General features: G+C 36.7%; 1 protein-coding gene across 1 annotated transcript; it reads left to right on the top strand.

The window, feature by feature from the left end:
- The first annotated feature begins 22,527 nt into the window (after window positions 1-22,527).
- ZPLD1 (zona pellucida like domain containing 1) lies at window positions 22,528-63,997 on the top strand. The gene is made up of 10 exons (XM_059686015.1): window positions 22,528-22,644; window positions 38,171-38,391; window positions 41,088-41,269; window positions 43,776-43,848; window positions 48,801-48,898; window positions 50,222-50,302; window positions 55,415-55,586; window positions 56,833-56,941; window positions 63,379-63,408; window positions 63,822-63,997. The coding sequence occupies exons 1-10, from the start codon at window positions 22,539-22,541 to the stop codon at window positions 63,995-63,997; spliced, it is 1,248 nt and encodes a 415-aa protein (XP_059541998.1). The 5' UTR covers window positions 22,528-22,538.
- Window positions 63,998-72,089: the final 8,092 nt, after the last annotated feature.

Raw genomic sequence — 72,089 nt, 5'->3', positions numbered from 1 at the left:
TGCCTCCCATGCCAGGCAGTCTTCTGAGTACCAGGAAAGTATTAGGGAACAAGAAGAACCCACGCAGGGATTGCATTTAGGTCTTGTCGGGAGGGAGAAGACCTATAAACAAGTGCATCATGGAGTACGTGGGAAAATGGTAAGTACTACAAACGCTGATGAGATAGAATCATTCCGGAAGTAATTTAATATCAGATACCTAGTTTATAGCAAGGTGAAGAAGAAAAAGACAGCTCTGAGCTCCATCACTGAGAGGTAACATCATGGGACGGTGGTGGAAATCTATCTTTATTCCTTACCCATTGTACCAACTGCTGGTGAATGTCAATTTCATCATTCTAGGTTTGATTCTAAAAAAAACCCAAAAAACTCACTTTCATGTCCCATATTGAAAATATACTTATATTGCATGCTCGAAAAGATGTAACTTTCCTATAATTAAGATCCTAAAATACTGACTCATTCACTGTGTTTTATAATGGCTGCATCTGACCAAGAGGGCTTTTTACTTTCATTTTCTAGCTGGGGCAATTCAGTCACTGTGGCTTAGTTACATGATTTCTAAAGGAAGTTACGAATGAGCCAGCTAGTTTGAGTCAGGGTGCCTTCCTAGTCTAAATTCGTTTTTTTTAGGAACTTAAGGACATCGGTCGCTTTCCTTCTATTATGAAACATTATGTCCTTTCTGGACAGGATAATTGCTTAGATTTCCACTTCTGGTTGTATCAGGTACTATTGAATATTTTATATGGCTAAAATTATTTCCTGATATGAGCATATGCTGCATGCACCCCTAATCGAACACTCAGCCAAGTCACAAAGCCTATAAGACAAGAAATCCTCTAATAAAGAACTCAGAATTTTCAGAAAGCTGGTAAAATTTTCCCTTGAAAGTTTGTGGAAAGTAAGACATGGCAGTTCATCACATTTTAAAAATGAAATAGTAACAAATAATGTCAGTTACTTTATCTCAACTATTTGATCTTTCCCTTGCTGAAAGCCTCTAATGGAATTACTATCTTTTTAGCTAACCAACTTGTAGAGTATGTGGGTAGAGGTATTCAATATTTATGAAATGTCCATTTTCTCATAGGATAGAAGCGACTGATTTTTTTTTTCATAAATGAAAGAACATATTAATTGCTACTTGAACCCGTTACATTTTCATTTTAATTCAAAGATAGTAGAGGACGTAATGGTCATGCTTTCAAAGTAAAAGCTGAACATTTCTTGAAAACATCTCACTCAAAAGCTTCAGAGTCAAACAGCCTCTGGAAGAGGAAGGAAAGCTGCAGTTCCTGTCAACACAATTAGGAAGAGGCTTCCTAGAATCGCTTTTATGTTTTTAATAAGAGTGCTTAACCACAAAAAGGCAAGGGCATTTTCATTAGTGGTATTCCAAAAATTGGTAGGTTCAGGGATCTCATATTTACTCATGAGTAGAATGGTATTATAACTACGCTTGTTTATGGAGCTGACATGCCCCTGAAAAACATGAGCCTGGATTTGATGTAGAAAACACTGGAAATCTCTCTCAACACTAAACAGGAGGTGAAGGCAATGTAAATGGCCTCTGGCTACTGTTTTTTTCAGTAGTTACATCAGCTTTAAATTCACCTACCCTTTAGGGGAAGAGTTTGGTGAAGGGGGATTGATTAGAAATCTTAAAAAGCTGAAAACTCTTGTATTTAAATCTCCATTCACAGTAGCCATAGGCAACTTGCCTCTATCACAGAAGCAATTCAGAACGTAAATGTTGTTCAAGTATCCTAAGCCTATTGAACAAACAACAATTTTATCAAGGTATATTCCCGTGCCTTTTCAGGGTCGCCATTCTTATTAAACAGCAGAGGGAGTGATATAAGCCTACACAATGGGTTCCTGTCTTCCCCCACAGTCATCCCTAAGAACGGTAGGACATCAAGTAAAGCCTTAGTCGGATCAGAGTATCTCAAAAAGCTTTCCCTGTGGCACCTGAATCCCAGCTTCCCACTTTGCTTCCCAATGAGAAATTATAATAGCTATTGGAGTGGAATCCTTAGATGACGTCCAAACTGGGTCCAAGGCTCCAAAGTCTGGTGGGGTGAGAGTCATTTGGAGGCCTCTAAACAAAAGCCGAGCTCATGAAGCAGGTTCAGTGCCTAGCTCATTCTTCACAATTGGGTCCTGTTGAGTTTTTTGCATTGACAGCCTCTTAGTCATTATTTTCTCAATCAAACCTGTTTTCACGATGATATTCCATATCCCATTTTCATCGCTACATGAAATGTAGCATTGAAAGGACCAGGCATCTTTCACAAAGCACAACGGGACATTGATAACTGTGCAGATTAACTCTTGGTCCAATCTCAGGCCTTGTTTCTTACTTTATGATTTTTTTTTTTAGACCAGCAGGCTTTCCTTCATCAGGCTGACGGTGGCTTGCTTCACACATACCCCTCAAGACTTCTGTACAGTATAAAATAGAAGATCAAAAAAAGATAGGAGAAAAAGAGTAAGGGAATGAAATGAAAATTGAAAGAAATGTAGTGGGAAGGAAACAAAGGTCTGTAAAAGACGAGCTCAAGTTTCATGTCGGTGATGATTAGTCTTGCAAACCCTTCTGAGATCTGTGGAAGCATTTGCCTAATATCCAGTTTTTTCTTTCTTTTTTGAAGACTTCTAATAATGAGCAATTATTCTCTCATCTGAAGGGTTGAATCTTTTCTGAAAACGTTTGCTAAGGCCAGGCATTTGGACACTCAGTCACATGCGGCAGAACCAGGCACATGGAGGACAGCTGACTCCACAGAACCAGGGACTTGGGTAAGTGCCCAGCACTGAAGCCACCTACAGTGACTGCAAATGCTGTCTTTTTAGTAAGCACAGAAAACTCATTTTGATTTAATAATGTTTTTATAACACAAGGCAACTTCTGGTGACTCTTCTGGTGGTGTGGTTCCAGGAATGGGTAAGGGTTGGGCTGGGAAATACCTTAAATATAGCAAAAGGAAAAGAAAAGAATCTTCCCATATTTGGATATAGAAAGATAGAAACACAATTTTACCATGCCAAACATTTTGATTATATTTGGAGATAGGACGGACTCTTTTGGTAGCTTCTTCCATTTTTAGGTCAGAGCTTGAGGTCAAAGTTGTGTTGGATTTAACACACCATTGTATTTCTGTCTTAAGTTCTGTCCACAGTCCACCTCCAGTCAGCTACAGCTGACAGATGCTCCATTAATGGAAGCAAACAGTTTATATTTGAGATTTCTTATCAGGGTTCCATCATACCAGAAATGCTGGCTGAATGTGTGGAGCATCATCTCTAATTACAAAGATGGTATGATCATTGAAAATAATGATTTGATTTCCTTTCAAATGAAAATTATTTTAATGATTAACCTCGCATTGTTACAAGTGACATGGCGCTCACCTAATCTAAGAGAAGTCATCCATGACTCAGAGGAAACATTGTGATTTTCATTTCTCAGGAGATCTCTAAGGCTCCTTCCATTCCAGGCTTGCCCCTTGATAAAATCAGTTGTTTTTGATATTAAGGAAGAAACCTTGCTTCTTGGTTTCATGTATTTAAGATAATAATATTTTTGGTTCTTAGGAGCATGACATTATTCATTTGGCTACTCTGAATTGGCCCCTTATAATTCATTTTAGGGGACTAAGAAAAAAAATCTAAGCTGTCAGTTTAAATAAAATTGGTAGCAACAAAAGAAGGCTTGAGTATAGTTAAAATCTAATATTTCTTTTAGTACACAATAGAAAATACCTATTATTTTATTTTGCAGTCACTAGCTTTACAGTATGAGACACATATCAGAACTATTATTTGAACCATTGCTTCTGGTTATACATTTTTAAAGTCCCTAAGTGATTTTTGAGTTTTCTTCACTGACTATTATAATACTTAGATGAATATAAAAATCTATACTTTTATTTTAGAGATTTTTTAGAAACAGCCTCAAAATAAAATATAGTAATCATTATTGTTAACAGCCACATAATATAGTAGGAAGAACATGCTAGCTATCAGGGCAATTCTACATTCCTTTCAAGACATTTAAAGCTTCCCCCACCTGTTTCAAGAAGGGCTATATTAATGATGCAGAGGTAATAAACAATTGAATTTTCTGCTAGGGAATCTTATTTTAAAGGTAACTTTTGAAGCATGAGCAGATGCTCCCACTATAATCTATTTAGTTATGGCATCATAGAGTGAATTTCTGAAGATTTATGTTTTTGTAGCTTTTTCAATAGCTTGTATGGCATTAAGTTCACTGATAATGAGAATGATAATCTTTTGCATCATTTAAATGCCTATTAGCAATGTTTGCTTTCAAGGAATTCAATTTTTTGGATAATTTACCAAAATTTCCCTTTTTTTTATGTATTTAAACTGGGTCAAGACTATGAGTTAAGCTTGATATGGTTTTCTGTGTTTTGTCTTTGTTACAAAATGGTGTAGCTTGGGAGCCAGGCCTAACAGCTTTACCACGACATGACAAAGTAAACATCAAGCTGTTTTACACATTCAGAGTCATTGTTGATTGTCATTAGATGTCTATGTTGATTTCAAGTAGAAAATTATAGGAATTCCAAACTCTCAAGATTTCAAAGATGAGGTGAAGAAAGGTACACCTCAGAAAAGTAAACGATTGATTTGATTAGCTTCTTAATACTTTTCCAAGTATTGAATGAACATCATGGAAAGTTTTTTATTGTTGCTGGCCAATGGCCTTTACTGAAGCTTGTAGAAAAAATATATTAATGAGAAAATAAAAAGATTGTATTGGCTAAAAGAAATCCTCTTAGACATATATTTTGTCCTCTCTCCCAGATGAACATGTTGCATGTGGATATAGTCATACGCTCATTGTTTAAAGTAGGGTTGGCAAACTTCTCTGGAAAGTGCCAGAGAGTAAACATTTTAGTCTTTGTGGGTCTCTGCCATGATTACTGAAATCTGTCATTGCAGCTCAAAAGCAGCCATGGGAAAGACATCCACAAGTGAGCATAGCTGTATTCCAGTAATATTACATATATAGACATTGATATTTGAATTTTATGTAATGTTTGCTTTTCATGACATTTTTTTTTTTTACTTTTTTAACTATTTAAAAAATGTGAAAACTGATTTTGCTAATGCTCTGTGCAAAAATAGGTGATGGACAGAATTCAGCCTGTAGGCTATGGTTTACTGACCCCTAGTTTAAAGCATTAGTTTTCTAGAACTCACAAGAAGATATACTAGCACCTCAAGAAATATAAAAAAAATAAAATTACATACATGGATCTTTTTATTTTTATTTTTATAGCGACAAAAGTATCTAAAAAATATAGACCTAAACTGTGAAAAAAAGTTGCTAATCTTCAAGAACAGCAAAATTAAAGTCAGATAAATATGACCATTTTGTTATTTCTAGTGCTATATCTGTAAAAAATCCAAATAATATATCTGAAAAATATTTTTACTTTGTTTAAAAGATTGTTAAGGCCAAATAAAAATGTCTGTGGCCTTGTTTATAAAATTAAAGTTATAAAATGAGATTAACTTGAAATTTTCAATGACATTATAGTTATCATATTTTCAATTACTATGTATGGATGCAAAAGTTGGACAGTGAAGAAGTCTAATAGAAAAAAAAAATCATTCATTTAAAATATGGTGTTAGAGGGGGCTCTATGACACCGTTTTACCGCCAGAAAGACAAAAATGTGGGCTCTTGGGCAAATTAAGCCTGAAATACCGCTGGAGGCAAAAGTGACAAAGCTAAAGCTGTCCTGCTTGGGGCACATCTTAAGAAGGCAGGGTTCTTTGGAAAAGACAATAATGTTGGGGAAAAATAGAAGGCAGCAGGGAAAGAAGGAGACCAAATATGAGATGGGTTGACTTCATAAAAGAAGCCATAGATGTGAGTCTACAGGAGCTGCGTAGGGCTGTTGAGGACAAGACTTTGTGAACATCACTCATTCATTGGGCCGTCAGATGTCGGAGCTGGCTGGCGCTTAACACAATATAAACTTGCATCATTAGAGTAAGAAAGAATGAAGACCACTTATTGTCACGTATTAGAATTTAAAGCACTATGTTTGCTCACAAATGCTTATTTAATAAATAGCCAGAATTCATATAACTACATTGTAACTCGGTTGAACACACCATCTCATCATTATACTACTGAATAAATCTTATGTAAATTACATGAATTGTACTTTCCAACTAAACCATTTTTCTTTAGATAAAATATATTGTGGAATTGGAATTCATGGCTATTTTTTCTTTCTATTTTAAATGTAATTTATCATAATCTGTATTTAAGAAGTTAAAATAATTTCATAATTAAAAATACTAATCTTTTAGAGATTTTATATCATTATCTAATGTATAGGATATATACATTTCAAAAATGTGTGTATATCAGTGAATTATGCATATTTTTGCACATGTATTTGTATTCTGGCACAGCAATTCTATTTAGAAAGTTATTTTAAAGAAGCATTTAAAATTAAAGTAATATACAGTATTTTTGGCTTCTAAAATTTCTTGCTTTATCAATTCTTTCTTAGAAATGTTTGTCATCAGTGCTAGTAGAGTGAAAATGAGACTTAGCAAAGGATTGAATTATTTAAGCTTGATGCTTTTTAGTTTTTTAGGAACTTTAAAAACTGAAAATATTATTTACAAGGCATAAAAAGTACTCACTAAACATTCTTTCTAAAAGTGGGCAATTAATTAAAGCCAATTAGAGAACATAAAAGTACTGACTGAGCATTTAATAAAACAAAATAAACCGACTAAATTTCAGCAATTTTTAATCCAAGTTTTACACATGTACCTGTAATTTCAAATAAAGTTCTAGACCCCAGATTCATTTTATTTTGTATTAAAAACATATAAAAATCAATGTAAATTATTTCTGGCAGTGGGTGGGTTAATTTGAGAATTTTAATTGTTTAGATGGATTTGGAAATTTTAATTTCATTAACAATGTCATCTCTAAAAAGTGAAGCACTATCCTGATCAGGACTAGATGTTGACACACTTGATTTTCTGCATTGTGATAGTAGGGTACCACCCCTTTTGTATCATGATAATTATTCAGTAAACAAATTTATCTTCAGAATCTACTGTGGACCCGTCACTCTGCTAGATCCTAAATACAAAGGTGAATGCAATATTCTTGACCTCATGAATATTGAGGTTTACAGGTTATATCAGGGGAGAATGAAGATGTATATATCAGTCAACTGGGGAGATTTTGGCCCCAGGAGACATTTGACAGTGTTTGGAATAGATATTTTTGGTGTCACAACTTGAGGGAGAATGCTCCTGGACTGTAGGAGGTAGAAACCAAGAATGATGATGTTAAAATATTCTACAATAAAGAATTATCCAGTCTAAAATGTCAGTAGTGCTTGATCTAAGTGTAACATATTTTTAGAACTACTATTTTAGAATGATGCACAGACTTTGATGAGAACACAGAAGAGTAATTGGTCAATTTGACAATTCAACAAAGCAAGCAGGGTTGTCTTAAGAGAGGAATCGTTCAAAAGAAAAGCTATGTCTGAGTTGATTCTTGAAAGGCTGAAGGGAGAGATGTTCCTGTGGAGGGGAGGAATTGGGAACAGAAGCTTTCCAGACTGAAGCAACAAAGTGCACAAAGGTGTGGTTGTGGAAAATAACTTCTTATCTTTGGGAACTATAAGAAGTCTAGGCTGGGTAGACTGGGTATGGGAGTGTAAAGACCTGAAGTTGGGAGGGTAATTAGGAAATTTACCTGGGGAGCTTTTCTTGCTATGTCATAGAGGTAGATTTTCTCCTGAAGATGGGGGAGAGATTGAGGTATCTTAACACACACACACACACACACACACACACACACACACACACACACATTTTCATTTTTTGGAGCATATATCAACTTTCAAATAATGGCTTTCTGACAGTGTTACAGACCAAGAGGGAACTAGTGTATGATTTCTTGTAAATTTCTTACAAATTTACAAGTTGGCTGAGTCTCACTCAGGTAGTAGAGAAATAATTAGAAATTTGAACATGGAGTTTTGAACAGTAATGCTTATACTTTTAAAAGGTCTTATTTTATTTGCCCAGCTCTGCGATCGGTTGGTTAATGTGACTGGTGAGAATGGTGTGATAAAGGAAAGCGTAGGCGTCTGATCTTCCTGTAGCCCATTCTCTGTTCTTCAGCTGTAGACCAAACCACCATCCGAGATGGCCGCCTTGAAAATGTAGGCGCTTTCTTGTTAAGGTGCCACAGGAGATTGTATTGTGCTACTGTGATTGTATCAACACTAACTCATTCTTGTAAAAAGTACTAAAATTACTAGCTCTAACACTTTAACAAATAGTTATCTATTTTATGCAAGGGGATGAATTTTTTTTTCATCTATCAGGAAACAGAAAAGAAATGGATGTTCAGTCTTAATTCTCTATGGGTTGTTTATAACATTGTACCAGTGAGCAGAAGAGAAAACACTGTTGTTATAAATTGTCTTCTCCCAAGGCCCTTGAATATTTTCCTTTGCATTTCTCTTCTCTGCCATCAGTGTTCTCTTTGTGAAAAAAAATTTCCTTATTAATTTTTTCAATTCACAAACTTCCTTAAACAAGTATCTAATGCTTCTACTTCCTTAATGAAAATTTTTAACAAACATCATCCTAAGACATAAAATAAATAATCAATTAGACTCTGTTATCCAACTTTGAGTCATTCCTCAGAACGTTAGAACTTTCAACGTTATGCTTATGGGTAGTTCAGTCTGGGAATACTATTTTTACTTGCTTCCTCTGTGAGAACAATCAAATCATGTTTGTGGGTTGGGACATTGAGCCTATGGGTACCATGTTGATACCATGTTCTAAACCAAGTGAGTTTCACATTTTTTACTATAACTCACAGTCTGATATTTTACATTATGATATAGTATACATATACCCGTACATACAGTACATACATAACACTTTTGCATTTTACAAAACATCCTATTCCATTCAAACCTATAAAATACCATCTTATTCTATTTCATGAGAAGTGATATTCTCGACCTACTAAACCAATATCCTAGCACAATAATTATTTCAAAAAGTTATTCTAATCTAAATCCATGATTTTCAGGTCCTATAGGGTATAGCATCCTTCTAAGGGGCTCAGTAAAACTCTCAAGAATGTATAGATAGTTTGAAAACGAAGCTGTTCTTTATTCCATTGCTTTGATTTATGTTTAGTAAAGAGAGTTAATTTATTTAGATTTTCAAATATCACATATAGGAGAAAATGAGATTATTTTATGTTTTTTAAACACTTAATCCCTACTCTTCAAATCCAAATTATATTTTTTTTCATGGAGTCATCCAGTGAATGAACCAAACTAAACACGCACTGAAATTCACTTAGCAGTTAATTATGTATTGCTGGGTAAAACCTTTTGTGTAAATCTTTGGGTCAGAGACATTTTTATTTTGGTCATGATAAGCCTTGGATTTTATAATGTTCTTTTTTATTTTATTATTTGTTATTAAAATTAAAATTTTCAATGATTACATTACTGCAGGTGTCCCCCTTTCTCCACCCCTGACTTGGTCCACCTCCAACCACCCCTGCTTCCCCTTCCCTTGGCCTTCACCACACTATTGTCCATGTCCATGGAGTATGCATATACATTCTTTAGCTAATCCTTTCACCTTCTTTAACCAGTCACCCCCAAAATAAAATAAAATAAACTCTCCAGAAGATGTGGGATTCCCAAATACCTATAAAATTAATGTTCAGATTATCCAAAGGCCCTGATTTACTAATTACGATACAATGTTTTCTGCAATCTCTCCCATGATAATGCATCCTTCTGGTAACCTCCTTCCCTGCTCACGTCCTTACCTTTGTCTGAGATCCACTGTAAGGACAGCTTGCCTTGCCTGCTGTGGCCCACAGCCATATCTAGAGCTTGTTTGGTGCTTTGGATCCTGGAGACCATTTGTTTTATGAGACAGGAGCTGAAAAGTTGTGTCTAGAGTTACTTTTTATATTCCTAAATCTGGCTACTATAGGTTTATGATTTTGTTAAAGTTATGTTCATCTCACCCAAGACATAAAAGCTCATACGCTATCTTCTAAGAAGAGGTAGCTTTCCTCCCTTTCATAAATCTCACTCTCCAATGTCTTAAACCATTGTCTTTGATCTTATAAATAAGTTAGGCAGATTTCTGACTCTTTTCCCTAACTCTACTAGGTAAAAGATGAAATGTCCCTTAAAAAGATTCTACAACTAGGTCTGCTTTGTTATGGTTTTTAAGTCACTTAGATCATGTAGGTCCTTATTTTATAGATAACAAGAGGACCTTAGAGAGGCAAGGTGAGTTATTTAGGTACCACAGTTAGAATAAGTTACCTATAGGTCACTTGATTTTGACTTTTTATTATGATAAATGTAAAATATACAAGAGATTAAAATAATATGATATTTTGCCATATTTCCTACATACGTAAACACAAACACTTTTTGATGAGTTACTTTAAAACAGAAATATTGCTGCTACTTGAAAATCCGGATTAATGTTTAATACCTACCTTTTAATTACTGATTTTCAGAGTAAGGATTTGATTTGGTGATCATTTCAATTCATAAAATAGAAACTATTATTATGGTGCTAATTGAAATGTTTAAGTAGAAGCATTTAAAGTTTAGGTTCTCCCTGATTTGAACATCAGTTTTTAAGCATGTGTTTGTATATATACTACTTGACCCAACTGCCTAAAACTTTTGTGAAACGGATTTAATCATTCCCCAAAGTATCATATTTTGTGGATGCCATTTTGTTGTTAAGCAACAGCTAAGTTAGCAATATTAGAAATTATTATTCCAGGACCCGCTTTTAGTTATCTTTTTTAACATTATCTACAATGAGTTTGCACGAAATGGCAATATATTTAGCCACTTGGAATCAATTCCCACGTCTAAAAGCAGAGGCAGCTTTGTTGGCTTTAGTGTATTTCTCAGAGTGGTGAAAGTTAGTATTACGTCCCCCCAAAGCTCAACAAATAAAAAAAAAATCATGAACATTAATGAGAACAGGGTTGAGAATGTATTCGAGGGAGAGTGAAGTGCTGTTTTACATTACTAGCAGCCTATTTTATTTTGTGATTATTGCTTCCTAAAGACCTTTGAAGCCTTTGAGAAACAAACAGAAATATAGACATGGGGGGCAGGGAAGGGGATAAAAGTATAAACCAATAGCAACTTACTTTTGTTTCTTTCATGTAATTTTAATTTTGCCATTTTTGTCTGTGGAAGGACAAAGCCATCTGAAAGTGGAAGGGTTACAGCCTTCCTTTAACACCATTTAGATTAGCCTGTGGGACCGCTTACTGATTTTATTTCTTATTAAATGACAAGACATAGATATGAGGGTGTTCCAGATGCACCATTTGCCACCTCAGTGATTGTCAAGGAGAGGGCAAGAAAATGGTAGAAGATCTCTAAAGCGTCCTGCTACAGTAAAGCCAGAATTCTGAACTGGAGGTGATTTTAGAAAGAAGACCTCGGGGAATTTATCACTATTTCCTCCTGCAGTTATTAAAACGTCATGGTTTCATTGGCTCTTTATAGCTGGAAGTGATCTTAGTCATCTTCTAGTCAAGCACTTCATTTCACACATGAGGTAACTGAGAGTAAGGCACATTATGTGACTTCCCAAGACCACACAGATAATTCATGATGGAATGAGAACCAGAGCCCAAGCCTATGGTTTTATTTATTCAAGGATATACTAGTTTACATTACATAAATGTCATTTTATGTGATTAATAGACAACATGAAAACAAAATATCTCAGTGAGCATCTAGGAAGGTGTTAGGAGGCCTGTTCTATGGTTTATGATGATAAAGCAATGTTTTTTTTCCAAAGAAATCTTTCATTACCCCAAGATCATAAAGGTACTCCTATAAACTAACTTCTAGAAGCTTTAATGTTGTTATTATGAAGCTAAAGTTTTCCTTTTGTCTAAAAACTTTTTAAGGACAGAAATTTGTATTCAGAAATGTGTATTCTGTGCATTTAATGAAGTCACACCAAACTGACATTTATCATCAAAAATTCAACTATATAATCTTAGGAGGAAAAGAGAATGCAATTAATTAAATAATATATCTAGTCTTCCTGTTATTCCAGTCAATGAGTTTATTTATGACTGTAAATGTGAGACGGACCACATCAAACCAACATCCTTCAGTTGATATTGGTTCCCCTGTAACTCTCTGAGTGTAAGCATCTCAGTGCATGGTGGATGATTTTAGTGTTTACAGATGCGGATTCTATGACTAACATGGCTTTTGAAGCATGACAACCATGTATTCTGTGAGTAATGTGAGGTTTCCTTGATGCTCTATATTGAATAATTTAAAAATACATTTTAAAGTTTTTAAGGGTTAATATTCAATTAAAGCAGTAAATAACCAAACCTAGCCATTCTTAAAGATTTTAAGTTTAAATTCAGACTTTTTGTCTATAAGTCTAGTAAATTTTACCACTTATTTTTATGGGCCTTTAAATTATATTTGGTTCTATATGCAAAAGCAGTTAATGTACTGAAAGGAAATCAAATATACTACATTTTAATTAACAGATGTTTAATATGTTTGAATGAGTTTAATTATCTGATATAACAAGTCATCTCAAATATTTAATGCTTACAAATTAAAAATAGCTTTTACATTTGTTTAACCTATATTTCTGTGAGTATTTCAATGTTATATGTAATCTTGGTGGCATGTCAATTTCTCAACTTCTGATAATGTAACCCTGATAATACAGATCTCATCTCTAAAGATAGTAATCAATTCAACTGTGAGAAGAAAAAACTAGCTCTGAAGAGCTCATGGATCATGTGTGTCTCTGTACATAAAATTTGTATCATGGATACATCTGAATGAAGTTTTTGCTATTTCTCATTAAGTGAACTCAAATTACACAAGAGTCTGCTTTTTGCCCCTGGCAGGAAACATCTAATCTTTCCATTTCAAGATAATGCTGATTTAGAATTTAGTCACTGCTGGTTTGAAATTTAACTTCTTTGGGGTTAACTATTTAGTTACAGTCAAAATTTACTTTATCCCCCTTCTTTTAACCTACTCATGTTTGACGTGTAGAAAGGGAAGGTAGGGAGATAGGGTAGTAGAGGTATAAGAGCATGGATTCTGTAGCCAGATTACCTGGGTTCAGATGTTACTTCTACCTCTTTGTAGGGAGTGACATAGAGTAAGCTACTTAACCTCTCTGCGCTTCAGTCTTCTCACCTGTAAAACAGGGACAGTTATAGTACCTATCAGATAAGGTTGCAGTAATAATTAAAGGTAATATTGGTAACTATTACTTAATAGTTATCAATAATAATTATATAAATAATAAACTATAACACATATGTAAATAAAATAAATAGCACTAATTATTGTTTATATTAGCTATTTAAAAAAATTGATTGTCCTGGCTTTGGTGAGGGTATTTGGTTGGCTTACCATCTTGTGATCCTATTTGGGTTTAATGGAGAACTAACTCTTAGCTGTTTGATCTTTAGATATCACCATTGCCCTTGCTGTGTCCACCATGGCTGGCATAACTTATGATTTCTTTTCTCAAAATGATGAAGGCACAGTGGTTTATCCTATCTCCTACCACTGACTATACCTCCTCCCTTAAACACATAATTTCTCATTGCTGCTGTGGGACTCAGACTTCTGACACATTTCACAGCTATCCCTGGCTTTGGACCATCCATCTTGCAGCTCTCCAACACCTAACAGCTTTCCAGCAAGATATAACACATCTTGATTTTTAATTATCTTCTCTATCTCTCTTGAAGGGTTCCAAAAGCTTTTTAAGGTATCTCCAAACCAGTTGGAAGATTGTATGGAGATTGTATGTGAAGCTATTTTAAGCCTTCTCTTTTTCTAGATCTCTCCTATCACTGTCGCCCTCAATTTTGACTTCCTAATGTTGGTGCAGGTACTCTGGCATGTGTTCTTCTTGCTTACAGATTCCATGTACCTGCCTGGATATTTTTTATCTAAAATGGGGAGCAGAAAAAAACACACATAATAATCTAAACACTCTTGCTTTCCCACTTCTCTCCAAGCTCCTTCCCATGGAACGGAGCATTTCATTGATGGCATCCGCTATCTCACATCTCCTCTGTGGGTTTAATGTAAACTAAGTGCTCAGGTCTCCAAGCTCTTCACATTAAAGCCTAGATGTTGGAGACCCCAAAATCTCCTTTGTCTTTAGCATGCAAAAAACAATAATTTTTATGGCTATTTTCTCTCATTTGAGTTTAAAATAAGGATATTTAGATGTCAGAATTAGGCAGTATTTTCCTTTTCATATAGGTTCTATTCTCATCTTCCTCAAAGAGTGGGCCATCATAAATGATCAGGAGGAAACTTACCCAGAACATTAATCTATTACCCATGCATCTCACATAAAGACGGGAAATTTAAGAAACTTTGGGGGTAATTTTGACTATATGAGGTAGCTATAGACTCTAACTGCTCAATAAGATGCTATCCCTCTGACTATGTTAGAAACCGTCTCCTGTCAGTATATATTATATTTATATAAGACCCTCTATGATAAGCAACAGAGGCTTGCCCTGGCAACTTAAAATGAGGTTGTTATAACTGCCTCTTACTATGTGTTTCATCTTTTATAATATTTCAGTTTCTGTACAGAAAAATTAAACCCCCTTGCATTTGGCCCTAATCCACTGATATCTTGGTCCTTCTCCAGCCTGGTTCCTTCAAATTTTCTCCATCTCAATATATGTACTGCTGTATACCTGCTTGACCAAGATAAACTTGAGAGATACCCTTGACTCATTTCTCTTACTTACCTCTGCACTTAGAATTAAACACCCCGTCCTGTTATTTGCGGTTAAAAAGAACATTCTAAATTTGTTCACTTTATCTCACTCAGGGTATTATAATCCTAGTCCTCAACTTAAAGGCTTTCAATTGCTTCCTATTCCATTTAGGAAAAATGATGCACCACAGTCTCCTTGTCTGTACCTTCAGATTTTTTCTCCTGGCCCTTTCCTCTTTGCTTTCTTTCATCATGGACCGACCTTCTTTCAAATTTAACTCCCCCCCCACCCCCCCCGCCTAATTAATTGTTTTTATATATTGGGACCCATGGTTGTGCAGCGAGCTCTACCTGGAGTGCTCATTTCCAGACTGCGTCTAACTCAAATTAATCCTTTAATTCTTGTCAAATGTGATACTTCTAAGAAAGTCTTTCTTGACACCTTCCAGCTAAATTAGGTTGTAAGGTTTACTTTCTTGAAGCACTGTTTACTTTTCTTTCATAGCATTTACCAAACATATTTTGTTAGAATATTTTTATGTATGTAATTATTAGTTTAATGACCGTTTCCTCTCTAGTTTGTAAACTCTGTAAGTGCACGGATCATGCTTGTTTTGTTAGCCACTGGGTCTGACACTTAGAAAGTGCCCAGTAAAAATTCCAGAATGAATAAATAATTGAATACATTAACAGAAGAATATAAAATAGTGAAGTATTAATAGATAGATGCTCTTTTATTCTTAAGCAAGAGTCAACAAATATGAACTTATCTTTCCATTATCATTACACACGCCTTTGATGTTTTGGAAGTGGGTTAATATTCAGCCAGAATATATCAACATGGTATCCCTTCTTGCCGATTCTTATGCTGTGGAGGCTCATCAATATTTGTATATCATCTCAATTGAGAAAGAAATATCTTCACTCTGAAATAATCATAGTAATAGTTAATTGTGAAATGAATTAAAAGAAAAAGGGACATTTAAGATAGTTACATTTTTATTTGTTATTGCATTTCATGAAAGGAGGAAGTCAACATATTAACATCTTCAGAACTGCTTCAGAAAGATGAAATATGCATGTATCTTGAGAATGAACCTGGTGAATTATTATAAAAAAGCATTTAGAGTGACTTAGTTCAATCTCTCAGGACTCCCAAAACAAGGTGCCAAGTAAATGTTCTAAACTAAACACAGATCATTTAAATGCTACTCAAGAAAACCCCGAACAGACAAGTGAGAAAGACAGGCAAAGGGAAAGAAATGAACATTCACTTTGTGTCAGAGAAAACTGGAGTAGGTTTTTTTCTTAGGAACAGCCTTTAGCACTTATATTTGCTTTTGGTATACATCAGCAACTTTAGAGTTATAAAATTTCGGAGTGTCTTCTTGATGGCTAAACTTATTTCCTTCTGTTTGAGGCATTATTCTGAAAAGTACAAGTGTCTAGCAAGACAAGAACATGCTGTTATAGGAAGTACATAATAATGGGTATTTCCAATGAAAGTTTTATGTTTTCATTTTCTTTTGAATATATATGTTGCCTCTAATGTTCAAGGATGACATGGGAATAAAGAACATAGAGCATCATTTACTCCATTAGAAAGCATGTTTCTTTATTAAATAGTCATGATTTGTAGCACTTTAAAACTGGTGATTTTGGAGGGTGAGCTAATAGTATTTTTTTTCTGGAGGCAAGACTGTGTAAAACCATGGGACGTAAGTAAGCAAGACAGCTGCCAACCTGTATAATTGCAATGCCTTTTTGCTCCAGAGCTTTTCGGGGCCCTGTTGGTTGCTTTGAAGGCGAGAGTAGGGCTTCATTCCTTAATGTAAACTTTGATCTCTGTTAAAATACATACATTTCTTCTCCTCCCCTTTCCTGAGAACTTTAAAAAATTTTAGTCATTTAAAGCCTTGTGACCTTTTTTGAGGATCAGGCTTGGATAGGTGATACAGAAGCACCAGAAACAAAAGTTATACCCCTTGTAGGGCAAGCAAGGCTGTCTGAGTAGCTAGTTGGTCAATAAATACAGGGGAAGGCTGGGAATGAGAGGACTGGGGCCATCGCCAATGCCATACAGCCAATTCCATAATTTTGTGAATCTGTATGACAAGATAAGCAGATTTAGTTTAGTGGGAAAATGCACCAATCTCAGATTGATGATTAGACATTTGAAGAATTGCTGTTTGGTTTGAGTGGTCTATTTTTCTTCCCAACTAGAGCAGCATGATACAGACGGGCCTATATGAAGGCAATAAAATTAAAGAAGTATGAAACTTTGATAAATTGTTGAGCCCATTTGTTTTTGCAAAAGTTATTTCTCAAGCTAGATAAAGGCACTTTTGAACATGGTCTCTTTTTTTCCTCAGGCCACAGGGGTGCTATTTAATGAATTACTTTTCCTGGGCACTAAAAGCTACCTTTATTCATTTGAAAAGGTTAACATAGCTGTTCAAAGTATCCACGGTATTCCCAGAGAATAATTTATGCATTAAAAGTCTATTTTAATTGGGAAATGCCTAAATAGAAAACAGTAAAGTAAAAATTCGAGACAAGTTGATACGATAGCTCATAACTGAATTTTTTTCTCCTTGAACTTCCCGTATATGGAGTGATTTATAACCCTGGTCACCCCATTCAAAATTTCAATACCCCTCCTCCTTTACCCCAGAGCTTCTTCTTATTATTTTTAATTTATTTATTTCCATAGCACTTATCACAAATATAGTCTGTACTTTACTTATATGGAATGTTTTCTTTTGACTGCCTTCTAGAATGTAAGTTCTATGCAGATAAATGTTTTCTAATGGCTGTTCTTCAATTTCCCTGGACAGCTCACGCACATGTAAGCATTCAATAATAATAAATAAATGTAGAAATAAATTTTTATTGATCAGATTTAGCAAGGAATTGACAATTGCATATACTTCCTCTTTTAAGAATCATTTTTTGGAAGGCAGTACCACTTTATAGTTAAGGCTGGTTTCTGGAGTCATTGTGCATTGAATCTTGATTTTAACACTGGTTGTCTGTTTAACCTTAGACAAATAAATTAACATCTCTGTGCTTTAGTTATCTCATTCCCGGGATAAGGATAATAATTTAATTATCCCATCTATGAAGTGCTTAACAAAAAGTCAAAAGTACATTTTCATAAACTGTCATCCTTTAACATTCACTGATACTGTCATTAAATCAATTTGTGCAAAGAACAATATTCTTTTTTTAAAAATTTTGTTTTATTGCTTAAAGTATTACAAAGAGTAGTACATATGTCTCCTTTGTTTTTTCCTCTTGACCTTCCCCCGGCCTCCCCAAGAACAATATTCTTGATGCATTCATTGCCTAAGTGAAATAGAGCCATGACAATTACGTAGAAATTAAAAATATTTTGCCTCAATCATCTAAATCATTTAGTTCAAAGCATATTTTAAGCACACATTATTCATATAATTTACTTTCTGAAAGTTAGCAGGACATTAATTTTATGTATCTGACAAATTTCCACTAAGTCAAACAGTAGAGTTACAATTCCAAGAATCAGGCTTGGCTTTGAAGTCTGCTCTGCCATTTCCTAGGTATGTGGCCCTTGGTAAATCAATGAAAAACTTTAGGCTCTGTTTCCACATTTTTAACATGGGTAAAAATTAAATTTATGTTAACAGTTGAATATCAACAGAGTGCAGTGCCTGGCACATAGCAGATCTCAATAATAGGAAGGTTAAAAAATTAAATATATAAAATCGAGAGAACCATGTTTCTGACAGAACTATATAATTTTGTATAAAATTAAGTGAGAATCGAAAGTGAAATTATATTTCTCTGAATCCAAGTTTAATCTTAAGGAAATACATTAGAAATTCATGTTTTGGAAGAAGCTTTTTAAAAAAAGAAAACAATATGAGAAATGTTGAGATATTTGACAGCAAATTATTTAGTATTTCCTTTGTTTTACTAAGTACAAAACACAGAGCCCATTAGTACCAGTTTAAGAGATGAACATGATTCTTTTTACAATCAACACCTCTGAATTCCTTAAAATTCAATGTTGTATAAACAACCCCTCTCCTCCCTACCCACATTGATTTAAATTTATGGAAATTCTAAGTTAAGAAATGTACAAACACTTCCTGCACACACATCTTCAAGGTCATTATTTTCCAATTATCTATTATCTAATTCTCTGTTGTTGATGTTTTATAATTTGGCTGTGTTAGGCAGCCTTGTACACCTTGTTAGCACCACAGTAGGGGTGTTGGTTCCTGCACTTAGTTATGGTGGAGAAGAGGGGAAATGCTTCTGCTCTCGTTCTCTAACCAGAGTTTGCTGGAGCCACAGCGGAACAGCAGGCACCTCAAGCCACCCCACAACAGACCACAGAAATCAGATTCTACCTGTGACGTGAAGCCCAACTAAGTTTTTTGAGCCAGATCAGGACTGGGGTACATTTGTCTAGAACTGCACCTGCCCAGGAGCTAGGGAGTCCGAGCAACCAGGACACTATGCTTTGAGGAGTGTAAAGAGTTTCAACATGCTACTTTCCTTTCTTTAAATCCCAAGTGATCCTATATCAGAAAAGAACTTTCGGAAGTGTGGCAAGGTAGCATCTCCAAGTTTGCTACTGTGAATTGATGCCCAGATTTTCTATGTTCAGGGGAAATGATGGAGATAGGATTGGGAACAGGAAGTTTGCAAGTTAATAGTTCATCATTTTGTTTTAACTTGTAGATGGGATATAAAGAGCCTCCCAAAGTCTTAAAAATACCGTAAGTACTGCTAATGTTATAAGGGACCAAAATGTAGATGCTATCTATATAAGACATGTGGGTCCTTCCAAAAATGCCCTCCTCAATATTTCTTAATACTAAAACACAGACCAGTGCAGATAACATTATAAATAGAATAATGTGATTCAACTTATCAGAACTGCCCCTAGTCTACGGACTCCTTTGTGTCGAGCAGTCTAGCTTCAGCGCATGTGGCTTAACCAAAGGAGAACAGGCCTGGTCACCATCTCTTTCCATTGGATGCCCTTGTGCAGGTTACTACTTGCACATCAATGTGTGGTGGCCCTGAAACTAATATTTTAATACCTTCTGCATATCCAGACTGACTATGCTGTGTTCTGATCATCACCTTGATTTCTAAATGACGACTCTAGAGATTGACTGAAGGGGGATTTGAATCCATTTATTTGAATCTGCTTATTTCAAAATCAATGTATTTTCTGTTAAAGCAAGCTGCCTTCTACTGCCACCTTCCTTTCTTTAAGAATATTTATTAAGGGTTTTAATTTCCATGACAGTGCAGGAGGTCCTATTCATGGTGTGAAGGGGAGAGGCATACCTCTTTTGGACAACCTCAGATCAGATCTAAAGTGGTAAAGCTAAGACTTACTGTTACAGTCAGTAGACCCTTCCAAATAGCTTGAATTTCTCATCCATTTTTGATAAACACAGATGTGTCCAGTTTAGTCCATAATAATAATTCTCACTCTTTTCATAATAAGGGCTTCCTTTTCCTTATTAAAAACATAATGTTTTCCCCTTATGGCCATATTATAAATACATCTGTTGAACATATTACATTCACTACATAAGAATTTGTTTATTCATTTTCAGTTGAAAAGATAATATTAAAGAGTACCTAATTCAAAAATCTAAAGAAAGCAACTGATGATAAATGGCAACCTCCCCCCCAAAAAAAGAAACAAGCAAACAAAAAAAAAATGATTTAGTAACAGATATTTAGATAATGTGTGCAGTAAACTGTTATCAGAAAGACCTGAAGTTGAATTCCAGTTTCTCTATTTGTTTTCCATGTCATTTAAACTTCCTAAGATGTATTTTTATTTCTCTGTACCTGTATCATCCAATTATGATAAGGAATATGAATGAGATACTATAGGTAAATGGTCTGGTACACAGTGCCCTCTATGTGTACAGTGTGTACTCAGTAAATGTTATTTTTATCTGCTGAGAGAATATAAAAGCTAGGAAGCATTTCAGAATAATAAAATAACTCATTGTTGAAAACTCCTGACTCTGTGAATCCCTAGGAATGGAAGACATCTCCAAAGTGAAGACAACCGTGTGGGTGTAGAGTCTCAAGGGCACCTATCATGAGAAGGGAGGGGCAGGGCTGAGATACGTGTGTGTGAGGTGGAAGGTACCATTCAGAGACAAGCTGCTCTTTTTACTAGTAGTCGTCCAAAGTCTCCAAAAGAGCAGGGAGGACTTAATCTATCTGAAGGGTCTCCAGGAACTAGACAATGAAGGTGTAGGTGTGGCCAAGCGGGCCCACCATCTGGGTCAGTGATTGTGTGAGCCTTTTTTTAGGGACTGTCCTAGGGGAGCAGAACTAATCAGACATGTGGCTATTCTCCCAAAAGTCATTAGGTCTGTGCCTGACTGTTATGTTATAATGCTGAAGAAAGGAAGCTCCTGTTGAGTTAATATTTGTTCAGACTATTTTTGAGGGTAAACTCATGCCTTCATTTCCCACATCCTCACCAAAGTGACGTCGCTCACCATGAACGTGTTATACGAAAATGATTATTCAAAAACAAGATGTATTTCCTTCCTTTTGCTAAAGACTTGAGTAATTATCCAAGGGCAGATTTTAAGGACATCTAAAACATCATTTTCTCCCCCAAACCTCAAGCTTTTAAAGTGCACTCAATTATTTCAACCAACCATTTACAATTTTATTTTATTTTTGCTTTTTATGCATAAACCAAAACCACCAACCTAAAAGATTATTATTATTATTATTTTTTTTTAGTGAACAGACTACACTCTATGACTAACTTGGGCACTCCTGGAACATGTTTTAACTTTATCAGGCCAATAAAAAGACATTGAGAGGAAAACAATAATTAAATACCAGACTGACTGGTGCTTAAGTATTAAAGTCAATATATGTTTGTTTACTTAATCCACTTTGACAACTTAAAAATATCACCTTCCATTACTTTTTTGCAAGAGTTCAAGGTTTTTGTATGTCTATAGCAATCCTTATTACCCACCAATGAGCAGCCATTGGAGGAACCATGGTGTTGTTCCACATATAGTGCCTTTCTAGTCTCCCTTTTGCTTTATGCCTATGTTTCCTGACAAAATGACATACAAACCAATGGTTTGGAGAAGTAGTCTGGAATTTCTTTCTTGAGGGGAAATTTTTCCTGACATTATTTGGTCATTTAGAGTATTAGAATTCTCTGAGGATCGAGTATTAAGTGTTAAATTTCTCTGCCTTTATGTATATGTGTATTTTCAAGTGCAGAGTTTTCTCCAAACTGGTCAGTTTGCCTAACTATGTTGTTCTAATCTGCCAAATACTAAAATTTCAGTTCTTCCTATTTCTATTGAAGATTTTTTTTTCTTTTACAAACTTTATAGCTCTTCTATGACAAAAGCCTGGCTTTGTTGCCCTTAGCAAACTGAAGCCAAAGGATGAAGATAATCTTGACATATTGTAACCAACATCTCTGCCTTGTTGCTAATAATTATTTCTGATAATCTTTGGGCCTTTAATGACCTTTGCTTGCAGGAATATAGACTGCTTGCCGATCCAACAGTGAGTTAGATCAGCCTCAGTATTTCCAGCAAGTAAGAGTGAAGGCTGGTGGTAACATAATAGGTAACTCTTTTCTAGGTTTTGCAATGGAACAGACATGGCTGCTGTTGCTTCTAACAATAAGAGTACTTCCTGGGTCTGCTCAGTTCAATGGCTACAACTGTGATGCCAACCTCCACAGTAGATTCCCTGGTAAGTCTGAGCCTAATCTTTTCTCTAATTATATCTGGAAAGAGTGATTATGTTTGGAAAGTAAATCATTTAAATACATATGAGAAATGGTGTGGGGACCCCTCTATATTAAGTGGATATTAACAAATGGCAAATGACAAAAACATTTTTCTGGAGTGGTAAATTACATCCACATTAACATACAAAGTGTTCATCGTAGTTAATATCATTATAACAGCGGCTCACAGATGTGAAAAATATTGGCTAGTGGGTGATAAAATTGGGAAAGGCTAATTTTATTCCAAATTTGCCTAATTTATGCCTTTTTCCCCTCATAAGTTAATTCAGACTCGCAAAACTGCTCATATATGCTAATAGATTTATTAGAAGTAACACTTAAGAAAATAATTTTGAAATATTATGCAATACTCAAAAAATACTATTTCAATAAAATGTTGGTCACCATTAAAATACAAGGCCAGTTTCAGAGTGCATTTCACAGCAACCCGTCAGTTTGGTGACAGATAGGAGATTTTGACCATATTGTTAAACATGTCTCTGAGGTTGCTCAAATCTGCACTCAATGAGATGTAAACCCAACAATTCATGTAAGTATTTGTCATTTCATATGAGATAAAGTTATAGAACCACAGTTCATCATTTTCAGATTAAAGGTTTGACAATCTGAAACTACTTTTTCAAGTCTCCCATCCAAATTAAAATATCTTCTACCACATTTTACATTTTTCCACTCCTGTCATTACTCCTGTGTCCAGAACAGGCTGGGGTAACAATACACGCGAACGGAGCAATCAGTAGGTTGTTACATAGTTGATGTGAGATTTCTAGTTTATGTGCAGAGAGGCAATCTGTCTTTTTCCAGAGAAAAGACCAGAGTGTGTGGGAATGTCTTCATGAGCTCAGACCTAGGATGCAGATGTTTGGCAGGTTAAGTAAAACATGGAGGTCAGGAAAGAGAATATGTAAAGGTAGGCATGCAAAGGCCGGTTTGTTAATCGTTTTGAATACCAGAAATGATGCTTTGCTTTGGTTGGTTTGTTTTTACTTTTTTTTATTATGGAAAATTTCAAATGTATACAAAAGTAGAAATTAATAAAAAGAGCACTTATATTGATTATCAGCTCCATCAGTTATCAAAATTTATAAATTTTGTTTTATCTTCCTTATCAATCCATCTCTGGAATATTTTAAAATAAATTCATAACAAAGAATAATTTAAAAATCATTATACTTCATGTGCACATCTAATGAAGTTAATAATTCCTTAATATTATCTAATACTTGGGCATTTTGTTTTTAAAACATCCACATTTATTAATATGTGTCTTAAGTCTAATTTAATTTATAACCATTCCTCTCTATCCTTTGCTTTTATAAAATTCTATCTATCTCTTTAAGTAATTTGGTCATTTGTTTTGTAGGATTCTGACACTCTGGATCTGGTTGACTGCCACTCCGATGTGTCATTTAATATGCTCCTCCTTTCCTGTATATCCTATAAACTAATTAGAGATTTGAGTAAAGTCAGGTTCATTTTTTTTGACAAGAATACTTGGTGTGTTATTTGTGTAATAAAAGTGTTTGTCTTTATTTTATAGGCAGTGAAGAGTCATTTTGTCTTTTTAAACATGCCTTCTGACGAGTTTGAAAAGTCACATTTTGTTGTAAAAGCAGACATTGGGAAAAGTATAGGCATAGACACACGTCAGGAGAGACTAGAGGCAGAGAGAAATAGCATGGAGGCCGTGACAGTGGGAGCGTAGATACGGTGTGGTGGACTCCCACCAGCACTTAAGGACTGATTCCATTTGGGAGGTGAGAGAAGACTAGAGGATACTTTGAACATGGATAACTTTATGTTGATACTGTTACCTGACAGCAAAAGTAGAGGGCCCTTGCATATTTTAGAAAGAAATTTTGGGTTTGGAAAAAATGAACTTGAGGTGCTTTAAGAACTTAGAATAGCAGCCTCTGTTCAGTAGTAGAAAATATGGCCGTGGGTCTAAGGAGAGAGGTTGACACTGGAAACAGCTATGTGAGAGCTGAATCCCTGTGCAGCAAGTGAGCAAGAAATGGGGGAACAGGGAAACTAAAGTTATGAAAATAGACTACTAGCTAAAATCAGTGGTTCTCAACCTTCTGACCCTTTAAATACAGTTCCTCATGTCGTGATCCAACCATAAAATTATTTTCGTTGCTACTTCATTACTGTAATGTTGCTACTGTTATGAATAATAATGTAAAATATCTGATATGCAGGATGGTCTTAGGCGACCCCTATGAAAGGGCTGTTCGACCACCAAAGGGGTCGCTACCCACAGGTTGAGAACCGCTGATAGATAATTTTGGTGGTAAAGGAAAGGAAGAAGTAACTTAACTCAGCTATTTAACTGAGAAGAATTTTAGGATTAGAGGACTAGAGACAACTGAGTATACATGAGTAATGGGAAGTACTCAGAGATTTGAAATAATTGAAATAACAAGGAAATAAAATGTGGAAGAGATTTAAGGTACAGGTGGAGGAGTTAACCTTGAAAAGTGGTAGCTGATTCTTTGATGTAGGAGCAAAGGAGAAATAAGACACAGGCAGAGGAGTTGAGAGATGCTAATTGTCTTTACCTCTGCAGTGAGGTGGGGGGCAGAGGCTTTCTTGAGAGTGAGGGGCGAGGGCCTTGGCCAGGGCCTGAGAAGGCTGTTCAATGCTTTCTTACTCTGTTATGGATGAGAAAGAAAGCCCAAATGCAAAAAAGATTGCTTAGCAGAGAGGAGTTAGCTGCTGTAGTTATATATTTGTAAAGGTAAATAAAATGTATAAATGAGCCATGGAGTGATTAGGAGAGTAAAAGGAAGAATTTTTCATATGGTAAACTTTAAAAATTATGTTAAAACATCTATTTATAATGGTGCCCACTGACCACCTGCACCAAAATCACCTGGGCTAGCCGTTAAAGCCTGGACTATACTACTTCACCCAAAATATGTAGTGGCAGAATCTCTGAGTATGGTGCTTGGAATCTGTATTTTAAATCCTGCAGATGAGTCAAGTACACATTTATGGTTAAGAACAACTGACAGAGTATATTCTATTATTCTCTCAAGTCCATTATTCTAATTAAAAGCTCAGTCATGTGTTGAGGAAACAATTAAAAACAAAATCTTTCAATCCAGAAATCCTCTCCACAAAGACAGTAGAGATAAAAACACTTTTATCATTGAATAAACATTAAGCTAGAATGTGGTGCTCATCACAGGCAATCTACTAAGAGGTTGCAAAGACAGAAAGAAATCTCACTCTTTTATTTAGCCAAGCAGATGCAATCCATTACGGATATGTTTTCAAGTTAAACAATAACAAGACCTGAAGTAGGAGGACTTGACACCACCATTTTCTATGTATAGTTTATCCTAAAATTACTTGATAATTCTGTTAGCATATTGGCTTTATCCAGAGGAAAAATAAAATTCTCATGTCTTTATGAAAGGAGGTACTTTTGCCAACTTGAAGCAAGGATCTCACTGAAGTTAGGCTCCCACCCTCCCACAGGGTGCTTTTATTTTTTTGCTATTTACATTTTCAAGAGATGCTTCCCAGGTTGAAAAAGACATTTCTAGGCTATAGAGCCGACAAAAGACCTGTCTAATTTTCCACAGGATTTATATACATTTTAAAGAGAGGAGAAAGTACTTACAATTATGTTTTCTGATGTAAATTATCTAAAAGAGGGAGAAGTCCTTTCCTTTATTTTCAACAAGGAAAATTAAGCCTCTTATTTTTAATTTCTGTTTGTCTTTATAAATCTTAGAACTTTTAGCCTTGTCTGGCTTAGACAATAACTATCCAAATTTTCTAAACACACACACACACACACACACACATACACACATACACACATTGTTGCAATTTAAAATTTCTATTGAAAAAGAATTTGAAATCCAGATAAATCAGGAATTCCAGGAGAGGCTTTAAGTTTATGTGGGTACTTAAAGGCCCAGTGCATGAAAATCGTGCATGGGTAAGGTCCCTAAGCCTGGCCAGCGATCATGACTGATCTGTGGGATGACCTGCAGGGTGATCCGGGGCCCCTACTGGCATCTGCCTTGGCCAGCCTGGCATTTCCCGTTCACCGGCCCCGCCTCCCACCCCCCACCACCTCCAGTCACCTCCCATGGCTGTCCTGGGGCTTGTGGGCTAGGGGCAGCTCCTGTGTTGAGCGTCTGCCCCCTGGTGGTCAGTGCACATCATAGCAAACGGTCATTCCACTGGTTCTGCAGTTTGGTTGATTTGCATATTAGGCTTTTATTATATAGGATTATTTTCAAGTAAGTCTACTTTTGCAGATCATTTGCCAAGGATCAGAGTGAGCTAATAAAGCCTAGAGGTTAATTGCTCACTCCCCTCTTGACTCACTTTTCCATATCAAGATCACCCTTGATGTCATCAGGAGCTTCGCAAGCAGCTCAGCTACTGAGCAGTGGGCTAGAATGAGAATAAGTCTGGTAAAGGAGAGGGGCTATCTAAATGCAAAGTCATGTTAATAATGAGAGTAATCATCTCACCCTATCTGACCTTTGTGTTTCATGGCATTAGAACTATTTTCTTTAATTTCCATGGCATTTTATCCTTGAGCCAAGGGAAATACCATGGTCTAATTCATTTCCAATTTAAAGGGATAACATTTAATTTTAAGGTTGTTAACTATTGGCTTTCTAAACTAATAGCAGGGAATAGAGATATGCCCAACTAACATTATAGTTGTGCTCTTCCCAGAATAAAATTCAAACCACAGTTGACTTTGAGGGTACCAAGGAATTATTTGACCATAGTGAAATACATAGATAATTGCATTTGACCTCTGTTACTGATGGGAACTAGCTCCTTTTGCAGGGAAGATGACAGTTTATAAGGGTTAATCTAGACTTTCAGATTTCTAAAGAAGTCTTTAATGATAAAGGCACAACCAAGGAGAGATTAGGTTTATGGCATCATAACCTTTGTGGCCTGACACTGTTTTATGGAGACTAACCAGTTATGGCAAACTGAATGTATATCAGTGTTACATAACCTATCATTAATAAGGAAGAAAACATATTGAATGCTAGGCACATTACATAATTCTCTCTTTTATTTTTTAAAACAAGCATACAACAACATTTTTTGAGAATTTTTAATGTTTTTTTGAGGAAAACTAATAACATATGCCAGGGAGCAAGATCTCAAATGCTTTAGAAAATAATAGTTTTGCAGTTTCTTTTATGCATTTGAAATTGAGGGAATGTCAGGAAAGTAAAACCATTTTTTTAAATATATTTTTTTTTTTCAGAGAGAAAGGAAGAGGGAGAAAGAGATAGAAACATCAATGATGAGAAAGAATCATTGATTGGCTACCTCCTGCATGCCCCGTACTGGGAATTAAGCCCACCAACTGGGCATATACCCTGACCTGGGATTGAACAGTGATCTCCTGGTTCATAGATCAATGCTCAACCCTGAGTCATGCCGGCTAGGCGCAAAAAAAATTTTAATCCTTATTTTATGACGAGAAAATTGAAGAATAGAATTTGTCTAATGCTGCCAAGTTAGCAATTGACAAATAAAAAATTAAAAACTAAAAACTAGGACTTTTTCATTGATGCCTAAACATGAATTTGAAATACTAAGTTTAAACAATGATGTATACAAACAAACAAATAATACAATTAAAGATGGGCTCCTGAATAGGTATGTGAAAATTGTTGAACGTCACTAATCATCAGGGAAATGCAAGTCAAAACCACAATGAGATATTATTTTATACTTGTTAGTATGGCTATCATAAAAAAGACAAGAGATAGTAAATGCCAATAAGGATGTAAAGAAAGTTGGTAGAGCTGCTATGGAAAATAGTATGGAGGTTTTTTAAAAAATTAAAAAATAGAACCACCATATTATGTAGCAAATCTACTTCTGGGTGTATATTTGAAAGAAACAAAATCACTATGTAAAAGAGATATCTGCACCCTCATGTTTATTGCAGCATTATTTAAAATAATCAAGACATGGAAAAACCTAAGTGTGCATCAACAAATGAATGGATAAAGAAGTTGTGATATCTATCTATATCTATATCATCTATACCTATCTATATCTATATCTATACCTATGTCTATATCTATATCTATATACATACATACAATGGAATATTATTCAGCTATAAAAAAGAAGAAAATCCTGACATTTGTGACAACATAGATGAACCTTGAGGGCATTGTGCTAAGTGAAATAAGTCAGACAGAGAAAAACAAACAGACAAATACTATATGATCTCACTTATGTGTAGAATCTTTAAAAAACACATAAAAAGACACTAGATTTGTGGTAATGAGAGGTGCGAGTGGAGGGTGAGAGAATTGGATGAAGGGTGATTAAAAAGTACAAACTCCCAGTTACACAATAAATAAGTACTCGGGATCTAATGTACAACATAGTAATGATAGCTAAGTGAAATCTAAAAGCTCTCATCACAAGGAAACAAACATTTAAATGAACACTACTGTTCCACAGGAAATAAAAGAGAGAATCACCTATTTAATCAATATAATTCATGGGTGGGTCAAGCAAAATGAAATGTCTGGGGTTTTTTTTGTTGTTTTTTTTTTTAAATATATTTTATTGATTTTTTCCAGAGAGGAAGGGAGAGAGATAGAGAGTTAGAAACATCGATGAGAGAGAAACATCAATCAGCTGCCTCCTGCACATCTCCTACTGGGGATGTGCCCGCAACCCAGGTACATGCCCTTGACCGGAATCGAACCTGGGACCTTTCAGTCCACAGGCCAACGCTCTATCCACTGAGCCAAACCGGTTCCGGCCAAAATGTTTGGTTTTGTGTTAGGCTTTGCTTAACCTTTGCAATGTTCTGTACCCAAAAACAAAGTAGGAGCAAATACTTGAATAATTACCCTAGGGAATATGTTCTGGACCTCTGTGTAGATAAGAAAGAGCAGTTCTCCTGCCTTCTTCCTCCGTAGTGGTGTTTGGTCTCTCAAGTTGTGAAGAGGTTGCCTGCTTCCACTGTGCACCTGTGAGTGCAATTCCTGCACCCGATGGGGCAGAAGATCTGATCCAGGCAGTGATTGCTGATCACATCCTGATTAATCTACAGTGATAAAGTGCAGTGGAGAGAGGAGCAATTAGTCAGCAAGTTCAGTGATTGAATAATTCGGTCCCTACCCTTCTTTACTTTAATAACAAAGTTCTTTATTGGATGAATTTTTCACTTCCTCTGTTTGTAGAAGCAAAACCCATTTTTTTTTCTTCCCGAAAAGGATGACCAAACTCCTCCATTTTGGGGAAGCCAGTGTGGGTATACATGTGCACAGTTTGCCTCAGTGTTCCTACAGCACTGAAAACAACAGCTTGCATTTGCTAACAAGAAACAGATGTGAAAAACTGAGATGGCAAGAAACCTGTTCAATATAGAGAGGAAACCTGAATTTCTAATCCACTTTAAATTCTTCATCAGCTGCTGGCATTTCATGTAGATAAATATCAATACCCCTTCAGGACGTCTTGCTCTTTTAGCAACAAAACCTCAATATTGTATAAAAACTTAAGAGGAATAGTAACTTTAAAAAAATGAATTAAAGCAGCGTACATAGCATCTGTTCTCTAAGCAGTTTTGTTTATGCAATGCCAAATACTGCTGCTCTCCTCTTACAGCAATAGAAACAGAAATGGTATATAAATTACTCTTTAATCTGCTTAAATGGTATATATTAGTTTTGGGATGTCTACCAGGAAGTAAATCATTTCCATGTGAGGTTTCTATGGCAATACAAAGTGATTCGCTCCAGCATGCAAAAAGGCTCCTCCTATTAGATTGGGGAGATTTTGGTTCATACTGTCAATTTTAAACCAATGCTACTATGAACTATGGATACAGGTGCAATCATATGTATGCGGATACCTGCATCTGAACTGCACAGAGCCTCACAATAGACTCACCTACCCTTCCCCCATGTCTCTGACCATAGTTTCAGAGAGTTCCCTGGGCATGGCTGCCCTTTGAAATGGACTATCTCCTTCCTTCCATTATTAAACTGCTATGGTTTGTTGAATGGAATAGAGGTGGGGGTAGGAGAAGACAAATCCTATTCCCAATTTTGTTTCATACATTGCCACTTGAACACTAGAATGGACTTATTTGGGCTAAGCCTCACAGCATTTTTCATGAATCTTTATTCACTGAGGTTCAAATCAACTAGTTCCTCAGATAAGGAAGAAATTCAGGTGAAACACATCCATCTGCTTCAAGCCTCATTCTCTCTTGTCTCTCTCCTATCCCTTATCCATATAAATTTCTCCCTTATAAGCATGTGAGTCATACAGTTTTATAATAGACTAGGGGCCCGGTGCACGAAATTCGTGCACTGGGTGTGTGTGGCGGGGGGGGGGGGGGGCGCGGGGAGTGTCCCTCAGCCCAGCCTGCCCCCTCTCACATACTGGGAGCCCTCAGGCGTTGACCCCCATCACCCTCCAATCGCAGGATCGGCCCCTTGCCCAGGCCTGACCCCTCTGACAGAGGCATAGACCCCCATCACCCTCCGATCGCCTGATCGGCCCCTTGCCCAGGCCTGACGCCTCCGCCAGAGGTGTCAGGCTTGGACAGGGACCCCCATCTCCCCCCCAATCACTGGCTCTGGCCCCCACCCAGGCCTGAGTCCTCTGGCCCAGGAATCATGCCTGGGCAGGGGACCCCCATCTCCCTCTGATCAGTTGCTCCACCCCCCGCCCAAGCCTGAGGCCTCTGAGCCAGGCTTCAGGCCTGGGCAAGGGCACCATCATATCCCCCCAATCCCCGGCTCCGCCCCCCACCCAGGCCTGATGCCTCAGCCAGAGGAGTTGACCCTCATCACCCTCCAATCACCAATCACCAGATCGGCCCCTTGACCAAGCCTGAGGCCTCCAGCAGAGGTGTCAGGCCTGGGCAGGGGACCCCCAGCTCCCCGCGGTTGCAGGCTCCGCCCCTGCCCAGGCCTAACACCTCTGGCCTAGGCGTCTGGCCCGGGCAGCGGGGACCCGCAGTGGCAGCGGCCCCGCGATCGTGAGCTCCGCTTTAGGCCCAGGCAAGGGACCCCTAGCTCCCGGGACTGCCAGCTTCGACCGTGCCCAGCTCCCATCGCTGGCTCCACCCCTACTTCCTGCTATCACTGGCCAGGGCGGCAAAGGCACCTGATTCTCTGATCATGGCTGGGGGGCAGGGCAAAGGCGGCCCCAGGACCGCCTTTACCCTGCCCCCCAGCTCTTAGCTCCCCCCTGGGTTTTCGATCACTGTCAGTGGCAGGGGGCTTCTTCCTGCTTTCCCTTTCGCCTCCCTGCATTGTGCCTACATATGCAAATTAACTGCCATCTTGTTGGCAGTTAACTGCCAATCTTAGTTGGCAGTTGACTTCCAATCTTAGTTGGCAGTTAACTGCCAATCTTAGTTGGCAGTTAATTTGCATATAGCCCTGATTAGCCAATGAAAAGGGTATCGTCGTACGCCAATTACCATTTTTCTCTTTTATTAGATAGGATAATAGGTATTCGGTGGGAGTATTTAATCTCACCAGACAGAATCTACCTAAGGGTTAGCTTCTGCCTAGTCAAAATATATAGTTGTGATTAAGGAACTTAACTGGTTAAATAATAGAGGATACTTTGGCTTTACCTGGGAGCCTGTGAAGAATGCACCAATCAGGTCCCACACAGATCTACTGAATCAGAATATGCATTTTATTATTTTTTTACTTTTTTAAAAGTATATTTTATTGATTTTTTACAGAGAGGAAGGGAGAGGGATAGAGAGTTAGAAACATTGATGAGAGATAAACATTTATCAGCTGCCTCCTACACACCTCTTACTGGGGATGTGCCCGCAAGCAAGGTACATGCCCTTGACCGGAATCGAACCTGGGACCTTTCAATCTGCAGGCCGACACTCTATCCATTGAGCCAAACCGGTTAGGGTCAGAATCTGCATTTTAATAAGACTCTAGTAATACATATGCACAGTAACATATAAAAAAGTGCCTGTTAGACATGGTACTCATAATGATTTGTTAGCTCTGTGTTACAATATAGCCACGGTACTCATGTCAGTCTCAGAGGCTGTCATGCACTTTCTTGCTACTAATGACAATATGGATTAACAAAACTATCACTATTAAGGGGAAATGATTAAAAAAAACTCATTAATAATGAGGGAAGATAATTAGTCTCTAAGACTAATGCATTTAAAAAAGGTTAAGTAATTAAACAAATAATTAAAATCCATTATATTCATATTATTTAACGGGTTGAATTTTCTTAATTAGAAGTCAGAATGTACCTGACATTAAGGATTTGAATTTTCATCTAAAACCCTGAAAACAGGAATCATCTCAGGCAGTTGGCAGAATACAGATAGGAAATACGAATTATAGATGGACAGTCTAGACAAATCCCTATTAATTGTGCACATTTTTTGTCTGTGAATCTTAGGACTTAATATTAAAAAGTTAGAAAGCATGCATGCTGTTTGTGAAAGAATTGAATCAAGTATATTTTAATAAACATTTGCTGGGTATTTCTTAGGCACTCTGGGGAAACTCGGAGCTTTCAATGAGTTCATAATTTAGCGAGAAAGTAAATATTCATTCCTAGATATAATATAAGCAATATAGTAGACTCACAGCTAAAGTGATATGGGAGAATCATTATGTTCCATCAGGGAAATGAGGGAAAGTTGCATTAAAGGACAGTGTAGATACAATTTTTTTGTTCTCAGCCTATTTCTCTTCTTATCTAAGTGCTCTCTTGGGCAGTTCATCGATTGTTATTGCTTATTATTGACATCTTGAGTATTTGGTGATTCTTAATTTTATATTTTTTACTCTGTTCTATTATCCAAATATTAGACTCATATTTCCTACTACCTGCGGTATATTTCTGCTTGAATGTCCCATATGTACCCCAACATCTCAAAAACTGAGCTTATCTTTTTCCTTCCTGTATTCCTTACTTCAGGAAATAATCCACTCAGTCATGAAAGCTAGAAACCTGAGTATCATTTTGACATCCCTTTTTCTTAATGCCATCATTTATTCAACTTTTTATAAAATTTAGCCAGTTAGAACTATCTTATTTTTTCCCCAACAATTCTTTCCAAATGCCTCTGTTCTACCAAACATGGTTGTATATAACATGGTATACAGACCTCTATTGTATCATTATCAGGCTGCATTATAATCGTCTGGCTTTCTTCTATCTCCTTTATTCAACCATAAGCTCTGTGCAGTGAAGGAACCTTGTTAATGTCTTTATCTTCAGAGTCCAGCACAGAGACTGACACATAATATGTAAACAGTATATACTTTGCTTGAATTTGTTGTTGGCATGGAGTAGCATGTAGTTTAGATCTTGAAATAAGTAGAACTTAATTAAAGGGGTGGCACTGATTTTGTGTTTTCAACTCCTCTTCCTGTGCAGCCCATCCTTTTTTTAATATTATGCACTGACCCCCAAGATTGATTTTTATACAGAGTTTTACATTTTTATATAATTGGTGAGGAAACATTTTGAGCCACTGCACTGCAGTGCTAACTACAAGCCGACGGCCAAATTTGGGGCTGTTACCATGTTTGTTTGTATTGCAGGATATATGTGTGTAAATTATTTGAATAATTGCAATGATCTGCACTCTTATTATTCCAGGTAATAATAAAAAATGTTAAAATAAATATTCTGACATTAGTGAAAGGAAATGTTCTCAAAGTTGAAAGTCATTCAGTCTATCACCAGCTAGGAATACTTAGCCTCATTCAGATGCTATTAGTTTTAAGCCAGTTGAATATACAATTGTTGAGAGAGAAAAAAACACAAAGTCAGATATACTTATTAGATATGTGAATGATATGCTGCAAATATATTGTCAGTAATTATGTCTAAAAGGAAAAGTATAATTAGGTGTTCTAGGAATGGAACTTTATTGTGGATAAAGAAGTAGAGTGATATTTTTAAAAATCTTTATTGTTGAGAGTATTAGAGATGTCCCCTCTTTTTCCTCCAAGAATTGGATCCATCCCCTCTTAACTCCCGTTTACATGGCAACCATATTCTATGAACCCCTAATCAGACACCTTTTTATACATAGGTAGATGGTTGACAGTGTGACAGTATATTTAAAATGTAATAATTTTAGATAATCTGAGACAAATACATTGCCTGATTCATAGGTGAGAGGAGTGCAGAACATTTCTTTAATCTGAATTCAACTATATACTGTATTTTTAAAATTTCTATGTAAAGGTTGGCTTGGATAAAATATCAAGGGGAAAATGCCATTTGGCAACATAATGGCACATAAATTCTGTAAGCAGGACTGCCATCATAGGCATATTTGGTATCTTTAAACACAAAACACTAAAAATCCAGCGTCTAAAGGCATTTATTCATTGATTTTTTGTTGTTGTTGTTTAATATTGGGTTGTTTAATATTCAAGTATTGTCCCAAGGGATGTCACAATTCAGGCCAGGGATTAAACAATAAGAAGGCTTAAAAATGTAATTATTGAGAGAGACTGTTATTCAGTATCTCAAAAACAATTATCTGCCTTTGTCAGAAATTGCCCATTGGCGACTTGAAATAACTCCCCCCTACCCAGAGCCTCACAAATGGACAAATTGTGCTGAATGGATGTCTTTAGTATCTACAATCAGAAAAAAATATGTTCCTTGGGAGAGGCAGTGAAAAGTCTTTAGAAAACTGGGTTAGGATGGATTTGAACAGATCTCTTTTCTTACACTGTAAAAAGCCTTCAGTTTGTTGTCGTATCGCCATGTGGGATCAGCCTGTAGCAAATTCAGTTCCATTGCAGGGGCTACACCTCTTCAGTGACAAAGCAGAAAAGAGAAGGGAGCTCTACATCTGGACAAAGTAATCACTGCCATTTGTAAAGCTATTGTAAACATCAATGAATTCCTCTGAATTCACATACAATACCATACAGTTCTCAGGGCACATCTTGAAATTTTAACATGAACATATGCTCATGCAATCACTACCCAGGTTAAGATAGAGAACATTTGCATCACCCCTTAAATTTTTTCGTGTTTTTTCTATTCTAGGCAGCTCCATTCCAGGAGGTAACCGCTATTCTGGCTTCTATCACTCTTAGTAATGCTTTTAAATAATTGAGAGAAGTTCAGTGAAACAAGTGTAGGGAGCAAGGGGAATAGTAAAGAGAGGGGAATGCAGAGGCAGGTGGGTGGCAGAGCATAAGATCACGGAGAGGCTTGAGAACCAGGTTCAAGATGTGAACTTTCGACCTAAGTGAATAAGCTATGGAAGATCTGAGCAAAGAGGTGAGATGATTGGATTCATGTATTAATGGCTGTGTTAATGAGAGGAGTTAAGAGTGGAAATAAAGGGACCAGATAGTGAGTTGATGTAATATTCCAGGGGGTAAGGTAATGGTAGCAAGGGCCAAGGAATATCCTGAGGATGGAGAAAAATCAATAGATTGAAGATACATTTTGAAGTTAGTAGGCATTCACTAAACCTTTGTTATAATTAACTCTATTCTTTAGTAAAAAGCATCATTTAAAAGCCATGTTGGCATTAAAACAGTTAATGTTGCTGAAGGCTAATAGAAATGCTGTCTCAACTGAGAGTTGTAATTATTTTTTCTATGTTAATAGAGTGTACATAATGAATTCATTTTCCTTTTCTACCTACAAGGGGAATATTGCTTGGAATTTTCCATAATAACTAGCTGAATATTGCCTTTTGGACACGAAAATAAGATTTTCTTTGTTTTGTAAAGAGTTTAGAATTATTATCAAGCCTAGGAGTTTCCATATTGACTTATTCACATTGCCAGCAAAGAAATATGCCATTGGACACCTTTACCCTTATATTAGAATTGAAGTATTTAAGGAAATTCATTCTATGCCAAAAAGCCCTGAATAACATTTACCTTTCCTTAGGTGAACATCCTATCATTTAACTAAAATATTTTTAACTTACTTGTTTTCTTTTTTTGAACAATCAATTGCATTTCTCCACAGAGCCTGTTCTGATTTTGTTTGTGTTCAGAGTCTGAAAACCTGATGCATGCTTTGGATTCTTTATCCAAGTGTAAAATAGAGTGTTCAAAGTGGCAATGTTACTGCATTAATTTCCTAGAGCTGCCATAATGAAATGCCACAAGTGGGGTCATTAAAACATTGGAAGTGTATTGTCTCACAAATCTGGAAGTCAGAAGTCCAAAATCAAGGTTTCAGCAGAGCTATGCTTCCTCTGAGACTCTGAATATAATCCTTCCTTTCCTCTTCCTAGCTTCTGGTGGTGGTTTGTTGGCAATCTTTGGCACATTGGCTTATAGAAGCCAATTCTCTGTCTTCACATGATGTTCCCTCTGTGTTTCTATCTCTTCACATGGCATTCCTTAGGACACCAATCATATTGGATTAGAGATCACCCTACTCCAGTATGACCTTAGCTAAACTACTTATATCTGAATAACCCCCTTTCAAAATAAGGTCACAATCTGAGGTACTAGGGCTTAGGGCATCCTTGTACCCCCCTTTTTTTTCTGGATGGAGGGCACAATTCAACTTTTAACATTTACCAAAACCAATAAAAGTAAATGCCTTTGCTTCTGGCAAATTACCTTGCAGGAAACCTCTTCATTTTCTACATATATTTTCTTCATTACAAGTAGAAAAATAACTAGAGATATGAAAAGTGTGTGTGTGTGTGTGTGTGTGTGTGTGTGTGTGTGTGTGTACCTCTACAAAACTAGAATGGATCTCATCACTGCTAACCAACAGTTATGGAAAACTGCAAATTGTGTTTAACATTTCCATACCTAGTTTCTTTTATTGAGGCATAGTGATTGGCAAACTTTTCTTTGACTAGGCTATGCATTTCTTTGCTATATCAGAACACTATTTTTTTGATTTTATTTCTCTATTGGTACTTAATATAGGTAAAACAAAATGGAATTCTAATGGATGGCTTTTGTTTCTACATCCTGGATAACATAGGTTACAAAATATCAAAGTGCTCAACAATTTTGGTTTAGGATGGATTTTAACTGTTTCTTCCTTATGACGGGAACATGCATCATGTGGTGAGCCTCACTATTCTAGACAGGAGACCTGAATAATTCAGTTACTTTAGTTCTGGATTTCCTCAGTAACCTGATTTTTTTTTCTACTAAATTCTCTAGTCATTTGATATCACTCAACCAACATTTAATGCACATCTTCTATGAGGGAAGCAGAGATGAACTAATCTCTATACTTACACATCGCTCCCTGAATAACTAAATCAAAGATTGTTTTTCCTGGCTCCTTTTCTTCTATACCTTTCCCATTGGATTATGGTGTATTCAAATACAGGAATGAGTTAAACAGATTGAGAGGGCAAATAAATACATCAGGGAATGTTAAAGTCATTCTTGTATCCTCTACTGTGCTTTTATGACTTATATTTGTTTTTTTATGTATTTTTTATTTCAGCTGAAAGAGACATCAATGTCTACTGTGGGGTTCAGGCCATTACAATGAAGATTAATTTTTGCACAGTACTTTTCTCCGGTTATTCTGAAACAGATCTTGCCCTGAACGGAAGGCATGGGGATTCCCACTGCAGGGGGTTCATCAATAACAACACCTTTCCTGCTGTGGTTATTTTCATCATCAATCTCAGCACCTTGGAGGGCTGTGGCAATAACTTAGTGGTAAGATTCCTGTAAAATAGTGTGCTAGGTTTGAGGTCATAACTGAAAAAAAAAATCCCATTCCATGAAATAACCAGAAGTTCAATCTATCTTTCAAGAGAAAATTCCAATAAAGCTGAACAAATCACTTTCCTTTGCCTGCTTGAGGCATCTGATCCCAAACATACAATTTTATTTTTCAAAAATGGTTTTCTTTATTGTAGCCGGGCAGTTGAGGGGCCGGAGATGGGCTGTGCTACTCTTAGCAACATTATTTTGTGTGAGTGACATTGATGAATATTTCTCTCCAGTTTGTCATTAGCTACATTCCTCATGCTTTTTATGGAAGCTTCTTATCATTCAGAAATTATTTGTTCCAGTGAATTTGGCAATGAATCCCTTGGCCTATTGCTTCTTAGTGACCTCATTCAGAAAGAAAGATGAAGGATAGAAGGGAATTTTTAGAATTGCCTAAGTTTTTTGTTTGACATTGAATAATTCACACCAATGTTTTGTAAAAGAGGTCTGTCAGCATATCCAGTGTGAAATTCTTCATTATGTGGGACTGTCCTTTGAATTTCATAATGCCTATCATTCCCAATCTTACCCATGAAATCCCAGTTGCACTCTTTCTAGTCATTGCGAATATCAAAACATCACTTCAAATATCTCCACCCAGAATAAGAACTACTAGTATGAGTCTATGCTATCCCTTTACTTATTCATGCATTGAACACCAAAAATAGAATTGAATAAACCATTGACTCTCCTGGGAATTAAAATTAATTGAAGTAAAAATGTTATGATCTGGGGAGAGTTACACTGAGATTCCTTTTGTACTGTTTTTTTTTCATTTTGCTTATTTAAATAAAATATTATTGATAAATCCTAGCAAAGACAAAAATGAACTATGATGAGCAAGGTCACTTAGCCTAGTGAAGAAAGAGAAACTGGCTTTTCCTCTTCACAAATTATTGTTTGGGATTACGGGGGAGGCTTGTGTATTCTGAGGGTAGTTTCTAAGACTTGGTGAGAGAGGGCGACAGGAAAAAGAGAGTCCTTTATCTTTTCCCTGGGGTCAGTTAGAATATTGTGCCCATGACCATCCCAAGCCTGCAGCTTGAGTATTGTTGACTCTTTATTAAAAACATTTATTCATCTCTCTGAGTTGTGTGCAGAGAGGTTATTAAGTGGCCTAAGGGGCAGTGGTGCAGGTTGATTATTACATGTCTGTTTCCTAGTGGAGAGAGCAAGCCCATGTGGAGAGCAGCAGCCATTTCTCTCCCCCCTACCACACCCCAAGGCCTTCCTTCACTAAGCTTTCTTCTCTGGATTGGTCTCGCCCTACTGCCTACAAAACAATTCACTTGGAATTCCAGGCAAAACATGTGTGTGTGTGTTTCACAGATGGAACTGGTATGTTTAGCGAGGGGTCAGATAAGTGGTGAGAAGAGAGGAAAATTTGCTTATTTTCTGTTTTTGTCTTTGATGTCACCAGCGTTGGAGTGTATTCCAAGGATAATCCTTCATGGGAAAAATTAACTAGACTAGTAATTACTTGAATTGGAATCAAAGTGTTCATAATGATTCTGGCTCTGTTCATGAATTATTAGCACATTAGCTCTGCCCACGTGCTCCTAGGATCATGTATACCTAAAGTTTATCCTGTTGCCCAAAATTAAGTATTACAGGTCTCCATAATATCTGCTAAACATACTTATTGAGTGTCATATAGGTATTTGACATAGTGAAAGAGGCTGCATTCCTCTATGGTATTAGGAAGATCAAGAACATTACCTTATTAATATTATTCTTAATATGGTATGGCAGTTCTTAAATTTTAGTGGGATTGGAAAATACAGTGAAAGCTCCTCAGTCCCAGGAAAATACACACATGGCCTATACTTTTGGGAGTTCATGATCCCCCTGAAACCCATGTATGAACTATTGCCCTGGAAGGAGATAGAATCTGTATGTACCGCAGAGGAAGACTGGCTGGGAAGATCGACACTCAGAACATTTGTGGCCTTACATTATTTCTTTAGAATTTATCGTGGGGGCCCCAAGATGCCAGCCTCACTGTGCTGTGCTGAAGATGTGAAGGTGAACAAGGGCGTGTGACTATGGCTGAGCAGACTGCCAAGTCAGGAGGCTGCTCATGCACTGTGACCACTGCTATGATGGAGACAGGCATTGCATGTGCTGTGGTGGGGGCGGGGGTGTCAGAAGTTTCCTAGGGAAGATGAGATGCAGGGCAGGATTAGGATATGTCATGGTGAAGTGGGGAAAGAGGAGGCAGAGGAGTCCGCACAAAGCCCTGAGCAATAAGGGCCTATGGGGCTGGGGCATTACTATTAACCAAGAGTGGGAGCCAGGAGACATGAAGCTAAAGTGGAAAACAAGATCAGATTAATAGGGATCTTTTAAACCATGCCACAGAATTTGGAATCGTCGTGAACATTTTCAACATTTCCAATTACTTGTTATAGCACTATGAACGTATAATCTCTTCTTTATTTATGAACTGTCTTTAGTGGTAAATATAAAGTTTCATTTAGTTCAGACACATGTAATCACTTCAAGATAGCATTATGTTTGTTTAATTTCCAATCATGATATGTTATAGTTGAAAGAGACCCTAATAATGATCTGGTCTAATGTTTTATTTTGCATATGAAATGCTGTGATTTATATGTAGCTATTTACCATCCCAACAGGTATCCACAGTTCCTGGAGTCAGTGCTTATGGAAACACAACTTCAGTACAAATAGGAAATATTTCAGGATACATTGATACTCCAGATCCACCAACAATCATCAGCTATCTACCTGGGCTTCTTTACAAATTTAGTTGTAGTTATCCATTGGAATACCTGGTTAATAATACACAGCTTGCTTCGTAAGTTCCATTTTATTCTTGGTGTCTCATATTGCCTTTATGTTTGAGTCATTTTTTATCCTTAAAGGAATTATAAAGATTTATAAGGATTTATTTAGATGAATTATTAGCGCAATCATTAGCACAACATTGTTTGTTGAGAGTAGCCAAACTAATGTAATGGAAACCCTATTAAGTCCTATTAGGTCTTATCTATCTATCATCTATTTATATTGTTATGGTCCATATCAAAAGCTCAAGAGATAAAATATATATTATATGTTTATATACTTACTAGAGGCCTGGTGCACGAAATTCGGGGATCAGGCCTAAACTGGCAGTCGGACATCCCTCTCACAGTCCTGGACCACTGGCTCCTAATCGTTCACCTGCCTGCCTGCCTGGTCACCCCTAACTGACCCCCCTGCTGGTCTGATTTCCCCTCACTGACCCCCTGCTGGCCTGGTTGCCCCTAACTTGCCCCCTGCTGCTGGCCAGGTCACCCCCAACTGCCCTCTTCCTGCCTACCTGGTCGCTCTTAACTGTTCCCCTGCCAGTCTGGTCACCCCTTACTGCCTCCCCTGTTGGCCTGGTTGCCCCCAACTGCCCCCCTCTGATGGCCTGGTTGCCACCAATTGCACCCTCCCCCCACCAGCCTGGTTGCCTCTAACTGCCCCCCTCGCCAGTCTGCTTGCCTCTGACTGCCCCCCTGCCAGCCTGGTCACCCCCAACTGCCCCCCCCCCCACTGGCCTGGTCACCCCTCATGATCCCCCTGCCAGCCTGGTTGCCCCATTCAGCCTGCTTGTTCAGTCATTTGGTCATCCATCACCAACCCCCTGCTGGCCTGGTCATAGGCAGCCAACTTGTGAGGGCATGAGGGTTAATTTGCATGTTACCTCTTTATTATATAGGATTATATATATTTCCCTCCAAATTAAACCTCAAACTAATCAGATGTCTGCCTCAGGCTCTCCTTGCACCCTTCAAAATAGCCCAAGAACCTAAGAACTCTGGGTGCTTGTGCAGTCCAGAAGGACCTGTCATATTTCTAGTGTGTAGAACATTCAGTAATTACCTTGTTGGGTTTGTGTGGCTTCAGTCTCTGCCATATGCTCATTGTATTCTGCTGTCTCAAAATCTGAGGCGTCACCTGCCCAGATGCTGATGATTGGCAAAGAAAGGTGGCATGGCCCAGAGCCAAAGAGCTCCAGCCATTGATTGAGTTCATAGCCTTTGTTTATAGTTATGTATCCATTCATTTTTCCAAAAACACATATAACAAGACAGGGTTATGTCCACTTCCTATATAATAAAAGCCTAATATGCTAAGTTTCTGGTCGTCTGGTCATCTGTTCAACCAATCAAAGCATAATATGCTAATGATATGCTAAGGCCACTCAACTGCTTGCTATGATATGCACTGTCCACCAGGAGGCAGACAGTTGACCAGTTGACAAATTGCTATGATGTGCACTGACCACCAGGGGGCCGATGCTCCAACCAGTAGATTAGCATGCTGCTGGGATCTGGCTGATCAGGACTGAGTGAGACAAGCCGGACATGCCCTGGAGCCCTCCTGTGGTCCCTCCCTGGCTGGCCAACCTCCTGCATCCCTCCCCAGCCCTGATCATGCACCAGTGGGGTCCCTTGGCCTGGCCTGTGAGATCAGGCCAAAACCAGCTCTCTGACATCCCCTGAGGGCTCCCGGATTGTGAATTCGTGCACCAGGCCTCTAGTTACAAAATGCAAGCATCTTTGACAAAATGGGATGATCTATAAGAAAATTTCCCTTTCCCATTCCAGGGTTTGCTATCACAAAGGTAGAGTTGTTGTTTAATCTTAGTTATAAGGGAATGTGAAGAACACATTTTGCTTCAGATAAAAAGTATTCCTAGCTGATTTTAATGGCACAATGATGTTAAATATTTTAGTCAAAAAGAAGTTTTTATTATGGAAAACAAGACAAGAAAGGCCTTGAGTCTAATGGATACAGGCGTAGAGAAAAGCAGGTCTTACTCTGCCCACACTCTATCTCCACACTAAACATATACCTGAGTTCCACTGTGCATGGACATTCATCATTCAATTATTTAATAAATATTTTTGGTGTATAATAAATATTATTATACACCAATATGCACCATGCCATGTTCAAGTAGTGAACAAAGTAAAACAAAATTCTTGATCTCATGAAACTTCTAATAGAATTGATGAAAATATATGTGCATCAGATTCAAATTCTGCAAAAAGCCTCATTTGGTAATGCAAAATGGGGGAAAAGATGATTTTATAAATAAAAAAAATTATAAAGAACAGTTTGCCTTTACTTTTGGCTGTTCTTGCTCTTTTATTAACTATCTCTAGTGATTTAAACCATATGCCCACTCTAATCAGGCCATACTTAAAAATATATCAGGCCTACTTAAGAATTTTAGTGCCTTAAATCTAACATTAAGGTATAGCCAGAACTTTTAGTTTGAAATTCTATCAATATGTTGGTTTTTTCCCCCCCTAACTCTATTTTAGGTCCTCAGCTGCTATTTCTGTGAGAGAGAACAATGGTACATTTGTCAGCACTTTGAACCTGCTCCTTTATAACGTAAGTTGATGGGTGAAGGATGTTATTTTCTCTCCCACTGTTCTGAGGAACCATTTATGCAAATGGATTTTATATAAAAATCTACTGAAAGCAACATTAACTTTGTTATCCTTTGGTACATTTATCCATCTTTCCTACCATTTTCATATATCTTGGTGATAAAGGTGTAATAAAAATTTATTATTTCCTAAAAGTTGATAAATGACTTAAATTTATTTCATAAATGTGATTCTGCACAGTTATTCTAAGTGTCTCTCTACTTTTAAGTGTATATGTTTATTTGTGTGTGTGTGTGTGTGTGTGTGTGTGTGTGTGTGTAGCCACAGTCAGGGTCAAGATTTGAAGAATAATAATTTTGTATTAAAAATATAGGAAAAATCCAAATGACATTTCTCTTGAAGGCATGCTTGGTTATGAATGTGTTAATATATTTAACATAGATTTTGATTGATGTCAATTCTGTCACATTTGAAATAATTTGGGTTGGCTACATAATATTACCTAAATGTTCATCATGTAAATATCAACAGTGGCAGCAAAATATGAAAAGTACATGAGTTTCTATTTTTAGCTCTAACATTAATCCTTTAAATGATATTTTCATGTTGATTAAAAAAATTATTCATACATTTTAAATGCCTGATTTAAATATCAATTTTTCAATCTATCAACCAACATTTCTTTAAATTATGAATCTGATTTTTACATTATTATTCATGTCATCATGGCACTGAGTTATAATTCACGCAACTGATTTAAAAGTCAGTGCTTTATACTTTGAATATAATGAGCTATAAATATTGTAGTAGGACATTTTCCAAAGGCATTTTAAAAAATCATGTTTATAAGTTTGTAGTCTGACAACATAGAGTTCTAAATAACAAATTAAAATCTATTGGAATGAAGATTGCTTTTGTTGGTATGATTTTCTGTCATTTCTAAACTTTCTTATGTAAGAAGCTGCCAAGTTACTTGGTTCTATAATTTCAGCAAATATGTGCCAGTATCTATTCCCAATATGACCAAATGTTTATTATTATTGTGAACAATATTTTAATTTGAAAAGTTTCTATTTGTTCATTTGTATGTGTAAGCTCCCTGAGTCAAAATGACTGGTGTGGATTCACTATCATTTGCTATAATTGAGTGAAACAAGAATGATAATATCTGATCTTAAAAAAAGTGAAAAATATATCCAGATGGCATTTTATATTCATACTAGGGGCCCAGTGCACAAATTCATGCACCTTGATAGAAACTGTGGGCTGCAAGGCTGTGATGCTGTGGTGGGCAGCCCCTCCTGCTGTGGCCCCTGGTCCCCTCTCTGACTGCAGCCCCACTCCCTCTGCTGCTGCTCCCATGCACTGATGGTGCTGGCCCCCTCGCACCAGCAGACAGCACGGAGCGTTTGGGGCCAGTGCCAGCAGTGGGTGCGAGCAGGGCTGGTGCCATCAGGGAGTGCGAGCAGTGGCTTCCAGCCCCAATCACCCCTCAGGAGCAGGGGGAGGTGGAGAAGCCCTGAGGGGCATTTGGGGCCAGCAGCCACTGCTTGCACCCACTCATGGTGCTGAGAGATTGGGGCTGGTGCCGGGTGCCAGCAGCAGGTGCGAGCGGTGGCTCCAGCACTGACAGAAGGTGTAAGGAGGGCTGGCGCGGGCTGCAGGTGCAAGCGCCAGGCGGGACCGCGGTGTGCAGGAGCAAAGAATTTTCCATAACCACCAGAGACTCACTCCAATAACAGCAACTGGAACCCTGCCTTGGCCTGGTGCTCCCTGCTCACCTGCTCCACCATCCTGCTGCGGCCGACACCTACCATGTTCTTCATGAACCCCCTGGTAGTCAGCACACATCATAGCGACCAGTTGTTTGGTGTTCAGTTGTTCCACCATTCAGTGTATTTGCATATTAGCCTTTTATTATATAGAATATTCTGTGAAATTAAACTATTTTCTCAGTGGAAAAGCAGAAAATCAAAATTTAGACATGATAATTTGAGGAAAACTGTTAAAGTCTTCCCTTTAGCATTAGAAATAATGTAATAGTGCCATTGCTAACTAGGCATAATTTTTCAAAAGAGTTTTTAGAATATTAATGCTAAACAAAAGCCTATGATTTAATGATAACCTTAAGATTTTAATTCCATGGTAAAAGGTAAAGAATTGTTGGATATCAGACTATCAGTGAAATACGTAGTTCCAGAATACTTCTCATTTTAATCAGTTTGAAATAAAAATATTACTAATGGTTCAATTAAAAATTAAATTGAATTTTAAAAGTTATTTAATAACTAATTATTTAATAGAGTTCAACCATTTCCCAAAAAACTTGTTGTTTTTTTTTAAATTTTTATTAACGGACTTTATTTTAAGAGCAGTTTTAGTTTTATAGAAAAATTGACCTGAAAGTACAGAGAATTCCCACAGATCTCCTCTGTCTGCAGCCAACTTCTATTATTTTTGAGTATGTTTGTCTCAGTTGATAAATCAATATTGATATAGTATTAACTGCAGTCCATAGTTTACATTTACTTTCACATTTACTTAATGTTCTATAATCTGTGGGTTTTGACAAATATCTATGACATGTGTCCACCTTTACACAAGAGTTTCACTGCCCTAAATTACTTAAAAACAAAACAAAACAAAACATGGGACCATAACAATATTTTTCCAAGTTATAAGGCATCACAAATCTAGTAATTTGTAATAGAAAAATGTTTTAGTATACTTTCACTAATTAATCCCAAATCATATTTATTACTTGTTGGAAACACTAACATTCAGCTACCCAAATGTGATTTTACTGTAGCACTTCAAATTAAATAGTATTTTAAAACCGTGAAGATCCCTATCTTCCTATTTCACGTGAAGGCACTTATTTCTAACCTTTAGGAATGATGAAAAGTTGCATTATATACTTACTACTCTTAGTCTCCAGTTAGTCATTTGGAGAGGAAAGTTATGCTTACCCAATTGGGATTCAGTGCAATTCTTTATTTCTATGTGTTCTGGGATTCAGTAAATATTACTTAGAAAAATTTATTTATAAAATGTAATGACTATATGGACTATGCTATTTTCATATATGGGACCTTGAGTTGAACTGCGGCCTTATTTCTGTGCAATATAAATATATCATTTTCTCCTCTGCAAAAATAGAAAGTGAGGTTGACCTGTGAATTTAAATCATACCTAAATATTAGGTGTCTTCTGAGCAGATACAAAAACAGTAAATCTGAAATAATGAATGTTTTTAAAAGTTGAAGAAAAAATCTAAAATAAACACAATTTATTTTAGAGACAATATTGTACTGACAAGAGTAAAGACATCTATCCAAAATAGTCAGAGAACTACCTTTTAGAAGCAATTTTAGGATGACAAATGTGATGATTCATGGTTAAACCACATTATTTGCAAATGATTTTGCAGTATAGTACTTATAAAGAAGTTTCTTCTGGACATTATTGATGCAAGTATAAGAGAAAAATGCTGCATAGTTAGAGAAAAATTACTTGAAAGTTTGAAAAGGGAGGATTTAGGGTTTGGCTACTGTCATGGGTTGTGAAAGAATTCACAACTGAAAGAACAGATATAGAGAGAAAGTTTATTTTACTTTCCAGGAGAGGAAAGGGCCAAGCATTGCTAGTCAAAACAGCACAGGGAAGAGAGGTTGGCCTACTCTTTTAGGCAGTGGCTATTACTCAGTAACAAGGAAGGAAGGGGGATTCTGTTGAAGTTGAGCACATACCAGGGGTTATCTTGAAAAATTACCATTTGTTTGCTTTCTAGGAGATAGTACCGCAGATGTTCTAGGGAGGTGTCATCTCAGTATTTCTCCCAAGCCTGTAAAACAAGCTTAGAGAAAAAGTTATAAATAATTTAAGAGGCTTATTTAAAGGTTAGGAGAGAAGGGAAATTTTCTCCTAACTAGAGATAGAGACTCCTTGGTGTGAATTATCCTTGAGTTGTGGAAACAGCAGGCAGGAGGGGGATGCAGGAATGTAGCCTTGAGAGTAGCTTATCTTGTACCACAGCATAAACAGAAGAGCTAACAATCTTGGGGTTTAATTACCAGGTTTTTTTCATAAATTGTGGAAGGCCACAGCAAAGAAAAGGAAAGGTCTTGTTCTGTCCTTACAGGGAGCCAGAAAGATAATTAAATAAAAATACTACCTATCTAAAATGGCTAGAGGAGCTATTATCATTTATCACCGAAATAAAGGAAATAAGTACAGCGTATAATCTCTCATTTATCAAGCTTATTTGGGAATGAAATATTCCACATGATTGCAACTTTTTAAAAAGTTAAACATATAAACTATTACTGTATTATCTTTGCTACAAAATAGCAATATCTTCAGAGTTACTGAATTTGGGGAAACAATTTACCTCCAAACTAAATGATTTGACAGTTTACAACTCTATGGCATGCATTTTGACAACTTGGAGAACATGTTGATCTCTTTTTTTTTTGGTTTTCTATTAAATTTGGTAATTTGAAATTGCCAGAATGGTGATTTTGGGTAAATACTTTTCAGTGTATAAAGACATTCAGCTCACATGGCAAAGGGCTTACACTAAAGCAGATGTAATTTAAATAAACTTTTTAAATAAATGGAATGTTAGTTTAAGTAAACTGAATATTGACAATTGAATATGAAACAAAATATTAACCATTGACTATCAACAATTAAGTATAATTTAAATTCACTTACCATCAGATATTGTAAAATAGGGAAAAAAAAGATTTATGCATGGAAAATAATTTGTTACTTGGATATGGTTTAGGACAGTTTTGACAAGAACTAGAAGATTAACTAGGTCCCTTTTGGAGTTGGTTTGTTAGATTTACATTGATTTGCCCCCCTTTTGATGACATTACTGTTTTAAATGGTAAATATGCTATTGTTGGAAAGGCAATAATGTATTGTTTATTTTTTTTTCATCATTAGGATTCAACCTACAGTCAACAGTTAATTATCCCGAGTATAGGACTGCCTTTAAAAACCAAAGTATTTGCAGCTGTGCAGGCCACTAATCTGGATGGCAGGTGCTGTCACACTCTTCTCTCTTGTTGGTTAAAACATTTTTGTTGCCTGAAACCTCATGAATCATGAAGTTAGCTCTCATTCCTTTTTAATTTCAAAAACACTGTCATTGCCACAGTGTTTAATCATGCTAATAAACAGAAATAACAAATTACAAAGATTAAGGGTTAACACTAATTTTTATGTCATTAATTGGAAAATAGCAAGTCTTCCTATAAAGAAGGAGGGGTAGTGACTGGAAGAGGGCATGGGAGATCTTCTGAGATGCCAGAATGTTCTTTTTTTTTTTTTCTCCTGAAAGATGATTAATCAGATGCTATCATTTTGTGAAAACTTATGATTTGTGTGCTTTTCTATTTGTATGTCACTATTCAATAAAAAATGTTTATTAAAAAACCAAAGCACTCTTTCCACAAGAATCTAGACCAAATTTGTATAAAACAATCCTCAGAAACATCTCTGTAAAGAAAAACCACCAAAAAAAAAACATTCCATTTCCATCTGATACTTAGAAAATTTATAATGATCAAAATTGAAAGAGAATTCAAAAGCTAAAAATCCAATCCTGTCCTATAAAAATTTAATATGTAAATGGCTTATTTTGGGCTTCTCACATATTATTACTTAAACTTTGTATCCTGAAGAGATTATAATATTGTATAGAAATTTGGTTCTATGTTAGCTTCTCTGTCTGTCTTCTTTTATTGGCATTCAATTCCCATGGATTAGTAATTTTTATAACACCAGAGTAGGAATGAAGTAATGTATAAATGTAGGCACAGTCTGGCCTTGTGGAGGAAGGTTGTGTCTTTGCCTCATGGCTTTCTTTTACCTAACACAATATATATATATATATATATATATATATATATATATATATATATATATATTCCCACTCCCACCACTTACTGATTCTGGCATAATGTAAAGTGTGTGATTTACACACCAAACTCCTTTGATGTATGTGGTATTATAATATTCTTGTCATCTGTTAGAGACAGTAACTTCTAGAAACAGACGACCATTGTTCACAGTGAATTTAGAAGCATCTACGCAGCTCAGTTTTGGGTTTTGTTTCCTCAGGCTTTGACCACTCAGTTGCCTTGTACACACATCCATTTGATGTAGGATGGCAACTTATTACAGATTTTAAAACACCTTTGAGTTTAAGAGAATGTCTTAATCAATAAGAATCTTCTGCAAATAACTAATAAAAAAACTATGTTTCATGGAGTAAGATAGTTGTCAATATTTACTTGCCCTACATTAGTAACTAGTACCTAAAAGGAGTTGTGATTCTAGATTATGTTTGCCTCTTCCTGCAGATGGAATGTCTTAATGGATTATTGCTACACAACCCCATCAGGGAACCCAAATGATGATATTCGGTATGATCTCTTCCTTAGGTAGGTGTCTAAGTCCTGCATTGATAGCAAAAACTAAATTGTAGATAATTAAATTGGAAAATACAAGCCGTTGATAAAAATTATTGGGTACTTTTATAGTTTTTAAATATAAAGTTTTACATTTTGAACTTTTAGTCCTTATAAAGCTGTAAGTATAAAAGTTGAAACCAGTTTTCAACAAGAAATGCTGATAAGGCTATTGTTGAATGAGAGTTGCAAGTAAGTTAGGTTCATCAAAGATGTTTTATTCATGTTTAGGATATATGGGAATATTTCACTGTCTTAGCAAAAGCAAGGCTAGGCTACTATTGTCAATAAGAGAAAGGCAGTGGGAAGGTACTATTTATTCACAGCTAGACTGACTCATCGCAAGTCAAAATAAGGGTAAAGTTAAAGTAATGGTCTAGATAATTTAGACCCCAAAATGCTTTTCTCCATCTATCAGTATTTAATATGGAAGTATAAAATAGACTCCCACTCCTTTTTTTATTAGAGTCAGTAACTTCAACTTCATTCCCCAATAGACAGTGATAGAGTGAATGTAATCTAAATTTGGGGAAAGGGGACATTGATCATAAAAACATTCAATCATCTCAGTTCCCTTTCAGCATTTTTATCTGATAGCAGAACAGACTTGAGAGTCAAGCAATGGCTTCTAATCATCCTTATAAAATTCAGTTGGCTCAGATCACTGCTGCTTATTGACACATGATGGGAGTAATATGATGAGAAACCAAAAGAGTCTGTTTATTGGCTAATCAAGGTGAAGATGATGTTCGGAGGTTATGGTCAAACTGATACTCATATCGTATTGCTGGAAGTGTTAATTTGGGCAATATTTTTGAGAAAATTTATCAAAAGCCTTAAAAGATTTCGTGTTCTTTGGATCTATTTTTTTCCAAATTGGGAAGCATATTCTAAAATATTGATAATTTCCTGGTCTATCAGTGCTATTTAAAATATAAAACATGGGAACAAACTGGATGTTCAGCAATGAGGAAATGGCTAGGTGAATTATGGAGAACCAGTAAATTGAGAGCTCACCCAGGCACTGCAATCATGTAATTATTTATAAAATAGAAAAAAAAAAAAAGGTTGGTTATATTTTACTTTTTCCCTTTCTGTCTTCTCAATGTTTCTATACTTGAACTATAGAGTTCTTAAAATCTAAATGTATTAAATAAATAGTGAAAGAATGATATCTAATTATATATACAATTAACCTCATTTATGTTATAAATGATAGAAATGATTGTAAGGAAATACATAAAATTGTTCACAGAGATTACTAATGCATGGTGAAATTGTGGATAATTTTATTTTGACATTTTTCTTTTTCCAAAATGTCTATAATAATCACAAATTGCCAATGTGGAGTATAATTATCAGACTTCTATCTGGTATGACCATGGCTTCAGCTTAGTTCTCAATCTTTTTAGTTTTCTTGTTGGAAACTATAGAAGAGTGAAATGCATAACTAAAAGAAGCCTCCAAAATGCCATTTTCAGTAAAACTAGGAGGAAAGAAAGCCCACTGATAGTCCAAAATGTGTTAGTGTTAATAAAAGCAGTTAAGATTAAAATAAAATGATGGAATGTGCTCATGAATAAACCTGAGAAACACAGGGCTGATACTCTCATGAATATAAATTTAGAAAGGCAGAGAAAATTCAACTGCACAATTACATTATTAAAAAATATTTTCCTGTCATTGTAAAACAGGAGGGTGGCCCATGAATTGGGGAAACCATTGAGGAAGTTAATTAATATTCTACATTTTACCCTATGAGTCCCCGGGGTAAAAACAAAACAAAACAAACAAACAAACAGGTCTGGGGAAATCCAACTCTTTCAGATATGAATGGTCAATAAATGAAGGCATTTCTGACAACGTTCCTATATACTACAAGAGAAGTGTGAAAAATGTCAGAAAAAATTGTTAAAGATGAATTAAACTCATTAGGAAAAATATTGCCATGTACTGGTTGGGTAGCTCAATTGGTTGGAGTGTCATCCCGTACACCAAAAGGTTGTGGATTTGATCCCCAATCCAGTTGCGTACTGGAGGTAACCAATCAATGTTTCTCACATTGATGTTTCTCTCCCTCTTTCTTTCTTTCTTTCTTTCTTTCTTTCTTTCTTTCTTTCTTTCTTTCTTTCTTTCTTTCTTTCTCTCTCAACATATCCTGGGTGGTGATTAAAATCTATACTAATAAAAGGGTAATGTGCTAATTAGAACAGGAGACCTTCTGGATGTCCTATAGGACAAAGCCATGGTGGCAGGCTGAGACAGAGGTGGTTAGGGGCGATCAGGCCAGGAGGGGAGGGCAGTTGGGGGTGAGCAGTTTGGCAGGGGGAGCAGTTGGGAGAGATCAGGCTGGCAGGGGGGCAGTTGGGGTGAACTGGCCGGCAGGGGAGGGCAGTTGGGGGTGACCAGGCCTACACGGGGGGCAGTAGGGGGCGAGCAGACCAGCAGGTAGGGTGGTTAGTGATCAGGCAGGCAGGCAGGCAGGCAGGCAGGTGAGCAGTTAGAAACCAGTGGTCCCGAATTGGGAGAAAGATGTCGGACTGCCGGTTTAGGCCCGATTCCACAGGGGTCCCAGATTAGAGAGGGTGCAGGCCGGACGGAGGGACACACACCCCTGCACAAATTTCGTGCGCCAGGCCACCAGTAGTAATAATAAAATAATAATAATGATAATAATAATAAACTTTGCCATGAAACAGATAGATTTGTAATTAAACAGTCTAACAATAATTTTGTTTTACAATTTAAGAAGTAATTATAGTTATGAAGATACAATCAAAAGAACTCAGGTCAGAAAGGACAGTAAAATGTAAGGCCATGAAAATATGAAAAAAGAATTGGGAGAATTTTAGATGAAATAGAAAAAAAAATCTATTGCAAATGGAGGACATAATTAGAAGGTGTGCAAAGGAGAATAGACACAGCAGACAGCACAGTGTGGGACACGGAAGATAAAAATAACAAATGCAATTACAAAGAAACATATGTGAAGGAGATGATAAAGAGGTTAGAGTAGAAACAATAGAAATAAAAGATAGCAAAAGGAATGAAATTCATGTATAATATGTGTAATTGGAACCCCCCAAAGAAACCAAACTAATAGAGTAAAAAATATAGCCCAAGAATACTCTCCTAAATTAAAAGAAGTTTATACCAACATACTGAAAGGGTGCATTGGATAATACTGAAGCTTTCACAAAATGGAAACAAGAGGAACTATAAAAAGACATAGTCAGAAATACAATAAAAGTGAAAGACTAATTACTCTCTCTCAGGAAACTTAGTTCTGGTGGCCAATAATTAAGTAAGGATATAGGAGATTAAATGCCATAATAAATAAGCTATATATTGATAGCTAGCAATTTAAAACAATATCAGAAAACAGAAAGTTCTTTTAAAAAACATAAAATAGAGAAGTACAAGGTACTCAAATCAAGTAAAAAGTGATAAAGTACAACTCCATAAAAACAACAACAAAACATGGAAATAAGAAAGGTATAGCCCTACCAGAAATTATAGTTAATAAAAGCTCTAAAATTATTCAGTAAATGTGATACTATGCAAGGCTAGACACATAGATGACAAAAATTTTGGAAAAGTAAGCTGAGAAATATATCCAAAATGTGGGAATTTACTATATGGTAGGCTATGATATCACAAAGCAGTGGGATAAACAGAGATTTTTAAAATAGAACTGGATAATTGATAACCATGAGAAAATATAGCACTAGATCTATACTTCACTCAATACACCATAATAAACTTTACACAGATTACTAACTTAAGTATAAAAACTACACCTTTAAAAGCGGTAGAAAAATATATTAACATAGAAATATTTTTAAAACTTTGAAATATGGAAAATCTGTCTTCAGCCCTAAAATTAGACACCATAAAAGAAAATATTGAAAATATAACATAAAAATAAAAGTGTGTATGTGTACACACATGCAGACACACACACACACACACACACACACACACACACACACACACACACACACTGTGAGGAATGTCCAAAGCCAAACAACAAAGTAAAACAATATGGAACTTATATAACAAACAGGGATGCCCTCTTCCTAACGTTTAAAGAACTTGTAGGAATCAGGATGGAAAGGCCAATAATAGAAATTTGGGCAAAGGATATAAGCAGTTTTCAGATTAAGAAACACAAAGTGGCTCTAATGTATATGAAAAAATGTAAATAATAATTATATGGCAATAGTTTATTCTTCCTATCAAATAGGGAACAATCCAAACATTTTCCATAGGTTTTGTTCCTGTAGCTCTGGGGGAAAATAGGGATTTTTTTCATATATTACTGAGGAAGTATAAAAATATAACAACATTTATAGAGGGCAATGTATCAAACTCTATCAATTAATCTCATAGATATATTGCATAGATACCCTGCACATGTTCAAAATGCTGCATTATAGGGCAACCTATTATTTACTCTGTTTGTAAAAAGCAAAATATTCCAGGATACACAATTAGGTAACTAAATAAACTCTGTCAAATGGAATACTATACAGCTGTGGATAAAGAATGAGGAGGCTCACTAAGTATCGATATGGAAAGATCTCTTATGGTACATTGCTAAATTTTTAAAAAGGCAAGGTCCAAATGTATAGATTGTGCTATAGTTTGTGCAAGAAGGAAGGAACAATAAGGATATGTTGCTTGTGCTTCTCTTTGTACGTTCCCTGGGAGGACTCAAGGCAAGTGGGATCACCTCTGGCAGGTTTGTACCTGGATGTGACTGGTATGGACAGGGTCAAAGATGGGAGGAGACTTTTCACTAAATATACTTATATTTTTTGGATTGTTACCATGTGAAATTACCTCTAAAATGTGACAGTAATGTTATAATCAGGAACTGATCTATTTATGTTCTATGATCAAAGTCATTCTTATCATATCTGTTGAGCTAGCTTATTCTCTTATTAAATGTCTCTAGCATGGCATGATTTTGTTAGCTTTTAATGTAGTGGGGTACTTTTAAGGCTGCAGAGATTTATTTACAAGTCCCAGTGGGCCGGTAATTTCCAATAATATCCTGTTTTCACATTTCCTAAAATGCAGCTGTGACAAAGATCCACAGACCACGGTCATTGAAAACGGTAGAAGCCAGCAGGGCCGGTTCTCCTTTGAAGTGTTCCGATTTGTGAAACACAAGAATCAGAAAATGTCCACCGTCTTCCTGCACTGCGTTACCAAGCTCTGCAGAGCTGATGACTGCCCCTTCCTTATGCCAGTATGTTTCTGAGCAACTTTAGTCTAAATTGTCAAATTGATCTAAGCTGAAAGGTTATCAAGTGCTCACTGATTTCTATAGAGAGAGTGGGTATGCATCAGGTCAAACTGTTTGCGGTAGGATTTATTCATTCATCCAGTGGAGATCCATTGAACACCGACTTTGTGCCAAGCATTGTACTGAGAATACAGAGATGCATGCATGAATGCTGAATTCAGTGAGCTTATCCTTTAGGAGCAGGAAATAGCGATGAAGTGAAACAAGAGAAAAATGTTATGGCACAAGGCAGATGTGGATATGGGCTGTGGTAAGAGGCAGTGCCCATCATTGTGAGAGATGAAGCAGGAGATATTGGGAGGGTTGGTGGAAGAGATGAACCTTGAACTGTGCCAGAAGATGGATGAACCCAAAAGGAAAAAAAAAATCAAGACTGCGAGAGACCCTCCATGCCAAAGAATGGTCAGAGCCACAGACACTTAAACAGAGTAGCCAGGGAACCTGCAGTACTACAGTAAGGCTGTGGAGCAGAGTGGAAGATGATGAAAAACCTGAGGAGGGGGCAGGGCTGGCGCTAGAACGGGATACTGGGGCCAGCTGGCCTAGTAATCCCTTGGATTAAAAATGAAAAGCTACAAAAGGTGTGACTCTGAAGTGCTTAAAGCCATCACATAAAAATACAGATCCATTTACTAGGGGATAAAAAAAAAATTCTATTGCTGACAGACCTTCTTGGGATCACATCAATATTAACCTGAGAAAAATATAGGCACATTTTATAATATGAAATGACTTTAGTATGTTTATATTTATGTTCAAATTCATGAATTTCTTTATCGTTATAGACTAGTTTAGTCCTAACTAGCTATCTCAGATGGGGTTAAATGGAGAGTCCACATTACCTGGGCTCTATGCTGACCAACATTTCAGGGAAAGATTTATTAAAGGCTTGAGAGAAATAAAAGAGGAAAAGTTTGATAAACACAGCTCTTTTTTTCAGGGGAGCCACTGAGCTGTGTAAATTAATGAGGCAATGCACTACTATAATGGGAGGAAATAAGAAATGTGGCCACGCCAGGATAAGAAACACTGTAGCAGTTATATGTAAAGTAATTAAATAAATGCACAGAAGTAAATGAATAAAATTAAACATGTGGTATCTCTTCTAAAAGAATCTGCTTTCCAAATGGCCATAAAGAAACAATTTCGTGCCAGTGTGGAATTTCATTTGTTTTCATTCACTCCTCAGAGCTGCGGCCACAGAGAAAGGAGGGATGCAGGGAGGAGGACCACTTGGAGCCCCCAGAGCACTTCTGGAAACGCCATCCTCTCTGCGGGGCCCATCATTACGCGGAGCGGTAAGAGTGCCCCCCTTTTGTGTGTAGTAATCCTCGGTTACAAAATGGCTTGTTAGTTTAGGCTTCTAAGGAGAACACAAAGTGGTTCCTAAAGAGCGCTAATTAACTGTAAGACAAGATCAACTGCTAAACAACTTTAATTTCACAGTAGTTTCCTGTTTACTCAACTTACTCAAAGGGCAGTATTGTCTTTATCACATTTCCCTTTACACACACACACACACACACACACACACTCACACACACACACACACTCACACACACACACTCACACACACTCACACACACACACTCACTCACACACACACTCACTCACACATACACACACATACACACTCACACACACACACACACACTCACACACACACACACTCACACACACACACATACACACACACACACACACACTCACACACACTCACACACACACACATACACACACACACTCACACACACACTCACACACACTCACACACACACTCACACACACACACTCACACACACTCACACACACATACACACTCACTCACACACACACTCACTCACACATACACACACATACACACTCACACACACACACACACACACACACACAGAAAGTATACCATCCTGGACAGTTTCACTTGCCCTTCCCAATTCACTCTACTTTTTCCCCGCCCTGCCCTCTGCCCCTGAAGACTGGCCTATAGGGGGCCTTGCCATCCAGTTTCTGGTTGGGCTTGGCCAATAGGTGGCGCTGTCAGAGAACGGGAGTGAAGTCCACCCAGCTCCTGCCAGACCGCTCTCTCCACAGAGCTGGTCTCAGAGCTGGTCCCTCCCCTTCACCCATTGCCCAATTAACTTTACTTTCTCTTGTGAATTCCCTACATTTTTATTAATAGTCCTATTAAACTCTCCTTAAATGGCCCAGTTTGCGTACCCTTTCTTTTCTCCCAGGATTCTGAATGTTACATAACCCCGTCTAATGTACTCTTTCATACTCATGAATCTACTAATAAATCATCATGAAACCAGAGACATCCAAAATAAAACAGACATGCAGTGTAAACAAAACAAATTACATTTTAATTAAAAAAAAACCTGAGTAGTTCCATCTTTTGTCCTAACAAGCTTTGTGACTGGGAATTTTATTTCAGTTCTGTGGGCAAATGTTCCTTCATTTTTTAAATAAAGGTTTTTTTAAATAAAAGTAGCCTTAAAGATTATTTCTAAATCTATAGTTCTAAATTTGTCTTAAAAAGCAGAATTCTGATTTTGGTTATATTGTAATATTTTTTCTCTATTTTATATTAGCCATACGTCGATTGTTGTATTTCAATTAGATTATCTTTACCTTTTTTTCCATCCCACAGTGAAAATTTTTTTTGCCTGAAGTAGGTAATTAAGGAAAAAGTGGTTTGGGCTTGAAAAATCCACACGATTGCTTTATTCATTCCCCTGTGTTTGTATTGACATAGCATTAAAAAAAAGCTAACAGGCCTTTTAAATAATGCATACATTTATTAAATATAAAATTTCAGACTTAGTCCACACTCCTGAGGATTGGTATGTGTTTTGAATGGTTTGAAAAGAACTAGTTGGTGGTTTATAAAAGGCCCAAATCTTATCTCTATTTAGCTGTCTGAAATAGCTTCTATAATCACACTGCATGGAAACTCAGATCTTGTTGCCAAGGATTAGGAATGTTTTGGGGTTGGTACAATAAAAATATTTTTATTTCTATAGAGTGTGTCTAGTGTCAGTTTGCTGTAAGAAAAGAACCTTGAAAGTTGAGTAGATGGCTTTTCCTCTAATTAACCTCTTTGCCTTCCCTTTTACTGGAACCAAATTGAATTTATTTATTTTTTTAATTTAAATATTACACATTTCAAATAATTTGCTAGTGTAAGATAATTTTCAAAAAGACCAAATTTTCTATAGATCACCAAGTAGAAGTTTCTAAATAGCTAACCAGCGATTCAGGTTTGCAGGTTTATTCATTCAAAGTATCTATGTTAAAAACTCAACGAAGTAATGCCTTTAATCACAACACCACTGATGCCATGCTGGTTTTCTTCCTTTCTAAGTTCAACGTGCTTTTACCTCATGGGTGATATTTATTCCCAACACAATGAGGTTGTCTCTTAGTCACCTTGGGCTCTCCACTGGCAAAGCTCCCAAAGGATATGTTCAAACATTACAGATCCGCTTCCTTCCTCTCTCACTCTCTGTGGATTTATTTTTCATAAGTTAGATAAATAGCAATAGGATGTTTCTCATTTTTTGGTGATCATGGTGGTCTCACTGTGTAGAGGACCATTTATAACAATGTTTCCTAAATAATGTAGTTAGTTACTAAATAATATTTTAAATTCCACGTAAACCCAGAATTCAGGAAATCAAGCTGTATCCATCCTCAGGCAAATCCAATATAAACTTAATGTCCTGCTTAATGACCAAGGCAACCTTCCTTCCTTAGTTTCACTCTGTTTTTACCATAGGTCAGCTAAAATTTATCTCTCCAGATCCTATGGCCGATTTTATAGAGAGAAGTCCAATTTCAGGCTTGATTTGCTCTGGTCAAACCTCTCTGATACTTGCAAGTTTTGCTTTTTTTTTTACTCATTGAACCACTCCTTTCCCCTAGACATTTGGCTTAGGTCAAGTTTAATAAGATGATAAACCTCACCACTTTTGTTTTGTTTTTGTGTTTTAATGAGATCAAATCCATTCTGGTTATTTTTACCCAAACGTTGTTAAATCATTTTCTTAGTTGATTTAGGAAAATATTTCCATCCTCAAAATTCAAATACCCACAAAATTCCTGAAGTGTTATTCTTTAAGATCCCAAATACTAAAACTATTTGGTAGGAAAATGCTTATCCTGTGGTACAATTCTGGAAATTTAAACGTATCATCACTGAAAAACAATAGTAACAAATAGTTTATTTACATAAATTCCAATGGAGAAGTCCAAGACAAACTCTTGTTCAACTACTCTACTGAGTATTTTGGGTAGTTAATAATTCACCTAAGTGAATTTATTTAACCCCTATAAGGGATAGGCACTCTGGTAGGAATTTGGAATATAATAGAGAACAGGCCACAGTCTTTGCTCTCAGTGATCTCAGAGTTCAAAGGTAGAGATAGACTATGAACAAACATAACAGGGTGGAAAGTAAGAAGTTTGAAGGCTCTGAACTTGAAATATGTGGTTCATTTTACTACATACGTAATTGAAAAAAAATTTTAAAAATAACTTGTGCCCAATTGGTATAGCTCCGTGGACTGAGCATCGTCCCATGGACCAAGAGGTCCCAGATTCAATTCCCAGTCAGGGCACATGTCCAGGTTGCAGACTAGATCCCCAGGAGAGGGTGTGCAGCAGGCAGCTGATTGATGTGCCTTTCTCATTGATGTTCTCTCTCTCTCTCTCTCTCTCTCTCTCTCTCTCTCTCTCTCTCTCTCTCCTTCTCTCTTCCTCTCTGAAAGCAATAAAAATATGTTAAACAATAGCTTGCTCTAAGAAAGAAAACTATTCATCTTGCATAGATCTTTGTACTAATGTTCTTTTTTCCCTATTTATTTCAACTACTTACATGAAAGAAAAGCAGAGAATGATAATTTATCTGCCACGTGTGGCTTTGGAACAACTGTGGCATTGCTGTGACCACTTTTCTCCTATTGGTCCTCAGCTAACATTGTGTTTTTGAAGAACCCATCAAGTTTAGTATTCTAATATGATCTAATTCCAGAAGGTATGTTTTGGCATATATGTCTATGTTAAGAACAAGAGGACATGAAAACAAACAAACAAACAAAAAACAGGAGTGTGGCCCTAGCCTGTTTGGCTCAGTGGATAGAGCCCCGGCCCGGAGACTGAAGGGTGGTCTGGGCATGTGGGGGAGGCAACTAATCGACGTGTCTCTCTCACATCATGTTTCTCTCTCTGTGTCTCTCCCCTTCTCTTCCACTCTCTCTAACAATCAATGGAAAAATATCCTTGGGTGAGGATTAACAAAAATATAGAAAAATAATTTTAAAAAAATACACAGGAGTGTGTGGTGACAAAAATTTTCTAGAAAATGTCTACCTCCCCTTTCTAGGCTCAATGGTGCTTTGATTTGTTTCTTTTTTTTTAATTGCAATGATACTAATATTGCTGGGCATCGGAAAAAGCAGCCAGATCAAATTATTTTCTCAACATTTATCCACTATCAAATACAATTCCATACACTGTTCAAGTATTACGTGCTTTGATTTCAGCCATCTGCCAAACATAGGATGCTTCTGGTTTCAGAGTCCTAGAACCTGGAGCTGGTATGGCTCATGTGGCCTTGTGTTCCCACAGATATTTTGTTCACAGCCAAGTCTCCGTGGGTGACACCTGGGTGTAGGGCGCGGCTATAGGGTTAAGCCTCAGACTGACTTGTTGGCAAAGTGACAAACAAGTCCCAGCTTAGAGGGCACAGTCCTCTTAGCATAATTAGGCTTGACCTTACCACGCTCCCTAGATCCTTCCTAGGTAGCTAATGGGCTGTGGGAGGTGCAGCAAGTGCTGCCAAAACAAGTGAAACTCACAAGAACATTGTAACTATGGTGACCCCTACCTTGTTTACCTCTGGCTATAAAATTAAGGCTCAGCTTGCCTCTGGATCTCTCTCTGTGGCCTCAGCCAGGCATAGGAAGATCCACCTAGACCCAGCTTATTCTCTTTGTCATTTCTTCATCCTTCACTGCCCTCACTCAGGCTGTGAACCCTTTGGCTGAGCTGGCCCAGCACACTGGGATATTGTTCTTATAGAAATGTTGGAGATAATGTGGGAGAGGAGAGGATACTCTGACTTTTCTTATTAACCTCAGGATGCAGAAAGTAGTTGGGGTACTTTTGCCTAATATGGGACATATAGGGGAAAGGAGCTTTCTATTTTTTTTAAAGAAACATGTTTTAGAGCCAATGAGTTTGATTTCTAAACAAAGAATAACTGTTAGAAAAAAATTTAGAGTGTTATATATTCTCCTCCATGTTCCAGGGAGGCAGTTTGCCTTAAGAAAGAGTCACATGGACCCTTTGGGTGAATTGATCACAGTTCCTTCATCCCATCTCTTTCCATGAAAAGAAAGTGTCTATAAAATGGTGCTGCTTGGAGGTTAGGATTTTCCTAAGGGTGCCTTATAAGGAAAATTGGAGCTGTTTTTCTTTTTGTCCTATAGCAATGCACCGCACCATTCTAAAGATTCCTGAGAATGTGTGCTCCATTAATTTTGGGCATTGCTCTTCAGGGATCAAACAGAGGAACCATCATTTCTGCCAAGACTCACATGTCTGAAAAGAAATGGCATCAGATATTTTATAAATATCTCACCAAGTTCTCCCATCAATGGTTTCAAATGCTAATCCTAGAGTTTTGAAGCTTGAGATTTTCATCTCTGACTAAAAATACTTTTTCATACTTGGCTAGTTTATATTATTTTAGAAAAAAGATGCTGAAAATAGCTTTTACTTAAACACATGTTTACTTTATCAAAGAGGCTATGACAGATGGAAGTTTCTTCATCTGTAAAGTGGGGGTAGCAATCATATCCAAACCATATGGTTATTATGAGGATTAAATGTGACAAAATCCAAAACAGCACTTTGTAAACTGTATGGCACTACATACACATTAATTGTCATAATATTTATACTCCAAAATCTGTCAACTGCACTCATTTTATGGTTCAAATAACAGTCACAGATGCACACACAACCACATATTTAAACACAAATACAAAGTTCACTCATTGTACAAGCTCCAAGGGTTAATTGCTATATGATTACCAAACAGGTAGTGAAGCCAAGTGAATGTGTTCATTGCATCTATTATTATGTTTGCCAGGAAAAAGTGAAAAATCAACAGCTTCCTAGATGCAAATTAACCTACAACTCAAGCTCAGACTTCGTGTTTCCCTTTCAGTTAGTTATTAAGTGTGAATTTATCTTCTTGGAATGTAAAATGATGTTTTTGCTGATTACGATGGGCAAATTGGCAACACTTAAAATAGAGCAGCACTAAATAATGAATATTTCTCTATAAGAGAATAACAAATGGCAGGATATAGGGCTATAAAAAGTGTAATAACTGTTAACAATTACTGCCCCCACTAACATGACTAAAGAGACAATGATGGAACAAAGCTGGCAGAAGAGAATACAGAACAGTATATTTTGCAATTGTATTTGTGGCAGTGTATGGGCTTGGGAAACAGATAGATGATGAAATTTTTCACATGTGGAATGGAAAATTTGAAAGCAGAATGGTTTGGGAGAATTTTTGTTATCAATTGCCTTCCCCATGGAGCTTGTGGGTGAAGGTGAGGAGACATGTTGATAAAAAGTAATTATAGAATTATAATAAACATAGACAAATATTTGGAGACATAATATTGCTATTCTTTGTTTCTTTTTCCCCTTCCAGATGAGACGCCAACCAACAATTCACAGCTTGGTAAGATAATTAACATATACTGAAACTAAAATGATGATTTTTTTTTTAATTTTAAAGTTTTTTTGGTGATCAGTTGCAAAATCATAATCAAGTAAATATATTATAAGTCTGTTATATTTTAAATAGCAGTTCACTGAGGATTTCTGAATTCGTATGTGACCTATTGGTCAATTTTTATTGAATTTTATAGATGACCTATTACTTTTTTTTTGCTACCCTGTGGCTACCAAGCTTCTAAACAATATAATCCTTTGGTTGTTGAATTAAAAAATAGTCACATAGATTATTGCTTGATCTAATGTCATGCTGTTATTCTGTAAGATACCGATGGCAGATGTTTTGCATATATGTAGGGATAAGATAACATGAATCTAACATTGGGCTTTCCACTGTGTTTGTCTTATTACTTACAGGTTCTCCAAATGCACCTCCTTTCCAGCTGAATGCTGTCACCAGCGCACTGATATCAGGAATGGTCATTCTGGGTGTCACGAGCTTTTCCCTACTCCTGTGCTCACTGGCCCTTCTACACAAGAAGGCACCCAATAGTTTGGTGTTGAATGGCATAAGAAACCCAGTCTTTGACTGACTGTAATAGGTTCTTGCTCTGGAGAGAAGGCTCACTGTGAGACCACAGTCAGTGTCCCATCTGAAATGAATGTGAGCCAGCACTTGACATTTGTAGGTTTGGTAGATTTCACAGTGTAGCTCTTCAGCGTGATGCTAGTGAAAGAATTTTGATAATATTGCTGTTGTCTCTTATGGATGTGGTCAGCCATATTTGTATGGCACCAATGATTATACTGACAACAAGCAAATAATATTCAGGATTTATATCTTACAGGATAAGTCATATTTTATTTTATTTCAATTTTCTTTTGATTATTGGTTATAGAGATAAAAGATTGGAATAGAGTGGGGAAAAAAGGAATTTTTTTACATTTTGCCCCGTAAGCATTAAAACCCAATGCACTGGCATTTAGATTTACAGTCCTGAAATGAAAATTGTTTTTGTTTTATTCCAGATAGTTTCAGCTTGGGGATATACTTGGGGATTGGCCAATTTAGACACCTGAGATATTTTGGACTGATTTCCCAAATCAACATTATTTTCTAGAAAAACTTTTGGGAAATGTTATCTTTTTAAAAAAATTACTGAATTTATTGGGGTGACATTGATTAATAAAATTAAATAGGTTTCAGGTGTACAGTTCTATAAAACATCATCTGTATATTGTATTGTGTGTTCACCACCCCTAGTCAAGTCTCCTTCCATCACCGTTTATCCCCCTTTTACTCTCTTCTACTTCCTCCACCCTCTTTCCCATTGGAAATCACCATACTCTTGACAGTGTCTGAGTTTTTTGTTTTTTCTTTGCTTAATCCCTTTACCTTTTTTTTTTTTTCCTAGTTGGGAAGGAATGTTGTGGAGTATCCATTTCTGGTCAAACAGTAAAAGTAGTTTTCAACCTCTGAACGATACTCAGTGACCATAGACCATTATTCCTTTGGCTGTGACCAGCTTCCCCAAGTCAGCGTGTGTTGGCTCTTCTCCAGCAGCTGTGCTTCCAGCAGTGAGACAATTGCAATGATTATTCTTAACTCAAGGACCACTATTTGGAAAAGCAAGCTGTTGTTGTGGGAAGAGGACCTTGTCCCCAAATATAAGCATAATGTTCTTGTGTGGGATTTTAACGATCTAGGTCTTTTTTAAATTTTCTCCCCTAGAACAAAGAGAAAATAGGTTAAATATATTTTGCATATATTTGTTGGAGTCTCCAAAAATATTGTTCTTTCCTACAAATTTCTGATGCTGACAAAACAAATAGCATGCAGGAGGCTTTATGTTAAAGGTGTCTTCTTGAAAGTGTTATAATTGCTATTAAATAAACAGTATTTTCTTCTAATAATAAGCTGCAAGAAGCATTGGACACTTTACCAATTTTGCTAAAATTTTAAAAAGCCAAGTTTTAAGCAGTCTCTGTTCTTACAAGAAGAAAACACACACAAAAACCATCCCTTTGATCAAGATATCCACAAAATTGAACAAATAAAACAATTCAAATACCAAAACCTAGAAATTCTGTGTTAACTATAAACATTTCTGTAGAAAATAATTTCTACTCAACATTTGTGACCCATTTTTCAGTACTTAATTTACTATCCTACATGCAAATCACTATGCAATTTTAGATCTGACTCAAATAAAGTATCTGAATTCTTTTTGTTGTTTTTTTATTAACATTTTTTAATGTTGACATTATGGCAGGTATCCCCCCTTTTCACCTTCTTTGTCTACCTCCACCCACCCCACATCCCCTACCTTGACCTTCACCAAATTATTGTCTGTGTCCATGGGATATGAATATATGTTCTATGGCTAATCCCTTCACCTCCTTTATCTAGCCACCACCTCCTCTTAGGCATGGGCCAGTCTGTAAGTACCTACATTCTTAAATTAATAATTAAATCAATCATCAAATCAAAAAAGCGCCTTTCATCCAGTTTGGCTGAATAGTTCAGAAGAATGTTTATGTTACAATATTTAGCTATATAATGGCCTCAACTTTCTCTTTCAAGGTGTAGGCATAGTCAGATTGACATGGGATCTGGAAAGTTTCTGGATAATTTCTTCAATATTAAGTCTACTACTTAAAGAGCAAATCTCCTCTGTGGCATTTCACAATAACTTTGATGTGACCTTCTGAACTCTATCTGTGTTAGCAAATTTATTTTCTAATATAAAGGGAAAATTGTGCAAAAAGAAAAATATGGACAATGGTACTTATGTGACCCTAAATGTATGTAGATCATATTGAAATATTCTGGAAAATCTATTTCAGATACTTTAAGTGAATTGCCATTGGCCTGAGGATTAAATCCTATGAATAGGACATAATATCATTGCCACTAGTTTGTCAGTTTGATTTTTGTGTTTTAGGATGGCTACTGTTTCAGCTATTGACCTTTTAACTTATGTACACCATATTGTAAAACTGAATAACAGGCATATCATCTCACAAGCAACTTAAATCTTATATTATTTTTTGCCACCTTTTCTGCATAAGTGGGAGAATCAGAGCTATTATGAGACAAAGCAGATCTGTTTTATATACCTTGGTTCTTACAAACCTGCAGTTGCTTGTAGTATGTAGCTATACTAAATATTCTGGTTACTATAGTGTGGAAACCTTACAGATTTGTGCAAATGTTCCTTCAGTTTTAATACCTCAGACTGTTGTTTGCACTTCAGGGGTAAGGTGTGATGACATGTAAAAAATGATTGTTTAATAAAATAATTGTAAATGAATTTTGTTAAAATAGTGACTCTTTCAAAAAAGATAATTCTCCTTTCTATTCTTTCAAAAACATTGAGGAAGATTAAATTTAAAATAAAATGCTTAATGCAACAGGGAAGGGCAATGATCTCTGAATGTAGCTACATAAAGCCCACCTCTCCATACTGAGCTTCCTTCCTAGTCATGGCCCTGTGTTGGGAGACATATCTATGAGGTCAGCAGAGGGTAGAGAAAATAGTACACTTTACCTTGAGTCTGAGCTCTCACTAAAACAGACTGCAATTTGTCAAACTGTGAGGGCAAAGTCAAAACTGAATAGACAAGGAACTCAGCGTCTGCCCAGAGTTGCATAGTCACTCGTGACAGTTTCATCAGGCTTGAGCTGTCATCCCTTGTTTGGGATGTGACACAGAGTTAAGGAGAAATCCTTTTCCCAACTCAGGGAGAATTCAGTCTTAACAGAAGTGAGTACTACTCCGGATCCTCAAGAATTGGCAATTAGCTTTGGGAACGTATAGACATGATAGTTCATGAAGGGGCCTTGTCAGCTTGTGGAAAGTGTAAAGCAGTAAACTTCCTGAGTCATGAGCAGGAGAAGGCATGGGAGACGCTTTTTTGTGAAAACAAATGAGTCATCGTTTGAGGGTTCCCGAGAGCACTTGGTGGGAGAGAAATGGAACAAGATGGAGAGCCTTCTATAATGACAGTCGGGGCTGTTAGGCCAACACACATTTGCTGTCATTCCATATTTATAAGAAAAAAAGGCAAGCTGTTCACAGATTGATTGCTTTTGAGAATGAAATTCCTCAAGTGTACTAGTCAGAGCCATTTAATATGGAATCATCTAAATTTGTAATTTAGAAAACAATATACTTGGGTACTAAACAAAACAAATAGCAGAGTTAGCTGATGCATTAGTCAGGATAGTCCAGAGAAGAACGAATAGGACACATTTGAAGATACTGATTTTAAGAAATTGCTTACATGATGACAGAGGCTGACAAGTCTCTGTTCTGCAGTCATCAGTGCCCAGGAGAGTTGCTGGTGTATTTCTGGTTAGAAAGCCAGTGGGCTGAAGACCCCAAAAGAGCCATCCTTTTTATTTGTGTCCAGCACAGGAATAAACCAGTGTCCCATCCTTCTTGTTCATGGGAGGGTCAGCCTTTTTGTTCTGTTCAGGCTTTCGACTGATTAAATCGGGTCTGTCCACATTAGGGAGGGCAATCTGCTTTATTCATTTATTCAAATGTTAGTCTCACCCAGACAAATTCGATAGACCTACCCAGAATAGTGCATGACCAAATGTCCGGGCAAACTATGGCCCAGTCAAATCGACACAGAATGAGCCATCCCAGTGGGTAAACTTGCAAACACACCATCAGTATGTGTCACACTGCTGAAAACCAAGTGATAAACAACCCAGTAATAGTAAGGGAATGAACAAATTAAAATGTTTCAAAGTTTGACAGTCTACAAGTAAAATGATTTTGAAATATTTACTGTTTGGAAATAGGGGCTTATGAGCATAGGGTTCTCTTTTACATTAGCTGGCAATATGGCTCAAACAGAGAAAAGACAGGGGCATAAGTCCATGAGCTTATGATGAGCTCCAAAATCACACCAAATGATCACACACCAGCAGGAGAAACCGGGCCGGCGGCCTGGCATCCACGTGCTGATGGCCCCGCATCCTGCAAGCTGGTCACTGGAGCAGAGTGAGCGATGACATCGGCGGTGACAACAGGCCAGAAGCAGTAAAGAGCATAAGACAGCAAAGCGGAGATAATAGGGGGCAAATGCAGAGACGGGATGTGCTGGACACTGAGGGGAGAGTCACCTTCTTAGTGGAAACGGGTTCTCTGAGAGGAGACAGAAGTAGACGCTTTGGTAGCTGTTGCCCATATTTCTCATGACGCTGGCCTGTCTCCTCCAGAGGCTCAAAAGACGTGCAAACTGAATAAACATCAATCATATTTCCATGTTTGTGAGAGTCTCTTGCCTGATAGCCCATTGGTAAATACAGGAGTCTTTGCAAATTTGAATACCACAGGAGAACTAAAACAGCCTCCATTAATGCCACTTTTTACTGAGATACCAAGGAGAGAATTGATTAGGGGGTTTTCTACTCGTGGGTTCTAGACATAATATTTGGAAATCTCTGTTCAGTAAACTTCATTTATAAAATGCTTTGTATTCTTGGCAAAGTGAAATTGAGAGCTCAGCTTGCTCTCTGCATAGTTCAAACCTCCCATTCCCTTTCACCTCCCTATCTGGGATATTCTGTTTTACCAAAATTGCCAATATAATGTCCTCAGTTTTCCCTTTCATTTTCTATGTTGAAAAGAGAAGTGCTGTCACTGTATGGAGGGTTAGTCAGAGGCAATGTGGCTTACATGTTGAGGTGTGTTTTCATCTGGAGCCGAGCTGCATTAGCATTGCCCAGAGCGAAAACGGTTCCTGAATAATCCTCAACACCTGAAGCTCCTGAGAGAGTTGTTGTTTGACAATTTCACACAACTCTGCCTCAGAGTTATACAGGTCCTGAAGCTATTTCTCCTGTATGTAGTTTGTAACTTTCTTTTTTACAGTAGTGAACAATCGACTAAAAATGAAAAATTACCCTAGAGGAAATACAGTACTTTTTAGAAATTATTTTCTACTGGGGAACTGGACTGATTTGTTTTTTAAAAGCTATTTTTTGCTAATATGTATTTTGTTGTTGCTAAAATGAGGAGGCAGAGAATGATGCAGAGTGCCCACTGAGAGAGAAATTAAACCCAGGAATCTTTCTTAAATCCTATGAAAACAAATCATGTATATACCTTTTTTTTTTTTTTGCATAACCCCCACTTGAAATACAAAGGTGATTCACTATCTCTCATTAAAAGGTGTATTACAACTTTAATACTTTATTTCCAGTTTGTCAATAGATATCTAATGAGAATTTCTCTTATTTCACACTCCACCATCCCTGGATTGTAGCCTTGTTCCAAAAGTAGAGGCAAAGGGCATCAATAGTCTACAGAACTTTCCTAGAAGCTGCAACTTTGTCTCATATTCCACTAGCAAAAACTTAGTCACATAGTCATGCTACCAGCAAGGGTGTCTAGGAAATATTTTTACTGTGGGTGTCCACATAGTCTACGATCATCAGAGGGTTTCACTTATATTCCTGTTACATAAGTAATGCCATCATTTCCTCACAGCCTTAAAATGTTAGATGCACTCATATACAAGGATGTTTATCATTGTATTAAAGGCCCAGTGCATGAAATTCATGCACAGGGGGGTGGGGGTCTCTCAGCCTGGCCTGCACCCTCCCAAAATCTGGGACTCCTCAGAGGATGTCCGACTACTTGTTTAGGCGCAATCCAGGACCCCTGGCTCCTAACTGCTCGCCTGCCTGATTGCCCCTAACCTCTCTGCCTTGGTCCCTGCCACTGTGGCTTCATCCAGAATGACATCCAGAAGGCTGTTTGGCTGTTTGGTCTAATTAGCATATTATGCTTTTATTATTATAGATTATTTTCTAGTAAACAAATATTAGATGCTGCTTAAATGTTCACAAATGTAGAATTCTCCTATGTATTATGCTATTTTTCTGTGATATTAATAATATGTAGACACTGAAAATCAGTTATAAAAAACTTTACTAAATGAGAAAACGCTTATGCTATAATAAGAAAAGAAAGAAACAGAAGACAGAACTGAATATATAATATGAAGTCACACAGAAAAAAGACAGGAGGAAAATTGATAGAAATGATAGCTTTGGTCAGTAAAGAAAAATAATTAGTTTCAATATTAGTCTTTTTACACTACTGCCCGTGTGTTCTCCTTTTTAAGAAAATATCCAGATAATTTAAATCAGAAAGCAATTTTAGTTGTCTGGTAATATAGCAGTTGAGGAAGGGTTTTATCTGTATTATTGAGGTAACTGCAGCAATTCTCAACATTATGTAATTTATCTAATGAAAAAATTCCTCTGTACCTAATTTAATAAGCACATATACAAAGAAAATAAAAATCCAAACTTTCCTGAGAGATAGTGAAAATGCAACTGCTTTGTTTATTCCTAAACAATTCTAACATTTTACTCAACATACAAATGGCCTGCAATGCACTTCAGATTACACAAAGGCAGATACTAAGCAGAGTTTTGGAAACTCTGGCTTCTATTGGCGGCAATGAATGAGCTGTCTTTCTCATTGTTTTTCATTCGTGCATTTGTTTTTCTCACAGTGCTAACACTTGTTATGGCCACATAGCCAGGCTCACACTGAAAATGAATTTATGCTCTGGGAAATGATTAAAAAGCATCATCATCTTCATTATGCCAACAATGAAAATTATGTTTGCTCCTGCTCTGTGGAGTTGATGGCTGAAATGTTTGAAAACAATATTCAGACATTTTCCTTCTCACTGGGGAAAAAATATCCTTGCTACTGTTATTTTTTTATTTTTATTTTACAAATAATCTGTTTTTCTCTTGCCCTTTAGAGCTCAGAAAAGCTGCATGTAATGAATGCTGTTTGTACATAAAGGCAATTTCCAGAATGAGTATAATGACACTGCCTGTTGATTCTGGAGAGAAATAACATATAAAAAAGATACAGAAACTCTCCAGATTACTCCTGTAGTCCAACATTACCATATTTTGAAGTAAACAAGTAACTATTTTCTATGCATTGTTACCTCACCCCATCTCTCAGTAAGAGCAATGATAATTGCTTTGTCAACTCTTCCTGTTCTTGCCATTACCCATTAAGTATCCCTGAGAATGGGTAGCCAGGACTCCATTGTAAACAAAACTCTAAGTTCCAAATTCCTGCAGTTTTCCTCCAAAAATGGACCTTTCCTCAAAATGACAACCAGCACAAGTAACTGTATACATACCCGGAATGCTGAAATAATGCCTTGAAAGGTGTGTGGCTTTTCCTAAATTGTCAAGTGTGTAGTTCAAAAGGAATCATATTTTGCTCAGCTTGAAATCATCTTTCTTTCTTCATATAGGCAAAAGGGGAGAACAAAGCCAAAGATAGCAATCAATGTGTATCTTTTGCTCTTTGGTTAAAATACTTCCCCCAGTATCTAAACTCTGTGCTAACTCTAAATGGAAGTCAAGAAGCAAAGAATAATGTGCTGTTTTAAATGTAGATGGAAGATAAGATGTTGAGACTAAATTAAAAAGAACACAACACACCAAGATATATTCATTCCACTCTCACATTTAAATAATGCTCACATTAAATAATTGTTCCAAAGGAACTGTCAAAATGAAACAGTCCGTCATAGCTTACCCCGCTGAGCTCTGTCAACTATAAAAGTATAACGCTTACAGTGAAGCTATGGGAATTATTTTTTTAAAAAATCATTTGCAAA

Source organism: Myotis daubentonii, chromosome 3 (genome assembly GCF_963259705.1).
Source record: "Myotis daubentonii chromosome 3, mMyoDau2.1, whole genome shotgun sequence".
In the NCBI taxonomy this organism is placed as follows: domain Eukaryota; kingdom Metazoa; phylum Chordata; class Mammalia; order Chiroptera; family Vespertilionidae; genus Myotis; species Myotis daubentonii.
Note: the sequence above shows the minus strand (reverse complement) of the source record. Positions and strands in the feature narration are given on the sequence as shown.

What these genes read in the sequence shown, in the direction of transcription:
- ZPLD1 (XM_059686015.1), top strand. Translation starts at nt 22,539, where the DNA reads ATGGAACAGACATGGCTGCTGTTGCTTCTAACAATAAGAGTACTTCCT. An exon ending in CGGTATGATCTCTTCCTTAG is followed by an intron (nt 50,303 to 55,414) that starts GTAGGTGTCTAA and finishes CCTAAAATGCAG; the next exon opens with CTGTGACAAAGATCCACAGA. An exon ending in ACTGCCCCTTCCTTATGCCA is followed by an intron (nt 55,587 to 56,832) that starts GTATGTTTCTGA and finishes TTCACTCCTCAG; the next exon opens with AGCTGCGGCCACAGAGAAAG.